Below are 72089 nucleotides of genomic sequence, written 5' to 3'. Positions count from 1 at the left end.
ACATTCTATATGGCTATCTGTCTGTACACTCCATTTACCTAGAGAATTACACTCTCTTTAGTCGTGTCTTTGTCTTCATTGACCAGGTACATTGTAGCTGATCAAAAACATATTTTCTGAAAATATCCAGACAATATCAGGGACTTTAGGAACATAGTTGATGGTTTTTGCAAAACTGATAGGATGAATAGAAGTATCAGTATGTCTTGTAGTACAAAAAGATGCTTTGCCACATATTTTCTAGGTGGTTATTTACTGACTGCTATGCTTCCCAATGGGTAATTTAAGTTATCTTGTCTTTGAACATCGCCCAAAGGAACAGGGTACCCCAACATAGCTCACCCAGTATATTGGGGATCATCTGAATTACAATGCTCAGAAATGTACGCTTCATGCCAAGTGAGTATTCAGCTCCTTGGTGTTGGTGTTTCTCCTGGTACCCTGCTCATAGCCCATCTTCTCCTTCCTCAGCAGCTCACCCACCCACGAGAATGAACTCAAAACACCTGGCCTAGGCTGTCGGCACTCAGCTCCAGTTCATGTCTCTGCCTCACCTGCACATTCATCAATATGCCCGCAACCCCACCCACACTGCTTCTAACTCTTGGCACCAAGTGTGGAGGTTGAGCCAAGATACACACTCATTAATCCCTCTCCCAGAAGTATCAGTCACTCCTTCATTCTTATTCTCCCTGTATGGTTTCCACACTTCTGATATATTGCCACCTCAAATTTTGAAAAGAAAAGAGCTTGTTTATGTACTGGTTTATGTAGATGGCTACACCTATTACACCCACTAGACAGTAGAGATTGTCATATTCATCTCTGTCCCTGGCAAACTATCTATTACACAGTCCGTAGGCATTATCTATGGAAAGAAAAAAATGAGTGGCTTGATGAATGGATAATTGGATACATAGATGGATAAGTGCTTGGAGAAAAAGAGAGAGAGGGAAGAAGAGAGAGAGGAAAGCAGAAGAAGAAAAGGAGAAGGAAGGAAGTAATGGAGGAGAAAGTGAAGGAGGGAGGGTGGAAGTAGGGACAAATACAGGAAAGAAGGGAAGGAAGAAAAAGAAAGAGAGAAAAGGGAAAAGAAATCAATGTTATTCCTCCAAGCAGTAATTATGACTCCAAAAAGCACAAAGAATTTTAAATGTGTGAAGCATCTCTTTATTTAGTCCCTAAAGCCCTGAGGAAAAATGATCTTACTTTATTAGTTGCTAAAAGCGAAGTGTTCGAAACATGTGCTTCTTGACTTGTTCTTACTAGTGCCTTCTAGATCTTCATGGCAAACATCTTCTACATATGGCTGTTGAGAACCTACAGTGCACCTACTAACGCTGAAGGAATTTTTTTTAAATTGGCTTTATTGGAATTTGAACTCAGGACTTTGTGTTTCCTAGTCAGGCACCCTACTACTTGAACCAGGGCTTCAAACCTTCATGTTATAATTATTTTTGAGATAGGGTCTCACTAATTTCCCAGGCTTTCCTGGACTATGATCTTCCCATTTATGCTTCTTGCAGCAGCTAAGAGGAAGGCACATGGCACCATGCTGAGCCTTGGTTTTGAGATGGAGCCTTCCTAATTGTTTAATCAGGCTAGCCTCAAATCACAACCCACTAAAACTTAGCCTCTGGAGTTGTTAAGATTACAGATGTGAACCACTATACATACCCAGCTAAGAAATTAATTTTTAATTGTATTTTAGTCTGTGGAAAAAAATTGAGTGCTTCATGCGATTTGAATAGGATTTTTGCTACTGCAAAATTTTATGTAATCTCAATACAGGTTGCATGTTGCTGAAGAAAATTTCACACACAAATTACAATGTGTTGAAAGGACGGAACACAAATGCGATTTTGAAAGTGCTAAAGAAAAAAGCAACATGTCTTATAAAATTTTATATGACTGACATGTTGAAAGCTCACATTTTAGATATATTGAGTTAGGTAAAACATGCTATTAACATTAATTTCACAGGCTCTGTGGCTACTGGGAAGCTTGAAATTGCATATGTGGCTCTCCTTCCATTTTTACCAGACAAGTCTGTTCTCAGTTCACCATCTTGTCTGTTCCTCTGTTGATTAGTAGGGAACAAGACCATTTTTAGCTCCTCCCATGGAAATGTTGGCTGTTTTACTGCACCAAATAAATGAAAGCTATTTCTAGGTAGTAATCGATGAATTAAAACAATTTTGAAGCAGATTTAGCTGATTAAGCATTTATTGGTTTTCAACTCACAAACAGCTTGTATAGTATGCTCTGTATTCTGGAGATGAGACTTTACAACCCTCTCTTCAGTTTTCTAGTTAATTGGGGGACATGTGAAGTCTTGATTAATGGAGGCTTTCAAAGGAAGTTGGAGGTGGGACTTCCTGAGAGTCTATGAGTAGGTAGCTGGAGGATGGGACATCCTTTCAGCTTTGTTTGGAGGGACTTCCTGTCAGCCTCATTAGGATTCTTTTCCAGACTTCAGCTATCTGTAGCATGTAAGAAAAAGCAATCCTCATTCCCAGTGCCTACTCAAGGCACCAACAACAATGGGCAGCTAGCATCTACTTTGCAGAAATCTGCTACCTTCTTTTCTTTATTTCTAGGCCTTTTAGATACTCCAAAAGTTATTTCAGAGTTATGTCAATGTTTTTTATTTTTTTTCTTTCATTTTTCAACAATGTATTTCTGTTTTGCTGATGAAAATATAAATGTTGCCCATGCACTTTGAAGCATGAAGTACACCTAAAAATAGCTTAAATGTCAGAGATAAGTCATAATAAAAACTTGAAAATAGTGAGAATAAATCTCAATGAACAGATTATCACTGACTCATGATACACAGCTAAAGTGCCTTTTAAAGGAAAATGAATAGCCCTAATTGCTTCTATTAGGATTGAAAGGTTAGAGTACTTGAGGCAGTGACCATTTGTTGCTCGTTTCAGAGCAGAGCAACACGTGGTGCTAAACCACCTGGTTGTGTGCCTTCATAAGACCTGCAAATCCTTAGCTCAGGGCTCTCCTCTTGGACTCCACTGTGTCGGAGTGTAGGACGAGGCCCGAGCTGCAGCCCATTTAAATAAAACAGCTGTAGAGTCTGACTCTCAGTGTTCTTCTTGGTGGGGGTCCTGCGACCTGGTATAACATTAATGGGGGCTCATCTGGGATCCCCCCAAAGACCTCAGAGACCTCAGACTCCAAAGGTAAAACAGTGCTGTCTTTGTTAACTTGTCTTGTCCTGTTGTTTGTCTGTTTTACTTTTGTTTTCCCTTGTGAGGTCGGCCGCTCCGATTCATAAAGGGTTGTTGAAGCGGACACGCTTGCACGACAACCCTGGAGGAACTGGGAGAAGTTCCAGATCCTCTTGTGGGGTGGGGGTAACCCTGCCGTGTGGAGCAAGGGTCCTTGGAACCCTGCCGTGTGGGACAGGGGCCCTTGGAACCTTGCCCGTGTGAATTGTGGGGTGGGGGTCGGTTTGGGGTTGGGCCGGAACTGACCAAGAGGGCCTCCTAACCGAGGCCCAACTCGCCCACTGTGGGTCTGCTCCTTCTGCTGTGGGGCATGTGGGTCCCATTACAGGAGTCAGTGGACCAGTTCGGGGGATCTCCACTTCGTAATCATAACTGTCAGGCCTGCATGTGTTTTGTTTGTACTGTTTATTGGTTTTTGGACTGTACAACTGACTGGACTGGAAACCATGGGCACCCCTAGACTTACAAAAAGAAACTAAGAAATTGTACCCCCCGGTTTTTCAGGGAGATAGCTTGGAAGAAGAAATGTTTCCTCCTCCATACTCCCCTTTCCAGGTTCCTTTTGCAGAACCTGAGAATGATCAAGAGGAGGAGGGAGCTATAGAACATTTGGCACCTGCCCTTAAAGTTTCTGAGGGGCCAGTCACTCGATGCTGTCGTGGCATCAACCCCCCTTCAGCTGTTTTTCCCTTACGCACCTAGGTCCTGTGGATGCGGATGGTCAATAGCAATTCCAATATTGGCCATTTTCTACCAGTGATCTATACAATTGGTGCACCCAAAATGCCCCCTTTGCTGAGAAACCCCAGGATTTAATTCGTTTGCTTGAAACTATTCTCTTTACCCATCAGCCCATTTGGGATGATTGTAATCAGCTTTTACAGGTCCTTTTTACCACCAAAGAGAGAGACCTTATCCAAGAGGTGTCCTGGAAACATATCCCTGGCCCCACAGGAGCGCCCATCATGGATCCTGCCCTGATTGCTGCCCATTTTCCTGAGATCTGACCAACATGGGACTACAATATGGTTGAAGGTAGGGAGCAACTCCTCGTCTACCATCAGGCTCTGTTGGCAGGTCTCAAGGTGGCAGCTCGCCGACCTACTAATATGGCCAAGGTTTATAATGTAAGACAGGGAGGAAGTGAAAGTCCGGCAGCATATCTTGAGTGGCTCATGGAAGCTTTTAGTCAATATACCCTGTATGATCTTGAAACCCAGGAGTCGGCTCAGATGATTATGTTTGCCTATATAAATCAAGCTGCATCAGACATAAAGTGAAAGTTGCAGGCTCTAGACAGATTTGGTGAAAAGTCTATTAGGGATCTAGTAGCTGTGGCAGAAAAGGTTTATAATAAGAGAGAGACAGAGGAGCAAAGACAGGAAAGGAAGGACAGAGAACGTGATATTGAGTATGAAAAGAAAGACTGGGCCAAGGAAAAGAGGCCAGACTTGTTGGACTCGCCACTATCGCATGCCAAGCATAACTGGCTCACAGATGGCAGCATTTTCATTGGAGAGGGAAAAAGGTATGCGGGCACAGCAGTCACCACGGACACTGAGATAGTGTGGGCAGACGCACTCCCCCAGGGAACGTCTGCACAAAGAGCAGAACTAGTGGCACTAACAAAAGCCCTACAAATGGGAAAAGGGAAGAGACTAAACATGTACACAGACAGTTGGTATGCTTTTGCCACTGTACATGTCCATGGAGCCATTTATCAAGAGAGGGGGCTGCTGACAGCTGAGGGAATTTTAAGCTTCATCCAGGCCATATGGGAACCAGCAAATATTGCCATTATGCACTGCCCTGGCCATCAAAAGGGAACTGATTCAATAACCAAAGGAAATAGATTGGCCAATCAGGAAGCTAAGGAAGTACCCAAAGCGGTAGTAGCCCAAAGCGGAAGTACTGACTCTAGTAGACCCAGGGCCATGAGCTTTGATCCTGAGCCTCAGTACTCCCAAGAAGACTTGGAGTGGATAAAGAAAATTCCCATGACCTATAAACCCCCGGACAGAGAAGGAAACAAAGACTGGTGGAAAACTGGTGAGGGGAAACTTATCTTGCCACAAAGATTGGGCAAGGGGATTCTTAAGAGAATCCATTAGATCTCTCATATGGGAACCTGAAGAATGCAGGACTTGCTCCGACACTCAGAAGTAAAAATTAGGCAAGCAAATCAACTCATTGAGGACATTGTTAAAAATTGTAAAGCCTATCAGCTCACCAATGCCCGCCTCTGTGGAGATAGGCCAGGTGGGTATTGGGAAGTAGACTTCACAGAAATTAAAACTGGAAAAAAAAAGAAATTAAAACTGGAAAATTTGGATATAAATATTTGCTAGTTTTCATAGACACCTTTTCAGGATGGGTTGAAGCAGTCCAGAATGGTTTTACTAGTTTACATTCCCACCAACAGTGCGGTAGTGTTCCTTTTCCTCCACATCCCTGCCAGCATTTGTGTTGTTTGAATTGTGTTGTTGGCCAATTTAACTGTGGTGAGAGACGTGTCAGAGTTGTTTTGATTTGCATTTCCTTTATAGCCAGTGCTGATGAACACCTCATATGTTTCTTTGCCATTCATATCTCTTCTGAGAAGTTTTTCCTAAGCTCCCTTGCCCATTGAATTATTGGTTTATTAGGTTAGGAGGGGTTAGTGTCTTGAGTTCCTTGTATATACTGGATATTAGGCCTTTGTGTCTTGTATATTGCTGGTAAAGATTGTTTCCCATTCTGTTGGTTGTTGTTCTAGTTTAGAAACTATGTCCTTAGCTGTGTGGAAACTTTTTATTTTGACCTTGTCCCACATGTCAAGTCTCTCTCCTATCTTTGTGACACTGGAAATCTATTCAAGAAGTTTCTACCTATACCTATAAGTTCTAATGTTTCTACTACTCTCTTTTGGAGTAGTTTCAAATGTTCAGGTCTGACATTGAGTCCTTTGATCCACTTTGAACTGATATTAGTGCATGATAACAAACAAGGATCCACTTCTAGTTTTATACATATTGGATGCCAAATTTTCCTAACACCAGTTATTGAGGAGGCTATTTTTTCTCTACTGTGTCTTTGGTTCCCTTATCAAATATCAGATAACTGTAAGTGTATGGTTTTATTCTAGGGTCTTCTAATCTATTCCATTTATCTTTGGGTCTGTTTTTGTGCCAATACCAAGCTGTTTTTGTTACTATAGGTCTGTAGTGGAGTTTGAGGTTTGGTATTGTGATATCACCCATATTGCTTTTTTTCTGCCTAGAAATTTTGTTGTTCAGGGGCTGGGAAGGTGGCTCAGTGGTAGAGCACTTGCCTCGCATGCATGAGGTCCTGGGTTCGATTCCTCAGCACCACATAAGCAAAAAGAAAAAAAAAGCTGGAAGTGGTGCTGTGGCTCAAGTGGTAGAGCGCTAGCCTTGAGCTGAAGAGCTGAGGGACAGCGCCCAGGCCCAGAGTTCGGGCCCCACGACCGGACCCAAAAAAAAGAAATTTTGTTGTTCCATATGAATTTGTGGATTGTTCTGTCTATCTCAGTAAAGAACATCATTGGGATCTTGATGGGGATTGCATTGAATTTGTATATCATTTTTGTCAGAATAACCATTTTTACAATATTGATTTTACCTATACATGAACATGAAAGGTCTTTCCATTTCTTGTGTCCTCTTTGATTTCTTTCTTCAGATTTTTTTTTTGTCAGTTGTGGGGCTCTGGGCCTGGGTTATGTTCTTGTACTCTTCAGCTCAAGGCAGACACTCTACCAGTTGAGCCACAGCACCATGTCTGGTTTTCTAGTGGTTAATTGGAGATAAGAGTCTCACAGACTTTCCTGACTGGCTGGCTTTGAATCATGATCCTCAGATCTCAGCCTCCTGAGTAGCTGGGATTACAGGTGTGAGCCACTGGAACCCGGTTTTTCAGATTTTTATAGTTTGCACTGTAAAGATCTTTTATATCTTTGCTTGGGTTAATTCCTAGGTATTTTATGTTTTTTGAAACTTACAAATAGTTTTTTCATGATTTCCCTTTCTGCTTGCATATTGTTGGCATACAGAAAGGCTACTGATTTTCATGTATTAATTTTGCATCTGCTACTTTTCCAAAGTGGCTTGGGGATGGAGTTCTTTGGGTCCTTTAAGTATGAGCTTATGTCACCTGCAAATAGTGATAGTTTAATTTATTCTTTCTCTTCATGTATCCCTTTTATGTCATTTCCTTTCCTTATTGCTCTGGCTAGGAATTCCAGAACTATTAGAAGAGAAGTGGAGAGAGTGGATATCCTTGCCTTGTTCCCACTTTTAGAGGAAATGTTTGAAGTTTTTCCCCATTCAATATGATGTTGGATGTTGGCCTGTCATATCTAGCCTTTACTTTTTTAAGGAATGTTCCATTTCTAGCTTCTCCAAAGCTTTTAATATGAATAAATGTTATATGTGGTCAAAGGCTTTTTCTGTGTCTACTGAGATAATCATGTCATTCTTGTCTTTGACTCTGTTGAAGTGGTGAATTACATTTACTGATTTGTTTATGTTAAGTCAGCCTTGTATCTGTGGGGTGAAGCCTACTTGGTCATGATGTATGATTTTTAAAATTTGTTTCTGGATTATTTTGGCTAGTATTTTTATTGAAGAACTTTGCATCTGTGATCATCAGAGAAATTGGTGTGTAGTTCTCTTTTTTTGTTGTTGAATCTTTACTTGGGTATGAGATGAATGTAACATTGGCTTTATGGAATGAGTTTTGAATTGTTTCTATTTCACAGAAAATTTTGAGGAAGATTGGTGTTAGTTTTGCTTTAAAAGTCTTATAGAATTCAGCAATGAATCCATCCAGGCCTGTGCTTTTTCTTGTTGGAAGACTTCTGATTTCTTCCTCAATCTCATTGCTTGTTATTGGCCTGTTTAACTGGTTTATAACTTCTTGGTTCAGCTTAGGCAGCTTCTATGTCTCTAGAAATTTCTTCTAGGTTTCTTTCCTTTTGAGTATAGATTTTGAAAGTAGTCCTTTATAATCATTTGGATTTCTTGGGTGTTTGTTATGTTTCCAGAGACAATTTTATTTATTAATATCTCTTGGTCTAATCTGAAGGAAATTACTGCAAAATGAATTAAGTAAGTATGAGAAATAATTTGAAATTTAGCCTAGAAACAAGGGTAATTTTACATTGGAAGAAAACTTAATATAGTTTATCCTTCTAACAGAATAAAGGACTAAAACTCTGCTTGTATAATCAATATTTAGAGAGCACTTGATGAAATTCCAAACTATTTATAATTTGCAAACTAGAAACCAAAAGTAATTCTAACTTTCAAAAACCAAGAGTATACTCACCAATAAAGAATTTGAATTCCAAAAATAGTTAAATAAAACCCAAATGACTCTTATGTCCCTATTTAACCTAGTCCCATCCATGGAGGACTTGCTAGAACAAGAAGCCAGATGGATAAATAAAAGCATAAAGATTGTAAAGGAAGGGTCCAAAATGCCATCATGAGAAGAATTAATAAGAGGTTTTCAGTAGTTTGCAGAAGATATACATCCAATTTATTCATTCAATCATGCTTCCAAAAGAAGCTGTGATCAGAAAATGTTATTTTAAAAATATATCATTTACAATAACCACAAGAATGCAAAACTTTCTGCTGTGAACTTTACTAAAATCCTGTAAAAATTTTATATAGGAACCATTGCATTCACTGTGGACTCACACACACACATTCTCTCTCTCTCTCTCTCTCTCTCTCACACACACACACACACACACACACACCATTGTTTATATTGTAATGATGCTGAGATTTTAGTGCATCCTAATTTAATCTATAAATTCAATGCTCTTAAAATCAAAATCCCAGTAGGAGTTTCAGAGTGCTGATAACTCATTCTAAACTTTATATAATAGAGTCAAGGGCCAAGAAAAACTTAACTCAATTTTGGCAATCAATTGCTGGTATGATCTTCCCAGACATGAATGATCAGGTAAAATTATGCTAATAATGAGAGATTGCTAATCAGTACAAGGAGACCAATGCAACTAGAAAATCCAGAGCCCTGCATGGAAAGTTGATTTATTACAGAGCCAATAATATGGATTAGTCAATATATTATTTTTTTAAATGCCAACTGCGATACCAGTGTTCTCACAGTGGAAATATATGCCTGCCTCACAGGAATCCCTGGTTGGCAGGTTTCTCTCCTGAAAGCTGTAATTCAGGGATCTAAAAAGGTCTGTCTATTCAGACTATTATAACAAAAATTCGAAGTAACAGCAGTTTATTTTTCACATGTCCAGGGGCTGAGGAACTCAAGATCAAAGCGATAGTAGGTGAATTGCCTGTTTCTCATGGATGTCCTGACACAACGGTTAGGACAGAAGGTTCTCCTGGCCTCTAGCACCATAAGGGGAACAGCCATTGATGAAGAGTCCACCTTCCTGTTTGTTACTCGAGGCCCTGTCTCATAGAGTTACAAAATCAGGGTCAGATTTCAATATGAATTTTGTGGCAAGAGAAAGACTATGATTCCAGTCTTTTCTCCATATGCTATCCTTGTCTATGTAATCAACTGATTCTCACCTATGGTGGAGGACGAGGGATACAACATGCAGATGGCATCCAATGGGCCTGTGTTGGGAGTCTATGCATCATGTCCACTCGCTTTCTATGGTCCAGAGTTCCACCATATGACACTGGCCCATGACAAGGATGACTGAGAGAAAAATAATACAGTTGCTTCCCAGAAAGAGCAAAAGTCAAGTGTGATGAGACTCCTATTTGTTCCTAGCATAATTAAGAAGTGACCACATGATAAATAATTCACAAGACTTAGTTTTGCTTCCAGCAAAAGAGGATTTGTCTTCTCCCTCTCATTGTTCATACAAGTGCACTCTAAGTATGTTAAATGTTTGTCAAAACAAAATCTTGAGGAAAACAATAAAGGGATAATGTCTTAAGTTCCTCAAGAGTTCTTTGCTCATTCGGGATATACAACTCTCAATTCAAAATAGAGACAGAGAAGTAAGTTTACTAAATTTACTGGTGACACCTTCAAAAGTAAATATTCAAAACAGTGAGTGTGATCAAGAAAATATCAGTGTTCAAGATATATAAAGAGTATCTGTAAAACAATAAGAAGATTATGGACAACCATAGAACTAACTATAGCAAAGGACATAATTAAGTATGAGAAATTTAGACAGAAAAAATACATAAAAAGATATATAGTCTCACTATGAATCACAGAACTGGAATATGATAAAAAAAAAGACATTAAAAACACATTGATAATCCAAAGATTTAACAAAGGTATTTGTAAATATTGTAAATGGCACAACCAGGCAGGGGATACAAATGGAAACAAATACTTTAAATATAAAATGGTGGCTAGTTGGATTTAAGGCACTCTGTTTGTGACTAAGCAATTCTGCTCTCACTACATTGCCCAGAATAAGAGAAATTAGTTACATGGGATCCAAGTTAAGAAATTTTCATTGTGACATTGTAACAACAAAAAATAGAAACAACCTAAATGGCTATCAACAGGAGAATAGAGTAGTTAAAACAAGTGAACAAGAAACAACATAAAAGTAATCTCAAAGTTGTTTGGAAACCAGGAGGGCAGTGGTAACTACTGAACGTTATACATGTACAGGTATTACTAATATTAAAATATACACATATCATATCCTGTGTGAATCATAGGATGTAAAGAACATAAAGCAAAATAGAATGTCATGATCTGTGATAATTAAGTAAAAATATATAAATTATATGGGAAGGATAAATATATTTAATACAATAATTTGTTGAGTTGCTGAAAAGAAGCAGAAAATGGTAATCAGGAAGCCTTAATTTTACCTGTAATGATGAGTTTCCTTTTGCAAAATAAAGATATGGAGGTATTACTACTAAGATTCAACAGAACACATAGATAGTTTGGGTCAGAGGTGTTTATTACATTATCTTTTTCTGTGGGCTGAAGGTAGTTGATAGTTTAAAAGGACATTCTTGGATTTAACTTCTCTCCAGGTAACTTTCCTCTCTACCCACTGAAGAATATGAAAATGCTTTTTTGTGGTTCTGACATCCACAATTTTAATTTCTGCAGTTTTTCAATGACTCAGCTCTGCCCCTGAGTTGAATGATGGCTCAGCTAAGCTGTTCAGTGATGCTTACCCATGGCCACAGACCCAGATCCTGAATCAAGAACTTCTGAAGCCAAGTTCTTCTGGGGATCAACTTTAATGAAATCCTTTATTTGATTAAAGCTGATTGCATGGATGAGTTGCTCTAAGAATATTTTGAGAACATTGATGACTGTCCATATCCACAGGTTCCATATCAGAGATGCAGCTAACCTCAAATAAAAAATATTTAGAAACAATCTATGTATGTATGTATGTATGCATGTATCTATCTATCTATCTATCTATCTATCTATCTATCTATCTATCTATCTATTGTGAATGCATACATACTGTTTCCTGTGGTAATACCCTAAGCATTGCAATGAAGCAAGTACGGATGTAGCATTTCCACTGTGTTAGGTCTTATGGACAAGCTAGTTATGAATTAAAGTTTAGAAGGGTGTAAGCAGGCTATGTGTAAACGCTGTGTCAATTGATTCAAAGGATTTGAGCATCTGAAGGATTTGCTGTCTGTGGAAAGGACCTGGGACCAACCCCTACAGATTCCAGGGGTGACTGTCTTCACACATTTGTGGCGTAACATGGGGGCTGATGGACACAGCAAACTCACCAGCCTGACACCTCACCAGGGAGGGTTGCTCAAGAACAGCTCCAAGCTTGGACTCTACTCACTTGTACTCTGCTGGTTGCTTAACAGAGGGGAGGAAAATGGAAACAATCAGCTCGACTGTGACATTTCCATACCACCTGTGCCAATGAGCTGCTTTCACAAATCATTCCTTTGGTGCCATTAGGATCCAAACCAATGAAGCCATAAAGCCAGGATGACCAAGTCAAATAAAGATAGAAAGTTACTAATTGAATCATGATGATGGTGATGATGATGATATTGATTAGTATTGTAACTATGTGACCTTGGTGCTAACAGTGTGGGTACCTGTGACCTTTAATGACTTTGAACAATGACCATCTACTCTGGTGTGCCCAAGATATTGTAGGTTCCTACTTGTTGGTCTGGGTTGCAATCATTGCTTCTTTTGCTTCTAAAGTACTTGGGTTTGGATACCTCCTTCCAGGTGTGTATGTGTGTGTGTGTGTGTGTGTGTGTGTGTGAATATATATATTTCCATATATTTCATATATATAAAAATTCAGGTGATATATATGAGTGTGTATATGTATATGTATATATATATGTGTGTGTGTATATATATATATATATATATATATATATATATAGAGAGAGAGAGAGAGAGAGAGAGAGAGAGAGAGCCTGAATATATATGGCCTTCAATGTAGTCTTCCTTTATACTATATAAACTATATCCTTGACCCAATCTTGCCACTGCTGGGACTTCTCACTGACCAGGCAAATGCTGAGACAGCACCCACCCCGATTCCTGGATATGGAGCCAATCCAGACATGTCTCCTCAGCTTTTCTGCACTGGGCTTCATTGGCAGTCCCTTAGACCAGTCTGCATTAACCAGGGCGCTGCCCTCATTTGTGACTGGTCATGTTGGGAAGTGGAAGGACACCACAGAGAAGCAGAAGAAGGAAGATGAGGAAGAACTGGATGAATCTGCTTTATTCCAGCCTCAGTCAGTACCCTAGCCTTGCACAGACTCTCTTCCAGTCTGGAAATGGGTGCAAACCACTGCACTGGCCCTAATGATTCTTCGTGATTTATTTGGTATGCACAAGGCTTTGCTGAGAACCACTGGGAGCCAGGCTTGGCCACAGCAAGACAAACCTTTGCTCAGAGTTTCTGCTCAAGACACTTTCGAAACGGATCTTGTCCTTGATTCACTCAGGCAAACAAACTCTTGACAATGAGCGGGGCACCTTTCCGGGCCTTTGTGCCACACAGCGAAGGTGCAGACCCGAACTGCCCTTGCAAACAGAGGGAACGGTTTAGGCCTCGGCTTCTGTTTAGGCACAGGTCCTGTGTTGAGACCTCCTGGTTCTGGGAGCTGCCAGGGCTGTGGTATCATGGGAGGAGGTGGACTGTCTGGGCCGCAGGGCAAAGGCAGAGGCCCAAGCACATGCTAGGAGGAGGAGCAGCGGTCTCTCTGGAGGGCCGGGAGCAGCAAACCTGGGCGTTGCCTGGCTGGATGTCTGATGGACAGTTATTGCCTACTTATGGAGCGGCGCCTCTGACTCCAGCAGAAGCGACAGATGGGTCAGAGAAGGAGACCTAAGTGGTGTTTATGGTGAAGGCAGGCAGGGAGGGCTGGCCAGCTCGGCTTGGCCTGCCTTTGATCCTTAATCCTGGCCTCAGGTGGGAGCCTCTGAACCAGACAGCACTCATCAGAGCCACAGCACCAACATAATGAGCCCAAATGGGCAGGGCAAGAAGACAACAAAGGCTCGGAGAGGAGGGGTGAAAGGAGTCTTCACCATATAGAATTACCAGCCGGGGCAGAAGGCTTCAGGCAGCCCCACCTGGAGTGGGCCCGGGACACCTTGGCCTCCTAGAAGCTGGATTAGGCGATGGCAGCCGGTGATGCCATGCAGGGCCTGGCTTCCATTCTGTAAGGAGGTCAGAGGCCCAAGCCTTTCTCAAGCAGAGAAGAATCTAGAAGGGAGTGAGGGGAGGAGGCCACTCCCCACATTTGGTCACAGAACACACTGCTCTTTATCTCCTATGACAGTAGCAACAGCAGAAATCCACACAGCCAAGCCAGCCGGCGTTGGTGTTGAAAGTTTAATGAGCACTTTAAAATATGTATCTCAGTGATACTTAAATAAATAAATGCTTTCTCGCCAAACAAAAAAGAGGAGAAAAAGTGAAAGAAGAAAGGGGAAAAAAAAACAGAGAAAGGAAGGCTGATGGCCCCAAGATTTATGCTGTCACTCATGCTTGGATGCTGATCACTTATCTGGATAATTAAGCAGTATCAGCAAGCAACCAGATCCCCGAAACCTGATATTAATCCGACCCTCTTACTAGCAACACAGAGCCAGACTTGCTAATCCCCCTTTGCCAGTGTTCCGGCACCAGCCCTCAGCCCTGCTTTCCAGAGTGGTCCAGACCTGCTATCAGCAGCTTAAGCCTCATTCCGGCTTTGAATGAAAGTATATTAGGGAAGTAAAATGAGCCAGAGGCCTCCGCTTGCTGGCCCTGGAGAGAAGGATGCGATGCATAACCGCTTTGCCAGGGGGCAGAGATGAGGGGCTGGGAAGGGTGAGGGGTGGGGTAGGGGTGAGGACTGGGCGGGGTAAGGGGCAGGCAGGGGCAAGGGTTTGGTTGGGTGAAGGCTGGGCGGGGGTGAAGGGCTGGGTTGGGGCGTAGGCTGGGCAGGGGTGAGGGCTGGGCAAGGGGTGAGGGGTAGGCAGAGGGAGGGATTGGGTAAGGATGAGGGTCTGGTGGGGGTGAGGGCCTGGGCAGGGGTGAGGGGTTGGGGTGAAGGCTGGGCCAGGGAGTAAGGGGCTGGATGTGGGGGGAGGGATTGGGTTGGGGTGAAGAGTTGGGTAGGGGTGAGGAGTTGGGCCGGGGTAAGGGCTGGGCAGGGGTCAAGGGCTTGTTGGGGTATAGGCCAGGCAGGGGTAAGGGCTGCGCAAAGGGTAAGGGGCAGGCAGGGGAGGATTGGGTAGAGGTGAGGGCCTGGGTGGGGGTGGGGGACTGGGCAGGGGTAAGGGGCTGGGTAGGGGTGAAGGCTGGGCCAGGGAGTAAGGGGCTGGGCAGGGGTGAGGGGCTGTTGTTCACATTTGGGGTTCATAGGACTAATGCCTCATTCTGTCTGAATCCAGGGCATCTGGTCTTCCCAGGCTGTGTGTGGATCAGCTCCTTTCGGACCTCTGCCAGTCTGACATGCCACCCACACCACACGGAGGAAGAATGTGTGACCTTTATGAGAGCTCACATCTGTCTGTCTGTCCCGTCCCTGGCTCCGGGCTGCATTTCTGTCACACTCCTCCCTCTCTGTGTCATACTTTTAGCTCTCTGCCGTTACCCTTTTGTTCTCCGTCCTCTTGCAGGATGGCGTGTTGGTCCTCCGGGGTCTGGAGGAGCGCAGACAGGACCAGGGTGGTTGATGGGTAAAGGTCTGTCTTCACAGTGTATGTGTTCTCCTAAAATGGGAATGTGGAAGGACTCTCACAGGCAGCTCTGCAGGCCTTGGGATGTTGGCTGCTGGCGACCTCTTTTGAGGTTCTGTGTCTTCTGGCTGACTCTACTGCATCTCCCTCCACAGACTCTCCTCGCATCAGATTCTCCTGAAGAGGGGCCCTGGTGATTCACGATTCCACCGTGATGGGGACACTCCTCCTACTAGGGTCTCGTGGGGGCCATTTCAATGATCAGCTCATAGCTGGAAGCTTACCTCTGCAGCCGATTTGTTTCCAGTGTTATTAGCTTGTCAGGAGGGACTGAAGGTACAATGGGCAGAGAGGTGTGAGAGTCCACCCCACAGAGATGCCTGGAAGAGAGCTGGACACTGTGACAGGCGAGCGCCCTGTTTCCCATGCAGTGGATTTGGATACCGCTGCCTGTTTCCTTGCCGTAAATCCCTCCAGAGGCCACAGCGCCTGCGTCTTCTTCGATGTTAGTATGGATGGCTTGCTGCCCCACATCACCTTATAGAGGTGGAAGCAATGAAGTGGGACCCTGACAATGTCCAGGAAATGGGTTTGTAAGACCCTTGTGAGACCTTGTCCATGTGGTAGGCCTTGGGGCTGAGCTGCCTCCCTCTGACTGGTCACAAGAGAAGCTGGATGGGGGAGGTCACTGGCCGTTTAAACCTGAGGAGAGATGACAAGTCACACAGCAAGCGTGTGTGATGGTGGTGGACTGAGCTCTGAGGCCAGCTTGAGCAGTGGTGGGCAGAGAGGATGGAGAGGATGGTGGAGAGGATGGTGGAGGAGGCTAACGTGTGGACTGTGAGCCCCGTGGGGTTAGTGTGGATCCCCAAGGAGCTCAGCTGGTCTAAGGACTTCACCTGGGTAGCCCAGAAAGCAGACACGGTGAGGACAGTGTATTTGGCTTTGGTCTGAATTTACGTTAGGAGGAAAGAGAAAGTGAGACTATTGTTTGAAGCCAGGGCAGGGTGGACCTTGGCTTAGATTACAGCTTTGATCTGGGGCTTTCCCCACAGGCACACTGTGACTAAGTTTTCTAAACAACAACAACAACAAAAGCACAGAGCAGGAGATTTGGAGAAAAGAAATACCGAATAAATGCAAAGCCATGCCAAGAAACATACATAAATCGGTGGAACTGACATTTGAAATGAGATCTAGTCCAAGGCACCCAGGAAAGAAGTGATGGCCAAGTGAAGCCAGAGTAGGTTTCCCGAATCATACATTTGCACATTTGGTCCTATCACCGCATGATTCCCTCCCGCCCCCAACCCCACTCCACCTTGGCATTGAGAAGCCCCCAGAGGCCTGTCAAACCAGCTGGCTTCCCTTCTCCCTCTTGTATCATAATGGTAGAGATTTCCTTTTCCATGTCTGCTGGTTCAGTTCCACCTGGGCCACCAAGGGGCATCTTAGTTCCTTCTTCATGCCTGCTGCCCCCTAAGGCTGCCTGAGATCTCATTGCATCTAGACCACAATGCACCCCTCAGCTTCCTGTCGAGAGCTTGCCCTCCCAGGACAACACCCCCCTCCCCCCACCCCTTCCTTATGCCTTTTGGTGATGTCATCTGGGAAATTCTCACTGCAGGACAGGTGTAGAAAGGCCTTCTATGCCTGGTTGCCTGGCTAGCCCTCATCAGTGCTCAGCGATGCACCTGGAGAAGTGTGTGCGTGCACAGTGGGCCGTGGTGGGCATCCCTGCCTCTGTGTGTCACATCCTTTCCAGCGTCTGAACATGGGCATCATTCATGTTTTGGAATTTTCCAGCTTTGGCAGAATTACCCACCCGCCACCACACTCTACTAATCCATGGCGTGGTGTTGGACATTACTGGACTTCTAGTAAAAAACAAAAACAAAAACACGGTTGTTTTCTTTAGGAGTGACATGGGGAGGATAAAATGGAACCCTGGATACTTTTTGGACTTGGAGGTAAAAGATGTGATAGGTTGGGGGACAATTTCAGATGTGGAAAACATCTGGGAGAGCATCCCGGATGGCCTTCAGTCTGTCCCTTGGGGAGTCCCTATAGGACCCTCACCGCACAGGTCCACATGTCTGCACATCCCTAGGAAGGACTGACAACCAATCAGAAGGCAGCTTTGGGGAACTAATTTTCTTTTATATACAGAAACCACCTGTAGGAGCATGAGCAGAAGCTGGTGTCATTTATTTGTTTATAAGATAATGAGGAGCTCAACTTTTTGGTGACAGAGAAGAGGGTGTCAGAGGGAGGGGCACACATGTATCCATAGCTAAGAACACTGCTACCTTTACCTTTCATTTCTATTTGTACAAAAATGGTAAAAATGTTTTTACAGTATGAACCAACGGGTGCTACGGAAACTGAATTAGAGCATCCTTAATTAATATGTCAGAGTACAAGAAATGATGAAAATATGTGTAATTAAATTCCCACACTAAAATAGCATTTGAAAATGCAACAAAAATAGCAGCATGGATTTTTTTTCTTCTTCTTCTCTTACTCCCCCACTTCCTTCTCTGATTCCCTTCCTCTTCTCCTCTCCTCTCCCCTCCTCTCCTCCTTCTCCTCTCTCAGAACATACTGCCTGGTTTTCACAGGAAGAGGCAGCAGGCTGTGTGCAGGGATCGGTGGACATCTGGGTCCCACACAAGTTTATGTGAAGTGAGGATGTTCTGGTCAGAACAGGTGCTTGGAGAGGCTGAAATGTCGAATAGATCCATGACGATAGTATATGGAGGGGGTGGGGCATGATTTATTTATCATGTATTTATTTAAGCTCCCACAGTGGCTGGAAAATGCCACAGAATGTGACTCTGAAGCTAGATAAAGACAGTAAGCTGGATTTAGCAAAAAAATGTCCTGGCTGGATGCATACCCCCTCCTCCTACTGAGAACATTCCTGAATCCCTCTGGGCTCAATTCCCTCAACTCTAGAAAGTTCTGGGGGGTGGGCAGAACTACTTGTTTTCCTCAGGGGGGAGGTGCAGGAGGCTTCCACAGACCAGCAAGGGACCCAGACCCCAGGGCACAGGTGTCTTTCCCTCTGGGGCAGGAGAGGAAGAAACCATCCTTTGATCCCCGGGGATAGAATGTAATGAGATGGATTTGTCTGGAAGTCTGAAGAGGGAGTTGGGTTGTTTGGAGATTTTGCTCAAGGGGTTGCTTTGAATATTTTACTATGGGGAAAGGCAACTTCCTCACCCCAGCCTCCAGGGAAGGCCCAGGAAGTGTTCCAATGGGCTATAGCTCTTCTCACACCAAGCGAGGCAGACTACCCACAAGTACATGGCAGATGATAGTAACTCCTGAAGAAGCAAGCCAAGGCCTATTCTGGAAACCTAGGACCCAGACATCTAAGGCACCTGGTCAGTTATATGTTCTGAAGATAAGATAGACCTATAGACAAACTCTGGGTTTTGCCACTTAGTGTCTAGTTGACCGTGGGCAAGCTTCTGATGAGGACTCAATTTTCTCACCTAGAAATTGGGAGCTATAAGGGCTACTTCCAAGGGTCGTGGTTGGAAATTAAGGAAAATTAATACATGGAAAGATTTGTGATAGCTATGAAGAGAAGTGGCCTAGATACATATGCCAGGAAAGACTCGGCAGAAAGCACCCAGATCCCAGTCCACATGCACACCTTTCCAAGGCCAACACTCCCTCGGTGAGCAGGTTAGGTAGAAGTACTGGATCCAGGACATCAGCCAGATGGGATATCCTTGGTGTCAGAGAAGCCAGCCTGTCCTGCAATAAGGCCAGAGCCGGGTCAGCATCACAGTCCACTTTCTCTTTCCCCTCATCTATCTCCCTCCCCTCCTCATCTTGGCTCCTAACAAGAAGCCTGCTCCAAATCTCCATCAGTGCCCGATTCCTAAGAATTCCACCATGGCAGAACTTTAGCCCTATTCTTAGCTCAGGGAGGTGATCAAAAGAAAAGTTAGTCATCGCCACCAGGGGAGCTTTCTGTGGAAAAGCAAGTGAGGCAGATTCCCCAGGGAAGCTGTGTTGGAATGGGCTGAGTGTCAGCAAACAGGATGCAGGATGAGTCAACCTATGCTGTTGCCTCTGTGCCCAAGCAGGTGTCAGGAGTAGGAGCCCTGGAGCCTATGGGGAAGTGGCAAGAAAAGGAAGGAAAATAAAAAGAGAACAACGTGAGCTAGCATTCGGGGAGCTCAGTCTTGGACTCAGAAGTGGGGATATGGTGACCCTGGAGGACAGTCATCTGTGGGGGTGAGAAGGTCACCCTCTTTCTGTCTAGTAATCTGCCTATAAGCAACACACTGAGAAGGACTCAGTTTCTGTCTGGAATTACCGAGTCCTTTGACAGAACGGTAAAAGTCACAGAGTCAAAGCAAAGCCAAAATCTCTGGGCCCTGGGGCGCATGTCAAATACAAGCTGCGGGCAGCTACTTGCTCTGCCATATGTCATTCAGTGATCTGAGCCTCATTTGGTGCTTGAGTAGACTTTGAAGTGCCCAGCACAAGTCCAGGCACCAAGAGGGAGGACAAGACAAGAGCCGTCACTGTTCTTGTTTGGGGCTGGGTTCAGGGCATTTGTTAAATCACCAAAAGGACTATCAATCATTCCACTGCTGAGCAGCTTGGCCCAACTGGTCGACCTCTGTAAACACAAGATGTCTTACCTCTAAGACTGACATTAGTTAGTGTGTGACTCAAAGGAACTTCTCTGAGTGTCTTTGCCAACTACTAGTTATTGTATACTTATCGCATGGAGCCCCCAGGTCCCTGTGTCCCTCTCATCACCACCAGACAGTATGGAATCCCAAACCAGCTGAGTGTGTTTGATACACAGCAAACCTTTGTCATGTTTCACAAATGGTGCTGAAAACTACCAGCACTTGAACTTTGTCGGATACTCTTGGGCTTGCATGGACAAATAGATGGTAACATCTGTTTCAGGGTGGGCTGAGGCAATCCAACACTTTCAATTCAGTATTCAGAGGATAAGTGTATACCACACAGGGATCCAGGAATTGTCCTAAGAGATCCTCAGGACCCTGGCCTCAGTACTTCCTGCAGAAAACCAGTGCCCCTCTACCAAAGACCTTTCTGGAGGCTGGACAGCTGACTGATGCATATGAAGCACACTCCCCCTTTTCCTTCCTTGCCCATTGTCCACCCCACCACAGTTCACCTGTTACCCACTGCCCATGTACAAAGTAAACACCACCCAACATCCTTACTCCAAAACAGTACTAATTAAAGACCAACTAATTGTGGTTAACCACACTTAAAGAAACACTGTGGATGCCCCAAGAGAACTGCATCCCATGGAAGGGCCACACAAAACTGAACCTACAGAGGGCCTTGAGCGTCCTGCAGCAGGGCTACTGCCTTGATGCACTGACTATTTCCTACTCTACCCACTCAGTGCCGGGGAAGTCTGAATCTGCTTGCACCAGGGGCTTTCTCTCACTGTCTCCTCCTTTGTGTTCCCAGGAGCCCTTGTCCCCAGGTGGTTCTATTCTCTCAGAGAAAATAAAGCAGTTTTCCCATCATACTTCTATTCTTACATGTTCTAGGAAGGAAAGGAGAAAGAAAGGAAAAATGAAGGGAAGGAAGGAAAGAAAGAAGGAAGGAAGGAGAGGGAGGAAGGGAAGAAGAAAGCAATGAAGGAAGAGAAGAAACAAGAAAGGAAAGGAGATAATGAGAAAATTTTATCTTTTTATTTTTTTTTGAATGCATTCTTTAAGATTATACTTGAATAACCAATAAACCAAGTAAAGTAAGTCCACAAACATACAAAAGAATATTTCAGGAGACCAATTCCCCCACTTTGGACCCTCCCACCCTGCACTGAGAATAGAATAATGTCTACGGACAGATCTAACCATAAGTCTATGGCCCCAACATATTGACACACGTGATACACACACACACACACACACACACACACACACACACACATCAACCTTCCAGGACTCTGTCCTTCCTACAGTCTATTCTGAGTTCTCCACACAGCCAACAATAGGTGGGGATATTTGAGGAAACCTACTGGAGAAAGCTAAGTGGTTTGCTGCAGCTGACCAGTCACTGAGCGGGAATCAGTTGGGACAGACTGGTTGTAGTTTCTACCTGACTCCTAGCCCTTTTATGCACACCCAGACACACATATGGACACATGATGACATAGGATGCTACCTGCCCAACTCCTAAGCCTCCCTGGGCCTGGACCTGAACCCGTGGAACAAATGAAATACATGAGGTAGAGCCTATGCTGCTCAGTGCTCACCAGAGAGCACATCCTCCAACTCTACGCTGTTGTTAACCTGCCCATGACTGCACTGGGACAGTTAAGGACTGGTACGTGCCATCAGATGCTTAGTACTCCTCCAGCCCACCAGGCCTGGGACTCGTGTCTCTACTCAGTGCTTCATTTTCTCTTCTCACAACTTCCCTGAGTGGCCCTGTCTCTGGGCACTGGCTGTCTTGGAGGGTGTGAAAGCCACTGGCCTAAGCCTAGTGAATACAGACAAGTACCAGAATACTCTTCCCATCTCAAGAATTCCAGTAGCCATTTCTACATCCTCTTTTGCTGAAAGAGCTGAAATTTTATTCATCTTACAGTTGCCAAGTTTTGTGTAAGCAAGCCTGTCTCCATGTTGGGAAAGCCATGCATGTCTCTGATTCTGTGAAGAGTTCCATGTGGGATTGTGGGTGTTCCCTTTAAATCCAGCTGGAGGCTATTTTGCCTACAATCTTTTCTACCTTTTGTGAATTCTTTATGTGTTTCTATTTTGTTGGGCTAAGTACATTTCTTTGAGATACAGTTATCTATACACAAACAAAGTCTATAGTGACTTTTGGAGTTTCAAAGATGAAGCCTGCTGGGTGCTGGTGGCTCATGCCTATAATGCTCGCTACTCAGGAGGGTGAGATGTGAGGATCACTGTTCAAAGCCAGCTGAGGCAAGAGGTTCTTATCTCCCATTAATCACCAGAAAACCAGAAGTGGGGCTGTGGCTCAAATGGTAGAGCGCTTGCCTTGAACAAAAAGAGCTCAGGGACAGCACCTAGGACCCGAGTTCAAACCCACAAAAAACAAGGCCTGATGTTTCAGCTGGACCAGTTGCTGCTTTCATTCTGCTTGTTCAAGGCAAAGAACTGAGTTGCTTTTGTTGTTTTATTCTGGCTGTCAGAGAGAAGAGAGGGAGGTGAACTCACACCAGGGCAAAGGCATGAACAACTAGGCTTCCATGCAAATGGCTGGACAGCTCCTCTAGTTTTCAAAGTAGCCAAGGGCTGCCCCAGCGGGCTTGTTGGTCAGAATGGTGTCAATGAACCTGTTTCCATAGCCATCTGTAGGCAGGGAAGTGGCCTGTCTAGCCCCAAAGTGGGAAACCAGGCCAGCTGCTCGTGGACAGGTGTTCATGCCTCCACCCTCACCCATGCTCCCAGGAGAGCTGCAGAGGGAAAGGGATCAGGTGTTCTCATGGGTGTTCCTGTGAAACCCAAGCCCAGGGCTGGGGAACAGGGCTCAGGCCTCATCAGCAGACCGCCTTTCCAGCTGGGGCCTGCTTAGTGCCCGATTGTTGGGTGCTGTTACAGGCAGAAGAAAACTGAAGACAACTGTAGCTTCTCTCCTGTCCCAGTTGCTTGGTGTCTGCATCTCCCATTAGGCCATATGAGAGATTTGAACCTAGAATACGACTTGGCTTGTAGTAGGTGCTCGACAAGCATTTGTAAAAGGAGAAGAGAAGAGAAGGAAAGAAAAGAAGGCAATTTTGAATTTTGGTGTGTGTTAGTCTTGGGGCTTGAACTCAGGACCTGGACATTGTCTCTGAGCTTCGTTTTTGCTCAAGACTACAACTCTATCATTGGAGCCACAGTTCCCTTTCCAGTTTTTTGGTAGTTAATTGGAGATGAGAGTATAACTTTAAACTGCCATTCTCAAATGAGTAGCTATAGATGTGAGTCACTAATACCCAGTGCAATTTTGACATTTTTAATGCATAGAAGCTCAGAACCAGCCCCCCAAGCAGATATAAGAATGTATACAAATCTCTTTGATGCATCTGAGAATATAGAATGGTCTAATATAAGTGAAAGTAGCATGCCATGGGAAAGAAGAAGGGCTCATGCAGGATTCCAAACAAATTCAAAAAGAATTTCTCTGATGAGATGACATTTTAAAAATTGCCTTTTGAAAAAGAGAAGGCAATACTTTAATCTTTTTTGCAAAGTATCTTTTTCCTTATTATCAGTGTAGTATTTTCTCATTAGAGAACAATTGGAAAATGCAATCAAGTATAAAGACAAGATTTTTATATTTTCCATGAATGATTCATATGATTAAAAATGAGTTAGCATTTTGGTGTCCATTTTATTTCACCCTGTCTCCTTGTTCTATATCCTTTCATAACTAAGATGAATATATGTATATTGTACATATTTAAATTAATACTATGAGATACAGTGTTTGACATCTAAAATTCCTGACAGGTGGTTTTTTACTAGGGTGTCTTTTCCATTACCTATGATGTATCTCATTTCTTTGTGATTTGCCATTGGTATGGGTATATTTTTCATTATTATATATACAGAGTACATTGTAGAACTACTATGCACATTTGAATTTCCTTGGATTGAGAAGTGGCAGTGGAATCAGGGAGTAAGCTGAAGATATGCTTTTAGATTTTGATACAATAGAGAGGGAGAGGGAAAGCACAAAGAATCTCATGTCCTTGGGAACTGGTATTAAACAAAACTAGAGTCACAGTTCTCTTAAAATCTAGAGTGTGGCAAACTGGGAGAATGGTAGTAGTCTGGCGGTGATGGTGAGGGTATGGGAATGATGTTGCTATGGTGATCTGTGGTGACAGAGAAACTTGGGGTTGTAGCAATGATGATGTTGGCAGGATGGTAATTGTGGCACTGGATGATGTGGTGATGGTGGTACCTGTGGTGATGGTGGAGGTCGTGGCTCTGATGGTAGTAGTGGTTGTTGTGGTATTGGGAAGGACGGTGTCCACAGGAATTGTTATGATGATGGCTGTGGAGGCGATGGTACCCAGATGTTGGTAATAGTAATGATGGTATTGATCGTGAGGGTGGGAATAATATTGGTAGATGTGGCTATGGTTTTCTTGATGGTGGAGCTGATGTTGATGGTGGCAGTGATTATGCTAGTAGTGCAGTGGTTTTCTTGACGTGAAGTGGAGGACTGTGTGGTCATAGTCATCGATGTAGTTGTGTAGTTGTGGTGAAGGTTATGGTGGTGGTGGTGGAGGTAAGGGGCTGGTGGTAGCAATAGTTGTGGCTATAACAGTGGTGACTATTGGCAGACATGGCTGTGGTGGTCACCTTGGAGCTGGTGGGGATGGAGGCGATGAATGAGGGGAGGGACAGTGAGAGGGTTGGAAAGGGAACTCCCTTTCTTTGGCTTCTCGTTAGCTTTCCAACTTCCAACCTAGGGAAATTCTATCAACAATGATGGTGTTAGCTTTCTGCCATTGTGACAAAATGCCTAGATCATCTATTTAAAGGAGGACAGGTTTATTTGGAAGCATGGTTTCAGAGCTTCCAGGCTATGGTTGCTTGGCTGGTGCTTTAGGCCTGGGGTGACACAGAAGGCTATGATAGAAGTGTGGGTTAGGAGATGTTTTTTTATCCAAAGCAAACAGAGGAAGAGGGCTAAATTTCCCAAATCCACTACGATGGAGCTGACCTAAGACCTAACACTTCCAGAGTTCCGCCATCTTCTAAAACCATCAAGCGGAAGACTCATGCACACATGGATCTTTGGGAATAGGTTGCAGATCCCAAACATGCTGATCACTGTTATCGGAATGACAGGAGCCATTCCCTGGAGATCACAATAATGACAAGGAAAACCTAGTTACTGGAGAATATTTGAGAAGGCGGCCTGTAGGCAACTTCATTCCCCTCATAGTGAGTGGGGTTGTTCTCAGCCTTGCTTGTGCTTACAAGCCTGAATATTCAGTGTGTGGGGGGTAACCAACCTTGGTGTATCTGTAATTCTGTGTATCTCATCCATTACATATAAACCATCTTCAGCACTTCCCAGAGAAGGACAGGATAGCCCTAAGAACATAGATTTCTTTTACCTCCTCCTAGGATTCTATGTAGGACTCTGTCCTAGGAACTACACTTAACCTATTGCCTATTTGTACACATGCAAGCTACAAGTGCTATTTATATTTTTAGAGAATTTATTAAAAAGAAGCTAGGTACCAGTAGCTTCATGCCTGTAATCCTAGCTACTTAGGAAGCTGAGATCTGAGGACTGTGGTTCAATGTCTGCCCAAGCAGAAACATTTGTGAGACTCTTATTCCAATTAACCACCAAAAAAAAGCTGGAAGTAGAGCTGTGGCTCAAGTGGTAATGTGCCACTCTTGAGTAACAAAGCTCAGGGACAGCACCCAGGCCCTGAGTTCAAGTACCAGGACCAGCATAAAACACACATGTGCGCATACACACACACACACACACACACACACACACACACACACACACAATGAAAAAGTCTATTAAAATAAAAAAGCGTAATAATATTTTGTGATACATGAGAATTTGATAACATTCACCATTTAGTGCCCATTTATAAGAGTTTTGTGTGGGCACTGCCCCTCTCACTCATTTCTGCCTTGTCAATGGCCATTTTTGTGCCACTGAAGTATTTGCAACAGAGACTACCTTGCCTACTGAGCCTGAACTATGACTAGTTAATCTGATTTCAATCATGGCACTAGGTGATAGAAAAAGATGAACATCCTTTTGCATGAGACCAGTAGGATGTTGCATCAGGAACTAGGACTCTGCAGTTACCTCTGAAGCCAACTGCTTACATCACTGTAGATTCTCCACTAGGGGAAATCATCTTTGCAACTTCAGTGTAAGCAGCAACACTGTAAACTAGCCATTACTAAATGGTGCCTTGAGTTCCCCAATAGTTTTGTCAAAAGGGATCAGATGCTCAGGATTCTCACTGTCCCCCAGATATAACATTGTGCAGGTAAAACAGGGCTTTGCCTACTTTCCCAATATCAAACAAATTTTGCTCACACCGGATTGTGAAGAGAGGCAAGCACAGGGTCATTAATGATACCCTGGGGGGCAGCTCAAGGTACAGGAGCACCTACGGACCAGGGATATTTGTAAAAGCAACTCTGGGAGTGGGGCAAAATAGTGCAGCCCAAGTAGCAATTCTCAACAATGCCATCTGTCAGAGGGATGAAATCGGCACTGATGTGTGCGACTTGTGAGTCTTTCAAAATTCCTTCCAAACTCTCACCTCTCTTATGTGGCTTTTGTGAAAGTGCTCCCTCTCTCTGTCTCCTCTGTCTCTGTCTCTCTCTGTCTCTCTGTCTCTGTCTCTCTCTCATCCTTTTACATCATCAGGCCCCAGAGGCCACAGCCATGAGCCAAAAGACAGAGGGGTGCCCAGCATTTCCTTCTATAAGCATTTAACCCAGCACAGAGCCTGGGCCTCACCAACGCAAATAAATCATCATGTATTTTCAATTAGTTTTGCACTCTTGCTAGCTGCTGTCCTGAATAATTAGGGAAACAATTCACATTCTGCCAGGAGCTGATCTCAAGTGTTATCTGTCCCTGGGATAATTATCTGTCTGCAGTTTAGCCTCCTCTGCTCCTCCCAGGTCAGCCCAGCCACAGGAGGACACCCAGAGAGCATTAATGAGCTCTCGTTGAAGATGTTAAAAAGCTTGTATTGATCTGTTTGTCCAAGAAGGAGATATTTAAGCCTTTCTGCTGAGGGCAGGAGAGACAGCGAACCCTATCCCAGAAGCTTCCAGCCGTTGGCCTGTGCCCCACCCGCTCTCAGCCAGTCTCCTTCCGGAGGTCAGACTTCCAAGCTGATGCACTCTCTGCCACTTACTCCATATTTATTTGAGAGAGAGAGGAAGAGACAGAGAGGCAGCAAAAAGAGAGAAGGGGGAGAGAGAGAGAGAAAGAGAGAATGAGAGACTGAGAATGTGCCTGCAAGAACACTTGAGACAGAAAAATGCAGGCAAAAGCCTATTTGCCAAAGTAGGACAGAATAAACCTGTGTTATTATGACATTGAATGAATGAGTGAATGAAGAAACAAATTATCAATGAGGTGACAGCCCTTGCTTTTACCTTAAAATTCCAGCCAGCTAAGACATGTAAACGAACGAAAGAAGGACTTAAAAAATCACCATTTGGCAACTCTCAAGAGTAAGAAGTGATCCAGGCTGGAAGCTTCAAGCATCACCACATAATAGAAAACAGGGATTTGCATGCCCTCCTCCAACTCAAAGAAAAAAGACACTTATTAATTAAAAAAGAGACAAAAGGGGGCTGGGAAGGTAGCTCAGTGGTAGAGCTAGCATGCATGAAGCCCTGGGTTTGATTTCTCAGCACCACATAAACAGTAAAAGCTGGAAGTAGCACTGTGGCTCAAGTGGTAGATTCCTAGCCTTGTGCAAAAGAAGCTCAGGGACAGTGTCCAGGCACTGAGTTCAAGGACTGGCAAAAAAAGAGAGAAGAGAGTAAATCTGCAGTAGAAACATCTGGCAGATGCTAACTTAACTGAACGATTAAAGTTGAAGCCAACAACACTGGGCTAATCACTACCAGTGCCTCCAAAACATCCAGTGTCCCACTGTATTGTACAACCTGAATCAATTTCTTGGTGTCTCCACCAAAACACACAACCTGAATTTCATCACCAGGAAATACCAGAAACTAAAAGTTAAGGACATTCTACAAAATCATGGTCCCATATTCTTTAGCAATGCCAAATTTCTGAGAGGCAAAGAAAGTCTGTGGAACAATTTCAGAGCATAGACACTGGCCAGTGAAATAAAATGTGGGGGCCCTGTTTGGCCTTGGACCAGAACAGTTTCAGGAATACTCTTAAAGCATAGTGTCAAGACAATTGACGAAACTCGAATTAGGTATGTGGATTCGATCATAGTATTATTATATTAGTGTTAATCCAATTTCAGTTATGGCACTAGGTGATAGAAGAGAAAGGTTTTAGTTTTAGGAAACACACACATTGATTTTTGAGAAAAGGAGCTCATGTCTAAGACTTACCCTCAAATGGCTCTGAAAAGTTCATCATCCTGTGGGCATATGTACACACCTATATCTATATCTAATTATTGATGCCTATCTATACTTGTCTATGCTAATCTAGCCATCCATTCATCATCCATTCCGTCATCATCCATCCATCCATTCAGAGAGGGATGGAACAAGTGGGTAAAAGTTAAAGAACACAGAAGAATTGTTTGTGTTGTTCTTGCAACTATTCTATAAACTTAATAGTTAAAAAATTTAAATGGAAGGAAGGAAGGAAGGAAGGAAGGAAGGGAGGGAAGGAGGGAGGGAGGAAGGGAGGGAGGGAGGAAGGATGGGAGGGAGGGAGGGAGGAAGGGAGAAAGGGAGAGTCCCTATTTTTCTTCCAGCAGCTTTTCATAAAAGATCCCATGTTCTGGGCCTGGTAACAACAACAATAAAAGGAGTGAGGATGACAAAGAGCCTGTGTCCTGAGACCTGCCTCCCGGGGTCTTCTGTGCAGCAGTATGCATGTGACCCAGCTCTGAGTTGGGCTTTAAAGGACTTAGAGCTTGACCTTTGCCCTGTTGTTGAGAGTGATTTCTTGACCTCATTGGGGGTCTTGATTTCCTCGATTTCCTCGCCTTGTCCACATTCCGGCTTGGACTTCACTGTTGACCTGCATGGAGTCACAGGCTTCCTTTGGATTTAGGATGACTTAAGGGTCTGAGATAGATCTTTTATGCCTCAGTTTCTCATTCCAGCTGGCCTAAGAAGAGGGTAGACGGAAGGCTTGGGACACAAAGGGAGAGGCAGGGTTTTGCACTGACTGTGCCAATTGCCAGTTGTGGGATTCTAAGAAGCCACAATCCCTCTCTGGTCCTCTCTCCTGTCCCCTGTTTGGTCCTCGGTATCTGTGTCTATGCCATGCGGGTAGGTACTGATCTTGGGTCTGCATAAAGGTATCCAGCAGTCACCCACTGAATGGCATCTGAATTGTAACACTGTGGACTGTGCAGTGGGTCCGGCTGCCCCAGTGCTCACAGTCAGAGCGGGCACTGGATACAGGCAGATGAGTGTCCATGACTCCTTAGTTTGCTGATAGCCACCACCTCCTTACTGGGCCTTGACTTCTTGACATGGAAACAGAGATGGCGGTGGCGTGGCATGTCTGTCTGGCAGTGAGGGGTTTGAAGATAGTGACGCATGCAAATGCTCTGCGAGGAGTCTGCTCCTGGCAGGGGCTGGCTTCCTTCTAGCCCGTCCCACTCCACCCTCCCACCCCTCGGTGCAAGAGGTGATTGTCGTCTCTGCACTGGCTGAGGGAGGTTGGAACAGTTCCATCTTTGTCCCGTGGCCTTACCTAACCATCGGATCAGATTCTATTGATGTGCCAACCCGCCCTCTCCCATCTGCCAGCCGAGAATATTTCCTGCTAAACTGCTGATTTCACTCTCAGAAGAAAAGGGGGGGGTTGGGGAGAGGGGGTGCCTCCCAAAGGCTGCATGCTTGCTCCGGGTGGGAGCTGCCAGGCTTCCAGCTAGCTAATGGGTGAAGGGTGTTGGAGCAGGTGAGCTCTGGGATCTGAACACACACCTTTTGTCTCTTGAGGGGCCAAGCAGCGGGGCGGCCCTAATTAAGAGCTTATATCACAGATCCATCTGCCCAACTTCTCCAGGGCTCTTCCCCAGAAAATATATTCCTTTGTCCACCCGGCTGCCCCCACAGGCCCCCTGCTTGAGCACGCAGCCCTGTCAAAAGGCCACTGTTCTAAAGTGGGGGGCCAAGGGACCTCTAGAGGGCTTGGTGGGGAGGATCGTGACCAGCCTTGACGGACGCGGACAGCAGGGATTCAAAAACTAGCAAGAATTGGAATGGAACAATACTAGCTTGCACCAGCAACCTGCACATTTGGGCCAGACAATTGCTTAGAACCTTCTTCCCTTCTCTTTTTGAGCAGGACAGTTCCTATCAATTAATGATTTGTGATTGATATGGTAATTTTTATATGAACTAACGAATGCTACCAATGCTATGATTTATTTGTTTCCCCCACCCACCCCTCAGAGGAGGAAAAAAATAACAGTAGCCTACAAGTGCCATCAATAATGATATGCTAACGACTTGCTTCCCAAATTAGACGGAAAACATTTAATTGGCACATCTCAGCACGGAGAAGACGGCGTTCCTGATTGTGGCCTGGTTTTAAGGTCTAAATGTTGAGATTTTGGTTAAAGTTAACATCTCAGGCCCCAGCAGAGAATGTCTGTCACTCCCTGTCCTGCCTAGGATTTAGATCATCTAGTTGTGACAGAATGAAAACTCAGCACACAGTGCCTGGATGCTCCTCCCACTTCTGCACACATGTGTGCATACGTGACACATGCATGTTACACATGTGACATGCTTACAATCATCAAATGTGCATACGGTGAAAATGTTCTTCAAATGAAAGGGTGGCTTCCCTGATGGAGTCAGCAGCCTGGTTTTGTTAGCATCATGAAAACAAACTCTGAACCTTATCAGGAATAAAATGTATTTTTCTCATGGGATGATGAATGTTAGTCGTCCATTCAATACCCAGAGAGGCAGAGATGACCCCACTGAAACTTAAAGGAAAAACGAGTTATCAGGGTGCTGGGGTGGGAGGGTGAGGGAAGGAATGTTGCAGGATTCAAAGTTGCAAATACTCAGGGTGAACACTGAGGAATCTAACAAACAACATTAGAAAAAGGTACATCAGGGCCAAAACCATAGATGACAGGTGTGCACTTGCCTTGGGAAGAGCAGCAGGTGACTATGGGATGTAATTAACGAATCCTGTATATGTTTATTTGTTCAACTCAGGAAGTCATTTTAATAACATATATACATATATCATAAGATCCTACTCATACCTTGTGTACACACCAAAATTTACTTTTTTAATGGTGGAAAGGAAAAATTCTGGGTAATAATAATCCCAGATTAATCATTTTATGCATTCTTTTGTGTTTCTTTAAAAATATCTCTCTGCTCTGTTGTCTGCTCTGTCTTCTTTCTCTATATGTTGTTTTGGATTTCTATTACATTGCTCTCATCTCTCATTCTCTTAAAATTCTCCCTATCTCTGTCATGCCCCTCCTCCTTTCCTTCTTTCTTTCTTTTCTTCTCTCCCTCCTTTCTCTCCTCTTTTCTTCCCTTCTTCCTTTCTTTCTTCTCTCCTACTTCCATTCCACTTCCTCTCTCTTTCTTCTCTTTCCTTCCTTCCTTTTTTCTCCCTCTCTCCTTCCCTCACCCTATTCTCCTTCCCTTGTTTTCCTCCTTTCTTTCTTCCGTTGTTTCTTCTTCTCCCCATCTTTCCTTCATTCCTTTCTCCCTCCCATTTCTCTTCCCTCCTTTCTTCCCCTTCTTTCTCTTTTTTGAATGAATGAACAGCTAAATGAACAAACAAACAATTATTTGAACAAAGCAATTTGCTTTGATAATGCAATATTGCCTTCTTCTTGCCTATAAACAGCAGGTGGACCCTCAGCAGAGGGGCTTGTGTGGGGCCGGTCAGATCATCCTCGGAAGGATCAGGTGAAAGGGAAATGGGCCAGGCCATGGGCTCCTCTGTGGCCAACCCCTCACTTTCCCCCAACCTCTCTAGTCTGGCTCTGGGAGCTCTGCCAGTGACAAAGGGGTCTTCTTATTTACACACAGCCTGCCTCCCCGCTAAGTGCTTTCTGGTTATTTACTGGATGGCTGATGAGGCTAACAAGGAAAATGACAGGGTACTTTTTCGTAATTCATTTTAATGTCTGCGTCTTAGTTGTCTGGTGGCAGCTCCAAGGATCCATTTGTCTGCCGTGTGCAGTAAATATTGCAGGAGTGCTGCACCCTCCATCCAGACACCAATGGGTAGAGGAGATCGAGTTGTGCTAATAGTTCCTGGAGCCCAGGAACCAAGGAAAGGATGGTGGGAGGAGGCCAAGGCACATGTGGTTTTTTTTTGCTTAATGGCAACGAAAAACAGAGAGCAACTGCCCTGCCACCAGGCCAGCCAGGAAATCTTCACAGAAGGAAACACGTTGGGCTGGTAATAGGTGTATATTCTGTTCTGACAGGCAGCAGTACACATAAAAGACTGGGCTCTCACACGCCAGGGTGTGGTCTACATGTGCTCCTGATGAAGAGCAGGTCCTGAATCTGTCTTGCGTAGGACTGCCCATGCTCACAAATGAGACGTCTCCAAAAGACACTTGCTGTACAAGCTCACCATGTTATTAAGGGGTTAGCTCCATGTGAAGGACCAGTGGGTCGTAGTCCTGATGGAGGAGAATGTGTGGGCCTCACCTGTACTGCTTGCATTTGGTTCCCATGAGCCATGGTTTTCCTGATGCACTGATGTCAGCTATGTCCAGCTCAGTGGCCACTCGTGGCTTGTGTCCCACGCACCCTCAACAGTCGCTACTCCAAGCTGAGAGGTGCAGAACATGTGAGATGCCCATAGGAGTTTGAAGACTTCATACAAAAGAAAAAGACATTAATTATTTCATCCATAGTATTTTATATTGATTACAATGTCTCCCTGATAAAATACGGTGACTCTATTAGGTTAAATAAAAATATCCTCCCCTAGGGCCTGACTCCTGTCCCCAAAGGCTGCCAGTTAACTTCCCATCCATTTCCTCCCACGCCGAGTACCCACTTCACATAGATGTTCTTCTTGCTTTGGGATTTTCCCATGACAATTTAATTTTCTGTTTTTAGTAGATCATTCTTGCTCTATGTTTGGAAGTCAACTGGGCAAAATTCACCCTCCCTTTCTGGCCCTGAGTTCACCCATGTCCTTTTTACTGTTGCCCCAAAGCTCTTGAACCCAGAGAATGATCTATGGAGACAATCTGGATGAATATTAACTGTGAAAGGTGTTCATTATTCATTCCTGGTTCAAGGTGACAGGGTAAGCTTGATAGCACCCTTTTAGTAGGATGAGGTTGTGATAAAACCCTGGCACTCTTTGCTCTTATCTGATGTCCCTGGAGCTCTGTGTAAGCTCTCTGGGGTCAACAGGAGGCTCTACCAGGAACATGAGCACTTGTGCAGAACGTATTTGAGATTTTACATTTGGTGACAGGCTGGAAATTTCCCCTCTGACCACCTCGTGCATACTTCCACTGTTTTCCTTACAGCTGGAGGATAATGAAGAAGTGTAGTGAATATCTGTTATATGAATGGATATTTGAACAAGTAAATGAACAAATAAAGTGGATAGATAAGTAAATGAATTGATGTGGAAATGAGTGTGTGAGTAAATGAGCCAATAGATTTCTGGATAAATGGATGAGCAGACAGAAAGATCAATGGTGGGGTGAATAAAATATTAAACACATACATTTCTGTATAATTGGATAGGCAATTGGAAGTCTAGCTGGTTGGTTGGATGAAAGAGCCACTGATGAAGGAATCTGTAAATGAATAAATAAATGAATCGATGGATGTAAGGGCAACAGATGAAGAAATGCATGAATGAGTAAATGGACAGATGGATGGATGAGTGGATGGAATGGTGGCTGGATGGAGTGTTGACTTCAGGTAGTCTATTAAGTTGGGCTTTCTCTAGACTCTGGAATCACCATGTCTGTGTCTCCACATACTCTGCTTTCTTTTCTCTAAGTACTGTCTAACATGCTAGACATTCTTTGCTTTGCTAATTGTGTTATTGAAGGACACAATATCTTTTACTAGGGATGTGAGCACTATTGAATCTGATCTCAAGGATGTTGAGAGTTCTCTGTTTACATTACTATATGCCAAGAACCTTCAATTATATGAGTGCAAGGCTAGAACTTGATAAATATATGGAGATGTTATGGCTATATTCATGGGGAGACAGAGGAAAGACACGTGAAACATACATGGAAGAAGCAGTGAAATATACACACATATTTATGAAGAAGACTGGACTGGAGATCTGCATCCACAGAACATTCTTCCCCCATGGCTGCTATTTGTGTGTTTGGGGTGTGGCATGAGATGGGAGTGGAGCCTCTCACTGTCTGATAATTTGGGAATGGTACAGTGTGAACTAGCTTTGAGTCTATTGTGACAATTCAGTAACAGGGAGTGTGTGAACATGCTTGCTGTGGTTTAATGTCCATCCCAAACCTGCCTGCTCATGGGCCCCTGTGGAGGCTGTGCTGTATTCTGGGGTCCTGTGGCACAAAAGCCTTTGGACCTGAGAACCTCCTTGGGAGGAGATGATGCCATCAAGGCAATCCTGAAATGCTGACAAGGTCTGAGAACTGGATTAAAGTCAAGATCAGTGAACTATGACCCAGATCTGACCACGACCTGAGTAAATCTCATATTCTTGACCGGGTTCCAATATCTTAGAAATTCATTTTGAAACACAGTCATAGCAAACAATGTAAAAGTTATAACTGAGCAACCAAAGTTCTACTATCTGTTATACTCAAAAATGATTGGCCAGGTCTGAGAGCATTGCTGGCTCACATCTGTAATCCTGGCTACTCAGAATGCCGAGACCTGAGGATCATGATTTTTCTAAAAAAATTTTTTTTGGGGGGTCCAGTCATGGGGCCTGAACTCTGGTCCTGGGCACTGTCCCTCAGCTCTTCAGCTCAAGGCTAGTGCTCTACCACTTGAGCCACAGCGCCACTTCCAGCTTTTTCTTTTTGCTTATGTGGTGCTGAGGAATCAAACCCAGGGCCTCAGGCATGCAAGGCAAGTACTCTACCACTGAGCCACTTTCCCAGCCCCTTTTCTAAAATTTTATTTCATTGTAAAGTTGCTATACAGAGAGGTTACAGTTACATGAGTAAGGCACTGAGTACGTTTCTTGTTGAGCATTGTTATCCCCTCCCTTATTGTTCTCCCACTATCCCTTCCCTCCCCTACCTCCCTCTCTCCTTGCTCCCCCACAACCAAGTTGTAAAGTTGAATTCCAATATACTGTCCTGTGGGTATCCTTGTTGCAATGGGTCATTCTGTGTTCTTGTTTCAGAGTTTTGTTATTCCCCTTCCCCTCACCCAAATTAGACAAATGTATATACAAGATGCAGGGTACCAAAATCAAGTACAGTGACAACAAGGGATATATCATAGGGGGAAGAACATGCAAAGGAAACAAAAAGTCACATAGTACATTTTAAAACAGCAATAACAAAGAAAGATATGGACACAAGAGATCTTTCTTTGTATATACATTAGCTGGATGGACTGAACATTCACTCAGACCATCTAGTGCAGGTGGTGAATTTGTGGTCACCTTGATGATGCAGATACACAGTACAATGTTGCTAGGTACATAGTTCATTGTTCCCAAGGTCATTTCTTCTCCTTTGTTTTCTTTTCTCATTTCTCCCTTTCCTTGTCCTTCCCTTCCCTTCTTCTGCCCTCTCCTTCCCTCTTCTCTCCTCTCTCTTCCTTCTTCTCTTTTCTCTCTTTTTCCTTCCCTTCCAATCCTCTCTTTTCTATTTTCTTCCCTTCTTTCCCTTTTTCTTCCCTTTCTTTCCCTTCCTCTTCTTTTTCTCTTGTCTTTTATTCCATTCCCTCTCCTACATTCTTCTCTTTTTCCCATATGTTCATCAAGGATCCACCCCATTTTCATTTAAGAAAATCTGCTTGAAAGTTTTAAAGGAATGGATTTCTAATGGTAAATTTCTTTCTATGTAAGAAACTCAGTGAAGTAATAGTGAGGCAGGTATTACTTGTACAAAGACATGAAACTTTCAATGTTTTAAATTTCTCTTGTGTGGATAAATGAGCCATATCATTTTAGCATCCATCATCTATACATTAAACCTGAATTCCCTTTGAATTGACCTTAACATTTTCTGAAAATGAATCACTTCTTAATTGTATCTGTTTTCTTAAGGTGAAAAAATAGTTAGAGCTAAGGCTGAAATAACCACACAGTATATGCTGATGACATCATAGGTGTGTAGGGAATAATATAACCACAGTCACCTAAAAGTGTCCAAGTGCATGTTGATTTGGATGCTGTTGGAAGTAATTTTGTAATAAGGACACACAGTCACCTGCTACCTGCCATGCTTCTCTTGTGAATCTGAAAGAATAATAACAAATGCTGTTTGTTGGCAGAAAAAAATGCTGGAGTCCTAACTCCTAGTACCCTGGGGTGTGACCTTATTTTAAAATGAAGTTACTGAAGGATATAGTAAGTAGAGGTAAGGTCATACTGAAGTAGAATAAATCACCAATCAAAATTTCCTGGGTTATTTGTAGAAGAAAAGGTAGTGGCTCATTCCTATAATCATAGGTACTTGAGAGGCTGAGATCTGGAGAATCGTGGTTTAAAGTCAAATTGGGAATAAAATCCCAGGAGATTTCCTCTCCAAAGTAAACACCAAAAAGCAGGGCTGAAGTATTACTCAGCTGGTAGAGTGTCAGCTAAGAAAGTGAGATAATGAAACTCCAGTTACATCTAAAGAAGAAGGAAGAAGAAGAGGAAGGAAGGAGAAAGAGGAGAAGGAGGAGGAGGTGAAAGAGGGAAGAAGGAAGAAGAGTAGGAAGAGGAGGAGGGGGGAGGAGGACATTACAGAAAAGATGAAGACCAGGGGTAAGAATCTTGACATTAATATGCATTGTGTTCATAAACTGCTTTGTTGAATGGCAACGTCTTTGTACAACTACTTAAAGATAATTTTAAAAAGAAAAGATGAAGACCACAGAGCAGAAAGGTGATGTGAAGCTCTTGGCTGATGATGTTTTGAGCCACCATTTTGTGGATCTTTGCTAGGGGATACAAGGGAGACCAGTACAGATAGTCACACCAATAGTGAACTCTAGGGACTTCTGAGAAACTTGGGATTTTGATATAAGGGATAGAAGTGATTGCTTCCAATAATTTCCCATTCATTCCAATTTTAATGCAGATGAAATGGCTGCTTAAGAGAAAGAGAGAAAGAAAGAGAGAGAATCTCAACCAGGCAGAAATAGCCAATATGCTAGAAATGGACTAACCAAAAGATGCCAAGTGTTTGGGGTTCAGATGGCTTTGGTGAGTTCCTGTTCCTGCCCAAGCACTTACCACATCTAATGAGAAAGCTATCATTTCCTAATTGTTCATGTAGTTGCTTCTTTAGTATCCTGTTAAGATGTCTCAAGAAACACCATTTGGTAGAGAAGAATCTAGCTTGTTATCTACTCTTTATATATACCAGAAGAATAGTGGTACCCTTCACTACTTAGCTAGTCTCAAATTGCTTAATTGGAAAACATGACCATTTACATATACAATGATATAGGTCTTGAATATTTATTTACATGTGTCAGGCAGTATACTAAGGAAATAAACCTGACCACAGCCCCTGTCCCTGAAGAGCATGCATGTTGCCCACACCTTTCCCTATGTGGATTTCACTGGAGCTTCTGATGTGCTGTGTTCCTCTTGGAAGCATTCTTTCAGACATCTGAAGAAGGAGAGCTGTGGACAGCTGTGCCTGTTTTTCTTCTCACAGTGCCTTTACCCAAATCAGCATCCATTTCCTCCAGCAGAGCTCATGCTGGGGACCACCACCAATTCCTTCCTCAACTGCAATCGAAAAATCGTACAAGTAGAAAATGCAGAGTTTCCTTAGCAGTCAGTCACTGGATGAGTTGTTCTGTAACAGTTGGAGAAAAGGTGTAGAGTCACATGACCAGATTTCCCAGGACCATGTGCTAGGCTTGCCACTACTGAGAAAGGCTGGCTGGTCTTCAAAGTTCATCTTCCCGGCCCAGCACTGCAACAGATGATCTCAGGAACCTTTGCTTTTTCTGCCTTCCATGGGTAGCCAGGTCTCCACATCCTACTTTTTGCTTCCTTCTCCTCCTCCTCCTTCTCCTCCTTCTGTTCCTCTTCCTCTTTCTTGTTCTTCTTTTGACAGCCTGCTGTGAACCGTAAAATAGTTTTAGGATCATTAGGAGGTGTTCAGAGGATAGATGCATGTTAGACAGACATTTATTGTGTCTTTTCTTACTTGAAAAATAGTCTCAATCTCAATTTATTGGGGGTAAATATCCTAACCTGGACCTTATCCTGCAGGAAAGGAGAAAAGAAGAAATATTTTTTTAAGTATTGTAACTATGCCTTCATATAATTTTAAAAGAAATAAAATTCAACTTGCAGTAGAAGAGAAACTTAAAAAAAAAGAAAAGAATCTGTAAATGGTTTCATTCAAAGGGTTGTTTTTAATGTTGCTGTGGTGACAGATTAAGAAGGAGAAACTTGAACCAGATCTTTGACCTGCCATGGGGTCAGAGGTGGCCTCTGTCTGTGTTCGGGCTCCTTTGACAACTTCCTGTATAATTTGACTATTATTTGCGTGTCTGGGCACTGTCTGACCTCAGAGTCTGGAAAAATGAGAAAGGCAGCCTGCATTTCTATGCCATATGGCTATAGCAAGGGGACCCACGCTTAATCAAATTTGGGTGGGAAACACTGTCTGATCCCAGGTTGGGCAGGAAGCTCAAATGGGACCCCTAGCAGACTGGCAGAGGAAGGGTCAGATGACAGCATGGCCATGATTTGGGGCACATGTCCCCCCACCAGAAGCCAGTATGCCTGCAGTATGATTTTTGAATTTGGAAGCAAACCAGTTAGGAAAGAAAGAAAGTGATGCTGGTGACATTTCAAATCACTAGTGGACTTTTGCCATGACAGTCCAGAAAGACTGTATTTAAAAAATCCAAACAAATGCATTGCTAATGCAAACTCAAGTCACAGGCTAGCAAGTGCTTTGGGTAGAGACTGGTAGAAGACTCTGTAATAACAACAATAGCAATAATGATGATGATGATTATGATGATGATGATGATACATCAATTTCAAATTTTCCACAGCAGTCTTTATGGAGTATTTTATTTTGTGTTATATGAAAAAAACTTTACTTACTGAAAATAATAAGTTTATTATCAGTTTGGGGAAGTTACTAAAAAATAAATAGAACAGCTAAACAGCTTCTGAACTGCATAAAATAATTTGAGTGGTTACACCATGTAGTTACACCACCAACAAACCTTGGTGTTTAGTTGGGGAAAGGGTCTTATCATAATAAGTGGACATATTCACAGACTGAAGGAGTCTCAGGTTTTAGTTATCAAATGCCTAGGATCACTGAGCTTGGTCTTCTCCACAACACACTGGGAAAGACAGTCATGGTGGAAGATAATAGAGAACTTTGTCTGAGACTCCACGGTGTTCTGGAAGCATCCTGAATATTGCTGTCAGCCCCAGCCAGAAGCTGGGGCCAGAAACACATAGAAGAGTTCAGCAAAAAATATTGCAGGCCAAGATGAATGCAATCCATCCCTAAGAGTAGATTGCTCCATCAGGGTAATTTCAAGTATAGCTGAGAAGCCAGGTCTTCTTGGAGACAGGATTGTAAAGCCTTTTGCAAAACTTGGAAAGATGGGTAGACTTAGAAGAAATAAAAAGAGAGAAGGGAAGGGACAGGAGTCACAGAATGCACGTGGGGGAATAGGTGGGGGGGGTGTCTTTCAGCAGGAGCTAGGCATGAGCAGGCGTTCAGAGCTAGAAAAGAACCTCGAGATAAGATTGTGCTCAACTTTTGTCATTGTATAGACAAGTTGGCAGAGAAAGTGAAGTTCACTTATTCTGACTTAAATTACCTGGTTATGAAAAGGCAGATCTAAATTCAGTCCCAAATGACGTGACACTTCAGTGTCAGACTCTAGGCTCCTCTTTGTTCCTGAGACCTTATGGTACCAATTCAAAGACATTTATTGCCACTTCTAGAACATTTTAAGATTGTGATATCTTAGATAAGTAGGCTCATTGGATTTTAGTCAGTACACAGAACAATATGGCACATCAAATCAAAAGTGGTAACCTGGACATATTTCTGACAAAGAATGTTGGGGAAGTATAATTTATTTTTCTTTTATAGTCATGGCGTTGAGAAGTACCTGTTAGTTCATTTGGAGGTATTTCATGTAAAATGCATTCTCTGGCTACTGAACATGTTTCCTTCCAACAGAGGAAACTTTTATGAAAAATCTAATCTTATACAAACAGACATCACTTGTTGAGGATTTGCTACGTATTAAATGATATTCAGTTGTTCATAAATGCATTTCATCTCTCAACTGAAGTTGAAGGTTCATATTTAATTTAGGTAAGAGGAAACTGAGGCCTCGAGGTTTTAAATGGAGATCAGGCCAGGTAGCCTGACCTTCACATGGCTTCACCCAGAACTGCACGGCACCAACACCTAGAACACTATTGGGAAATATATGGTCATATCCCCTGCAAGCCTATTGTCTGTGCTTTACATTTCTTGTTTTACTGGATGCTATTTTTTCTTTTTTTGAAATTTAGTATTGGTTCTTGAATAGGAAATGAAAGGGAGGACCACAATAAGAGTTAACAACTTTTCAGATCTGGGCTTGAAGTGTATGTGAGGCCCTGCCTGGACCACATCAATTCTTCCTTCCAGATCTCAGTTTCTTTATCTCATCCTAACAGTGCCTTGAAGTGTGCTTACAACTTGCTTATCTGTAAAGATTCTTCCATTGAGGAGGATCTTGTTACCCCCTTTTGGGGGGGAGGGTGCTGGCGTTTCTAAAAATATTCAGTCATTTGGGATTGGGCGTTACTGTATCATTTCCTTTGCAAATGCCCACAAGCCGCTTTCCTATCTTATAATGCTGAGGGCTTGAACCAGGCCATAGTGGTAAGGTCCGGCAGTGCAGGGCCTGAGTTGTTTTGTTGACAGAGGTGGTACTACTACTTGCTGAGAGCTAAGAATCACCTTGTTCCTCAGGCCCTGTTATCCCATTCCCAAAGCAAGCAAAGGGTTATGTCAGGCCCTTATTAAATATCAAGAGCCCTCCATCTGCCTCTGTCTCTCCTCTGAGACGACCGCCAGACAGCCAAGGTCATGTCCACATATGCCCTGCTGTTCCCAGAGCTGTGCAGGAAGGGGGAGGGAATGTAGAGAGTTGACTGTCTACACTAAGCCAGACATAAAAGAGCTGTTATTCAGGTTTCTCTGCACACGGCCTGTCTCAGGCTGGAAGACCCACCACGTGCATTCTCAAAGCTTCGCTTGTACACTATATTTTCATCTGGGCAATTTATCATGCCGTCACAGAGTCAATTCAGACATGAGGGCTCACACTGGGCTCAGGATGGCTAGTAAACTTGATCAACTGATCCCACGGACCCAGACATCAAGTCAGGGAGTTCAGGTACCATTAGGTCTGTGCTACTCTGCCCTGGAAAAGGAGATTCAGTGTTTGAATTATTGAAACCAAAGGTTGATTGATCAGAGAGAGTGAGAGGTGTGTCTCTGGAGTATGGGAACGAAAGCACCAGGGCCCATGGCAAAGTCTCCCACACACGGCTTTCCTCCTCCTCCTCCTCCTCCTAACTTGTGATCTTAGATGAATCACGGTGCTCTTCTCTGCCTCCATGAGCAATATTTGAACTTGCTGCTTTGGGTTTAGAGGAGGGCTTAGTGGCTGTGTTGGAGGAGGATGAAATTAATGAAGACATTGAAACAGCACTGGTGATAAAAGTCCAAATCCTCAAACGCTCCATCAGCTGCCACATGCTCCGGTGGCCATGTTGTTACTTTAAGCCTTGCTGTTCCCAGTTACAAAGCCAAGGCAGAAAGCAGTCTTCATTTGCTGTGCAGCACAGGACAGGATCCAAAGGATAAAGTGGGCCAGTTGCTGGTGGCCCACATCTCTAATCCTAGCTATTCAGGTGGCTGAGGCCTGAGGAACACAGTTCAAAGCCAGCCAGGCCAGAAAAGTCCATGAATCACACAGTTCAAAGCCAGCCAGGGTAAAAATCCATGAAACTCTTATCTCCAGCTAACCAGCAAACATCCCAAAGTGTAGCAGGTGGTCAAGTAGTAGAGCATCAGCCATGAGCTGAAGAGCAAGGGACAACCCTCAGGCCCTGCGTTCAAGTCTCAGTACTGGCACAACAAACAAAAATCTATAAAATAGGCTCCCTAACTTTGGGTCACAGAGAGGTTTTGTACCACTCCAGGGCTTGTTGAGGAGAGAAACTGGAGCAAACTAGCCTCATCTTGAGGTACCATGAGCTAACCGTCGGCATGGCCAGGAGAATACATTGCATATCTCATGTCCCATTTCTCCTGAGTACCCTTGGGCCTTGTGGAGCCAGTCAAACCTAGTTTCTCTCTTCTTTTCCAAATAACACAATGTATCCCCATTCACACTGGGTGAATCCAACCCTCACCATGTTCCCTATGTCCACAGTGGAGCCCACAGCCCTACTTCTCAACCAGGCTCAGCCCCTAGAAGCCATTTCACAATCAGGAAAAAAAAGAAACAAAGGAGGAGGAAATGAGAAGATGATGGGTAAGCAAGGCACTACTTGCTTTTTGTCACTTGATAGTCTTCATTTCAAGACGGTTCTCTTGGCTCTGGGAGTTCTCTTGTCATTATCTTCTGTTAAAAGGATTCAAATGACATTATTTGCATGGAAACCTGCATACCAATGATGTGGGCTACGCCACAAAGTCACATTACAATGAAGAGGATGATGGCTGTGTCACATGGGCCTGACACTTTTCTTGCCATTAAATTGAAACTCGATGCTGGAGGGTTTTAACTGCTCATGCTCAAGTCCCCTAAAAATACATCACTTCTGATATGAAATGAACATTTTAAGGTGTCAGCTCTGGGCCAGCAGAGTCTCTTAAACCCGGGTGGACACAAGGAGCTCTCTTTGAGTCAACAAGACAAGATACAGTAATGAACTAATCTTCCCCAACAGATACGAGGAGGATTTGATGACAGCTTCTTCAGTGGTGTCTTTTAAAAAGCAGTGTCACTGGGAAATGGCTGTAGAAAAGTCGAAGGATAGCTCCCTGTTGACTATAAAACTTAGGAGTGGTATGTTTTTGACTACAGAGATGAGAGGGGTAATAGATCCAAGATGATCTCTGTGTGGAAGTGCCTGGCTCTCTTGTTTGGCAGAGAGTGTCTGGCTCTTCCAGCAGGTTCTGTGTATCTCTAGTGATGAATATCTGCTGGTCTTTCCACAATGCCTAGCATGGGCATTGACACGGTCCTCTGGGAGAATAGGCAGCACTGAGATGGGTCTATCTTCGCTCCCATTTTAGGGATAGAATGAGACATCAGAATGGACCATGGGCAGTGCCCCAGCTCACAAGGGAGGGCTGGAGGAAATCTGCCCCGAGTCTTTCCCTAACCACAAATCACTGCCTCTCTTAATAGGCAATGACTAAAGGGTGTTTTAATTTCATGAAATGTGTGGGACCCTATTTTCTTTTTAGAAACTCACTTAAGAAGCTAGAAAGGGCCATTGTCCCAGGGGGAGGACATATTTACCTGGTTTCAAATGAATTTAAGAGTGCTCATTCTCTTGCAGACGAACTCCCTAACCTTTCGCAAACAACCCATGCAGTGACACAATGTCATACAGAGGTGCAGGAATCGAATATTATAATTAAAATTTTCTCTGGAGGGGGGACTTTCTGGCAAGTATAAGTCCCCATGGTGATCAAGGGACAAAACATAAAAGTGGGGGGTCGGTGAGAGTTCCCAAGGCTCTTTTTTTCTCCCCATTGATACTACTGAAATATAATTGAAACATCCTTCAAAGAAAGCCATGCCAGCCACCCCTTCAGCTTTGATAGGGCTTTTTAATCAGGAGACATTGTTGCTTCACAATGAATGCAGATAGCATTTAAAATATTTTGTAGCTGGAGTGCATTGCTTCTGACCCCAGTTGAAAGATCATATTAAAAAGCACAAAAAGAATTCACTTTGAGTCCTCTGGGCTCCAAGTGCAGAGGACATGTGAAACAGGCTAAAGGTTGGATGTAACTGGAGGAAAGAATTAAGTACCAGCAAGTTGGGGAACGCAAGCCAGTGGCTCTGCTCTCTGGGGAAGAGCGCCGCTGACTCCCTGGGACATCAAGAGATGCTAAAAAGGCACTGGAGGTCACCTGTGTGGAGTGACATGATTGATTTCTTTTGGGTTTCTTATCTTAGCTCGCTGCTTCTCCGGATGCTTCCCGTGGGCTGCTGGTCTGCAGGTGCTTCCCTTGAGCAAACGCTCCTCTGTCACCCACGTTTGGACACATTGCCATACTGCACCTTCCTTTTAGAGAATCTTCGTGCTTCGGGGATATCAAGGGCCGTCAGGAGTCACTTAGAAAAATAACATCTGTGAGATTTTAATTATTTTGATTTCTGTGGTGTCTATTGTATCCTTCTGGTAGGAAAAGAGATGAGATGTCTGACTCAAGGGAAATCGTACCAGCGGTTGGGGTAGGTGTGGTGTGGGCCTCCAGGGCTGCCTTCAGGCCCGTCTCTCCAGTGAGGACCATTTTCTCCACATCTTTCTTCCTCTTTTTGAAATAAGGATAGTGGAGCTAACTAACGCCATCTTGGCATTGTGATAGAAGTTAATAGAAGATGGGGTCTTCCTGAGAACTCTGGAGCAGACAGAGGACATTCTTTGGATTACAACTATGTTGTGAGTTGTTGAGCTCCAGGAAAGCCATGCTGCCTCTAGATGATTGAAGCTCTGATTGTCCCTGCTTGTTCCTCTGGATAGTCAGCTCTGCCTGTGCACAGCACTTTGATTTGAAAGAAGCATCCTCATCTAGCTTGTTTTGTTTCATGCATAATGCCTTTGTTAAGGCTGTTCAAGGCTTGGTTTCCACCCCAAGCACGTGGTTTTTGTCATTAGAAGCCCTATGCTAGCTAGCTCTGTTCTGGGTTGCAGAGCTCCAACACAGAGTCCCTCTGCAGACCTCCGGTGCTCCGATAAAGACTACAGATCCAACATCTCAAAATAAGGCTTCTCTGGTTTCTGGTCATATAACACTTCCAGCCCATCCCGTAAGACAACGGACCAGAAGTGAATCATAGGTCATTACTTAGGATTTCTTTTTTTTTAATGAAGGAGATGTAAATAATTTAAAATAACAAGACATGGATGATCTAAGCTTATTAAAATGAGAATTAAGAAGGGTTGAGACACAGAAATAAATAACTAAAATACAAAAGTGGGTAGAGGAAATACTGGGGGCATCTGTCCTGGCTCCCGGATCTGTCCTGGATCAAAGGAAAGGCCCCTCCAGAGTGAGTGATATCTGGAGATCACCAGGGAGTGTTTGGGAAAGGGACAAGGACACCAAGAACACCTTAGCACAGAGAGAACCATTGTGTGCTTCTTGTTGAAAATAACACATAATTAGCAATGTTCTTCTCTAATAAAAAATGAATTAAAAATGTAAAGTAGAAGGAAGAAAAATATCCATCAATCTGGCACAGAAAGAAAATTGTGATAGCCATTCTTTATATAAAGCACAACTTTTTGTAATACTGCTGGTATATTTTGTCTACAATACAGTGGCATAATTTATTCTTCTCTTCTGGTCTGTTTTGTTTTGTTTGGGGATTTAGCACAGAAAAGGAACCATGGATTCTTTACAAACTATTGTCTATGATCATTTTCTAGTGTTTTTCATTTTGATGATTTAAATAGCTAATATTCTCTTACTGAATAATTATTTCTCCTGATATTGTATGTATTTCTAATATAATTGTTTTTGTACATGAAGAGCATCTTGGTGTGCAAAGCTTTTCCATGTAACATATTTGAGGGGCAGCCAGAGCATCTTCCAAGCTCCTTGAAGCATAGAGGTGCACACTGAACATGGGGCTGATGGGGCGTGTTGTGTCCTCTCCCACCATGGCTAAAATCACTGGATTTCAGTCTTTATGCCATAAAGTCCCTCATACAACCCCAGACTCATACATAACCAGTCAGGCTGGACCCCAGAATCACAGCTACTCATCTTCAACCTCTCAGGTGAAAGTTGTACTTTGGATGCAGGTGGCACTCCTCTTTCCCATGCCCAAGATCAAAAGCTCATCGAACTGGAGTGGTAGAGGAGAGTGGAAGGAGCAGGGTGGAGAGAGAGAGAGAGAGACAGAGACAGAGAGAGACAGAGACAGAGAGAGACAGAGAGAGAGACAGAGACAGAGACAGAGAGACACAGAGAGAGAGAATAAAAAGAGAAGAAAGAGAGAGAAAGAAAGAAAGGAAGGAAGGAAGGAAGGAAGGAAGAAAGAGGGAGAAAGAAGATAGAAGAAAGGAAGAAAGGAGAGAGAGAAAAGGAAGAAAGAAGAAAAAAGGAAGGAAAGAAAAAGAGAGAGAGGGAGAGCTAGGAGGACCTGTTGGAGGATGCAGTTCTGTACCTACTTCTGGCTCTACTTGGAGTCTGGGGGGGGGTCCAAGTCCTAAGAAGTCTTAGCATTTATTCCATCTTTAATTCTTATGAGACAGGTTCTTGTCTCATTGGCACCCTGCCCTCAGAGAGTATGAGCTGCAGGGATGAGATGAAAGAGTAGGTGTAGTTGGAGGACATCCTCTTCCCTGACCCTTTGGGGAGTCTGGGGAAACCACTGGAGAACAGGGGAATCCTCAGGGCCTGGGACCTTGGCCCATAGGTTAAGGAGTGGCTGATGACCTGTTGATCAAACAACTGAATATGAACAGTGCCCAGGGAGACAAGTAGGGCAAGAGGCCAGAGACTGGGGGGTCTTTCTGTGCAATCGTGGGGGGAAACACATGCATCAGGAGATGAGACTTAAGAGCCATGGAGAACGTTTAGATCTGAACAAGACCAGAATGTAGGTTACCCTGTCCATAACACAAACGCCTGAGGGGTACAAACCTGCACCAAGGGGTGTTTCCAGACCTCCAAGGACACCAAGTGCTCCCAGACAATGACATCTACAGAGTCCACTCCCATAGGAGCCGCGAGTCGGTAAATGAGGAGCGGGAGACTCAATAACTTGTCAACATCCACATGTCAGCTAAGTGGACAGGCTGGAGTTCAGGTCATTCATTTCCCTGAAGATCTCGATCTACATGGTGAAAACAATCCACAGCAAGTTCAGAGGTCTTGTCAGGCTAGGGAGGAGGACCCTGCACAGGTGGAGTGGCCTGGTGCGTTCCAAGAGGGAGCAGCCAGAGTGGACTAGCGCTGAGGCCCTGGCAGTGGCACAGCAGTAGAGACAGTGCCTCCTACCTCCTTGGACTTGTTTACCATGCAAAGGGAGACATGATTGCCTTTGCTCAAGGTTGTTCATCATCCAGTTTCCGGGTAGTGTGGAAGGCAAGGAAGACCCAGGCTTTGCTTCTGTTCTCTGTACTCCCTATTCATGTGAGTCGTGGAAAGGAAACAAGTCATTTTCACTTCAGCCCAGTTCCTCATCTGTAGAAGAGTGGATGCCCGTGCTCAACTTCAGGTGGTGTATCTGTGTGAAAAAGCGACCGAGACCAGTGCATTCCATGGCTAACACTTTCTATAGATGACATCTCATTGACAACCCCAGGACCAATGTCTGCTGCCACACACACACGCACACACACACACACACACACACACACACGTATGCATGCATGCACACACAGAAGCTGTTGCGATAAATCCCTACACACACACACACACACACACACATGCATGCATGCACACACACAAGCTGTTGCGATAAATCCCTACACACACACACACACACACACACACACACACACACAGTTTTCACCCCTCTGTTCTGGGGTTGGAAATATGACTGAGATCCAAGAACAAATTTCATCATCCACAGGTCACAGTGATTGGCTCAAAGTGTGACCAAAGCCCATTCTGGGTTCTTTATTTGTGGATAGAAAGCCCCACATTGTCTGCAGCTGGATGGTACATTACACAGGGACGTACCTGGAGATTTGAAGGTGATGTCTCCCCACAGGAGATGACAAACAAAAAGAAGTTCCCCAGCTCAGGCATGTATTTACTAAGCCAAAGCCACCCTATCTCTTCTGAAGTGTGGTTAGGACTCTGTAACACTTCCTAATTTTGACTAATTCCAGTTGGGTGTCTGTCACCTGCAGCTAAGATTATCCCAATGAGTCCTGGATTTGGACCTAGGTCTGTGTAAACTCGGCTCGTGTGCATGTTTCTTCTACTCTGTAAACAGAAGGAAGGAAGGATGGAGATACCCATCCATTAATGCACACCATCTTGGGGCTTCCTTTGGAGATAGCCTAGGTGAGCCTGGAATGCAGGCTCACATTTTCTAAAGTTTGCCCTTTCTAAATCACCTTATTTTGATGTAACTGCAAAAGGCAGTCCTATTTTGAGTTCTTGCTAGGATGAAACTAAAGCTGTAAGCTAGGGACTTTCATGAGAGATTGCACCGAAATGTCAACAGATGGCTTGCTAATCATGTTAAAAAAATACTCATTTCTTTTCAAAAATGGCATTTCTCTCCCCCCTCCCATAAGTAGATCAGAAAGCAATGTTTATGATATAAAACATATTAGTTACAATGCTGTTTAATTATCCTACTTAATCATCAAGGTCATAATGATAATTGTTTCTAAAAATTAACACCTCCTTCCTCAGCAAGGGAGCTTACCCCCAATGCATGGTCAGAAACACAGGACTGTAGCACCATAGAACCCTTTTGGGGGTGGGGGAAGGGGCGGTTCACAAAGGGTTTTGCAAAAATATCATGAGATTGGCCCAAATACTTACTGGTCCACTTTTCCCAAACCAGAGAACTTGTTTTGGTCCATCCAAGAGAGGAGGGGAAAGGGTCTGAAGAGCAGGTGGTCTGGATTATCTACTGGATTCTCCATATTTTCTAGTGAAAACGGTTGTCTTGTGGGTCATTGGGCCCACCTGAGCAGCGAGGTCTGCCCTGCAGATGTCCGCAGCCCCGTCCTTGATTCTGAGTTGTCCCACCCCATTTCTACCTGATGTTGGACGTTCCTCTCTGGTTCCATGGCTGCTCCTTTTCCGGCTCATGTTATAGGTCCTTCTTCAACCCAACTCTATCTTTAAACTTCACACTCTGGGCTGTCTCACTGCCTCTCTCCAACAGTGAATTTCTCTTCCCTGTGCCAGCCTCTGGGAATCAGATCTGAGCAGCAGCCTTCTCTGCCAGCATCCTTTCTCACCCCCAGCCCCCTTTCAAAGGACGCTGAGGGGAACTGTCACATCCCAGTCACTTGGAATGTTGTCAGAGGAGCTAGTTCATGCACCATGTGATGGAAGCCTATCTGTCGCGGCATCCCAGATGACTTTTCCCTCTCCAGCCATGAAGTCCTCCTAGTATGTGCCATGCAGACAGGATGCAAAGCATGCTGGATGCTAATTTTTTAAATTAAGTTTTATTGTGAAAATACTGTATTACAGTAATGAGTACATTTCTTATCCAGCATTGTTGCCTCCTCCTTTGTTTTTCTCCTACCATCCCTTCCCTCCCACCTCCTCAGCTACATTCCCCACTCCCACCCCTTAACCCTCCCCACCGCCTAAAGTGTAAAATTTGTTTTTCAACATAGCCTCTTGCACATCTCATTGTTGCAATGGGTCCACCTGTATCCCTAAACAATTTGTTTTTTCCCTTCCTCTCCCAAATTATACCAACATCAAATACAGTGAAAACAGGGGTTATACTGCGGGGGAGGGACATACAAAGCAACAAAAAAAATCACACGGCACCTTATAAATACATTAGAAACAATAGCAAGGAAGAAAAAAACACTTGTGTTCCTATCTTGAGGTTCATTTCACTTAACATAATTAATGGTGAAAAACTAAAGCCATTTACTCTAAACTCAGGAATGAGACAAGGATGTCCACTCTCTCCACTTCTCTTCAATTTAGAATGCCTAGCTATAGCAATAAAACAAGATGCAAACATAAAGGGGATCCAAATAGGGAAAAATGAAGTAAAACTCTCCCTTTTTGCAGATGACATGATCGTGTATTTAAAGAATCCCATGGAATCCACTCCCAAATTGCTCAAGCTAATTCAAAACTTTGGCAAAGTAGCAGGGTATAAAATTAACCCTCAAAAAGCAGTGGCTTTTCTGTATGCCAACAATGAGAAGAGTGCGGCTGAAATCAGGAAAGTAACTCCATTCGTAATAACCCCACAAAAATAAAATACCTAGGAATTAACTTAACCAAAGAACTGATGGAACTCTATGATGAAAACTTTAAAAACCTGAAAAAGAAAATCAAAACAAAACTTAGAAAGTGGAAAAACCTTCCATGCTTCTGGATTGGAGGGATCAACATTGTGAAAATGGCAATACTTCCCAAGGCTATCTACAAATTCAGTGCGATACCTATCAATATTCCAACTTCATTCTTCAAGAAGAGGCAATCCAAAAATTAATATGGAGCAATGGAATTGAAAACCGAGAAATGAACCCACAGACATATAGCCATCTAATCTTTGATAAGGGAGCTAAAAAATAGGATGGAAGAAAGACTGCCTCTTCAGTAAATGGTGTTGGCAAAATTGGTTAATCACCTGTAGAAAACTAAGGCTAGATCCATGTATATCACCCTGCACCAGAATGGGCTCCAAATGGATCAAAGACCTTGGAGTCAAAGCAGACATCCTGAAAACATTACAGGACGGAATAGGAGAAACCCTAGGCCAAAATTTTCTTAATAGAGACACAGAAACAAAAAATCAAAGAAAGGTTGGACAAATGGAATTGCATGGAGTTGCAGAGCTTCTTCATGGCAAAGGACATAGCTAGCAAGATCAATAGAAAGCCCACAGATTGGGAGAAGATCTTCACTAGCCATACAATGGACAAGGGTCTCATATCTAAAATATCAAGGTCAGAAAAGTTGATGTTAGGTGAAATGAACCCCAAGATAAGTATTCAAATGTTTTTTTCCTTTCTTTCGATTGTTTCTAACAGATTTATAAGATGATTTCTTTGTTGCTTTGTATGTCCCTCCTCCACAGTATGACCCCTGTTTTCACTGTATTTGATGTTGGTATAATTTGTGGAGGGGAAGGGAAAAAACAAGTTATTGAAATAGGGATACAGGTGGACCCATTGCAACAATGAGATGTACAAGTCATTATGTCGAAAAACAAGTTTACAACTTTGGCGTTGGGAGGGCTGGGAGGCACGGGAAATGGGGAGTGATGAGAAGGGATGGGAAGGAGAAACAAAGGAGGAGGCAACAATGCTTGAAATGTACTCATTACCTTGCTCATGAAATTGTAACCCCTCTGTATGGTATTTTCACAATAAAATTTTTAATTCCCTCCAAAAGAATAAATAAAATATACTTGGAACTCAAAAAATTAAATCCCCCAACAACAAATCCTCAAAGAAACAACTACCCAATAAATAAGTGGGCTAAAGACTTAAAGAGAAACTTCTCTGAAGAGGAAAGAAGAATGGCCAATAGACACATGAAGAAATGCTCAACCTCTCTAGCCATAAAAGAAATGCAAATCAAAACAACATTGAGATTCCACCTCAACTCAGTTAGAATGGCTATAATAAAAAAACTCCAATAACAACAGATGCTGGAGGGGATGTAGCCAGAAGAGAACCTTACTACATTGTTGGTGGGAGTGTAAACTTGTTCAACCACTTTGGAAAGCAGTATGGAGGTTCCTCAAAAGAGTCCACATAGAGCTCCCCTATGACCCAGCAATCCCACTTTTGGGCATTTACCCAAATGTTTACAAACAAGACCATAGTAAGGTTCCCGGCTGACTATGTTTATTGCAGCATTATTTACTATAGCTAAGATATGGAACCAACCCAGATGCCCCTCAGTAGATGAATGGATCAAGAAAATGTGGCATATATACACAATGGAATTTTATGCCTCCATCAGAAAGAATGACATTGCCCCATTTGTTAGGAAATGGAAAGAATTGGAAAAAATTATATTAAGTGAAGTAAGCCAGACCCAAAGAAACATAGGTTCCATGGTTTTTTCTTATTTGCAACAACTAGTATATGTCTGGATGCTAATTCTTATTCATGACTCTGGACCACAATTTAGAGCTCGGGTGATGGTACTATCAGATTCTGACAGAGCCACAGAGAGGTTTTGGACCACTGCACACCCTAGAAAGGGATGTCTGATTTCCTGTGCCTTTCAGTTCTTGTGTCCTGCTATTAAATGCATTGTTGAGCCACTGAATACCTTGCTCTTAGACTGCTATCTGTCCCTTCTGACTTCAACCACTTCTTTCTGTTTTTAATTATATTATCTAGGTGATATACAGAGGGGTTACAGTTGCATACGTAAGGTAGTGAGTACATTTCTTATTAAATTTATTGCCTGCTTCCTCATTTTTCTCCCACTTTCCATCCCCCTGCAACCCTCCCAAGTTGCACAGATCATTTCCAATATATTGTCTTGTAAGTATCACTGTCATATTTGTTCACCCTTTGTACTTTGTCTCACCATTTTGTTGTTCCCCTTCCCTTTCCTACCCTAATTCAGGTAGACATATATGTAATACCCAGGGCATCAAAATTGAATACCATGACAATAGGAGAGAAATCAGGGAAAGAAAAACACAAAAGAACAAGGAAACCACATAGTACATTGTAAACAACAACAACAAAGAAAAAAACTCTTGTTTATGTATCTTGGAGTTCATTTCACTTAACATCATCTTATACGGTCATATGTACATGGCTATTGAGCTATTCTGCTCCTCTGCTGGGACTACCCTAGAATAAAATCTCTCCATTCCAACCACTTCCTTGCAACATCTTATATACCCACATTGGACTCCTGTAAGAGGCAGGTGCTCTGTGGAGGGAGGTGTGATGGGAACATTTGGCTGTGGAGCTCCAGCCTTCCTCTGCTGGGGGTAATGACATGTGTCTGGCATTGCCTTGTCACCCACCTCAGTTTCTTCTTCTGAAGAGCAGGAGTGATGACAATACTTCATACATGGGGGGGGGGTGTTTGGAGAGTTAAAAAGTCAATACTTGGGAAGCAGTCAAGAGAGTTAGAGAGACTATCGCAGTTATTCCATAACCAGGGTTGCTTACTCCCTCTTTTAGTACCCCCCTTCCACCAGGCACAGATACTGAAACAGCAGCAACTCCCGTTGACTTGCTGTCGGATGGTGAGATGCTCAAGGAAAAGGCACTGGGTATCGTTTGCCTCTCTGAAAGCATGTGTTGTTGCGTGCACACGTTCTTCATGCCCCTTCTCAGAATTTGTGACCGTTCTCATAGGTCAGATGGGTCCGGTGCCTCTTCATCTCTCCTCTGTCACCTCTGCCACAGAGGGTGAAGCCAGCGGTGACTGCTGAGTCAGGTAGGCCCTGCTTTACTCTCCAAATGGAGGTAGAGTTGGCCTCTGTGGGAACTGAGGCAGGGCACTTTGAAGATTCCTTTTATGAAAACCAATATGGAGTTCTATATGACATCAAGCACGTAAGGCAACATGCACCAACAAATGGTAAAGTTGTCAAATACACAAAAAATTAAAAAAAAAACATAAAATCCCTCCCACATTCTTCATTCCCACATTTGGTTTGCATGAAGATCTAACTAAAATTCTGAAATACATCCTCTCGGTAGAATCCAATTCATTGATTAATTCTGCTATTTTATTAGCATACCTTAATAGTGTAAGGGGATTTTATTGTGATAATTCCACCGATGTGTATGGTATAATTCACCCTTTGGTTTTCAAATCGGTTCTGATGAATTTCATTATGCCGTCTTCATACACACATGCCACACATGTATGTAACGGACACACGGCATACATGTATGCAACATCCTTTGATTCTCCTCACCCTCAGTACCTCTCCTTCTTCTGGTCCCCCCTCCCTCATCACCATCATAACTATATCACCCTCACTGTAGGCTCAGATTCCATGCATCTATGAATGCATGCGGTAGCTGACTTTTTGAGCTGAGCCTGTCTCGTTGGATGTAATTTCCAGTTCTACCCATTTTCCTACCAGTGACATAATTTCTGTTTTTATAGCTGCGCCATACTCCATGGGATATACGTACCACCTTTTCTTGATCTATTCAGTGGTTGTCGGGTACACAGGCTGAGTTCCCAACTTGGCCTATGTGAATGGAGCGGCAATCCATGTAGGTATGGCTATTTTCTCATATATGGATTTGAACCTCTTCGGGTAATGCCCAGGAATAGTATGGTACAGAGTCATCAGGTAGGATCAAGTGTTTGGAATAATCTTCATAGGGATTTCCATTTATATCACAATAGTTTACATTCCTGCCAACAACGTACCAGGTCCTTTTCCTCCCGCATCCTCACCTGCATTTGTTGTTGTTGGTCATGTTTTCAGAGACAGGGACGTTTGATTTTTGGTGTTTTCTATATAGCTAAGGATGTGGAATGTTTCTCAGCCATTTGTACTTCTGAGAAGTATCTTTTCAATTTCTTTAGACATTAAATTAGACTATTTGTTCTTTAACTTGTTGAGCTCTTTGTATATTCTAAATAATTATCTGTTGAATCATTGATAAAGATTCAGAAGTAGGTTCTGGAAATTGTTTATTTTGCTGTACATAAACTATTACATTTGAGGTAGTTTCGTTTGTCAGTTTTCGGCAATTGGGAGTTCTAATCAGAAAATGATGGTCTATGCCTTTAACTTCCAGTGTTTTCTCTATGTCTTTGTAAAGTCCTTTCGAAGTTTCCTTCTGCCGATAGATCCATTTTGAAATATTGGCAAAAGCCACTAGCATAGAAGAACAAGCAACATTTGACCATGCCTGGAAGTAATTGTGAACACAAAAACCCCAGCTCAATTTATCTCCAACTCAGCTCTTTTTGGGAGTATATTCATGTGTCCTGCACACTTTCCTATCACCTGGGACAGGGGCCAGGATGGAAGAAGAGAACAGCAGGAAAAGACAGCTTTCCAACTGCCAATGTGAATAGACTGCCATCTTAGGGCCGAGGTAACCACAGCCCTGAGAACCTTCCTGGGGCCTGAAGTCTCAGGACTGGCTGACTTGCCTTTGCCAGGGATTTGCACTTGGTGCAGACTGGCCAGGACATACAGCCTGACACAAGCAGCACTCAGGCCTAGGGTTACAGTCCTTGAACTCTGAGTCTGCCCAGCTGCCAAGAAGACCGGCATAGAAGTCACATTTGCTCAGCACCAGGAATTGTCAATTCATGTGTTCGATATGAAAACAAAAAGCCATCCATCAAGAAGAAAAGGAGAATTAAGGAAGAAGGTATGCCTCAAAGATAGAGACTTAGGTCTTCTTGAATAAAAGGCACCAGCTGAGATATGAGGATTGTGGTTCAAAGCCAGCCCAGACAGGAAAGTCCAATTTGTGAGACTGTCCATCAATCACAGGAGAAGCCAGAAGTGGCACTGTGGCTCAAGTGGTAGGGTGCTAGCGTTGAGCAAAAGGAGCTCACGGGCAGTGCCTAGGCCTAGAGTTCAAGGCTCAGGACTGGCAGAAAAAACAAAACAACAACAACAAAGAGGCTCCAGCACCAGCAACAGATAGACTTTCCCAGAACTGATTTGATTGCAGCCTTCTCTGAGACATGCTTTGGGAGCTTTTATTCCCCTCCCCTCCTTTTCCCCTTGAATCCTGAGGGGATCATCCTGTATTCTCACAATACAGGATTCTCAGTAAGCTCTTCCCTTCTTCATCTGAGAAGTGCACTAGGATCTTTTTCTGTCTCCAACCTTCATGTGCTTTCTGCTACCTCCATTGGCTTGTGTGGATCAAAAAGAAAGAAAGAAAAGTAAGCTATCAAAAAGGCCCAAGGCCACTTCTGGGATTGGACCTTGGAGTTAAGTACCAGGCTTTGGATCTCTTTCAGCTCTTCTTCCCCAGTGCTTGTGTTTCTTTGTTCTTACTTTAGTTCTGGTAGTTGAGGAGTATGTGGGAACGAAGAGCTGGTCTTTTGCATAAGCCAGTGCTTACTGTGAAGATCTGATTGTGGGAAATGGGGAAGCTAATGCATGGGCCCTGGAGAGCTAGGACAGTTCCCAATGAAACTTCTCCTTGAAATCCGAGAACACATATCTCTAGAAAGAAGGGAAACCTTTTTCCTCTCTAATGTTTTCTTTCTGGTAAGGAGCCTTTCGTGTCTACCTCTGGTGTGTCAGGGATGGTTCTACTCACTCCCAAAGAGAAGAGAGCACGGAGGCTTTCTTCAGTTGGTTGATAAGAGTTACCTTCTATCCTTTCAAAATCATCACAGTGAAGGCATCATCATGATCTCCACCAAGAGAAACTGACCCCATCCCATGTGACCACAGAGGCTGCTTTCTGTTGAGATGCCCCATCCCGTCTTACTGTTTTGTCCTTTCCTTCTTCAGTTTGAGAAGTAGAATTATTTTGACATTCCCGTATAAACTTTCTCATGAATGCATGGCTGATTCAAAAATATGCATCCCTACAGTAGGTATGGCAGTACACGCCTGTAGTCCCGGCACCCAGGAGGCTGAGAATGGAGGATATTGAGTTAAAAGCCTGCTGGGGCTGGACTAAATTATTCTTCATTGGATCACTCACACCAATTTGAGTTGAGAAAAATGATTATTTATTTAAAAATTAACAAGGATTTCACTAGGAGTTCTACTTATCACCATTGCATCTATGTCCCCTCCATCAGCGGAACCACCATCTCTAAGAGCAAGCATGATGCCCACAGTACGTGGGTGTTTCACTCTTGTTTTCTCTCCATCACCAGCTATGCTTAGATTCCCCCCTTCCGTCATGAGAACGACAGTTTGGGGCTGATTTATATGGTATTTTTTGCTTTTCCAACCCAATTTGCAACCAATGTGTGATTATCCACAAAGCTCCCTAGAGAAAGGATGAAAGCCCTATTGTTGTTATTGTAACAGATGAGGAAACAGAGACAGAATCAGCAGAGCCTGCTGGACACGGGCAGATTTGCTAACAGGGAACTGACTGCCATGAGCTCCTCTCCTGTCTGTTGTTAGCGGGATCATACTAGATACTTGCTTCTCTCATAGCTAGTGGTCAACAGGATGCTGCAGAGTACACGGATAACAGAAGAAGGCAGAGACAGTCACAAGAACCACTGCTGGCCTTCTGCTCCAGGGATTAGCAAGTACATCCAATAGGAGCATCATGTGGCCTGTCCCCAGAAAACCACCTCTACCTCTATCTTTTTGTTCGATGTGTAAAGATTGCACAGTTAATTTCCCGATGTTTAGATAGAACGATGAAAATAGTTAATTCTATAAATACAAAATCCAATCACAATGGAGATTCAATTAAATTTTTTATTAACAAACTCGTGTGCACGATTATTTGGGTTGGAAGAACAATTTCTTTTTTCTTTCTTTCTTTGTTTTTGTTTGCTTGTTGGTTTTGGTGGCACTCAGGTTTGAACTCAGGGTTGGTGCTCACTGGGCAGACACTTTTCTGCCTGAGGAAGGCCTGTCTTTTTACTCACATGGCCTGAGCTCTGCACCTCCTGTTTGCACACTCTCCTTTGTAGCTTTGTTGACAGGTGTGCCACTGTGCTCACTTCCCATCTGTTGCAACCTTTTCCCTCAGCTGGCTTAGAACTGTGATCCTCTTGATTTCAGCCTCCTGAGCTAGGATGACAAGCATGAGCCACCAGTCCCTGGCTCACTAGTCTACAGAAAAGGGAAAAAAACTGTTTGGAGCTCCTCTAAAAAGTGACCACAAGTTGAAACAATGGTCACGGTTGACTTTTCTTGTTAGTGTTCTAGTAACAGGTAGGTGTATCTACAAGACCTTCTGTCATGTTGCTTTTTTTCTGGAGTGTTCTGGCAATTACTAGAATCCCCAAGCCTACAAACTACTATACTAGGATGCCTGAACAGTTTGTTGTCCGTTTGTGACCATCACGACACCAAGCTATCCTGGACCTGGGAGGGCTGTAGGTGGGCTTTGGAGTTCTCTCCAGGCCTCAAGATATTTAACAGCCAAGTCATGATGGAGACAATTCTTTTTCCAAAAAGAAAAAAAAATTGTTGGCTTTGGGGTTGATATTGCTTTGGTTTTAATTTAATAGAATGAATGTACTTTTACAAAATAAAGCTTTAGACTAAGCATTGCATCCAAGAGCCCCACAGGCCGACTGTCAGCTTAAACCAATCTGAAAGCCATGCCTGCCTCGCAACACAGACGTTGGACATGAAAAGGACCTTGTGGGTCTTAAGCCCCCCACCCCCAGTATCAGAGGGGCGCTGGGCTGCAGTGGGGGGCCTGATTGTCTCAAATTCCCTTCCATCCAAATCAAGGGAGGGGTGGGCAGAGTCTGCCTCCCGTTAGTCACGCCCTGTGGGGTGAGACAGCCCTTGCTCTGTCTGCAGCCACCCGCTCTGCCGCGGCCCCCCGTTCACAGGCCTCTCTGATCAAAAGGAAATAAAACCCTTACCCTTATTCTTACCTGACTCTGGCCTCTGGCCAAAACCTTGAGCACAAAGTCTGAGTGGTAAGGATGTGCGAAGGGATGCTTGAATGTCTCCGAGAGATCCCACGCCAGGTCTCCCACATCGCTCTGGGGTAGAGGGCAACTCTTCTCCCCCTCCACACCCCCCCGCCCAGCCTCCATCTCTGTTGTAAAACACCTTTAACCCCACGATGGCCGGTCTTGTGGAGGAACCATCTTCTCCATATCTGTTTCAGCTCCAGTTACCTCCTCATCTAGGGACCATGAGGCTCCAGGGTCTTGTGCCTGAGTGCATGCTGGTGTTCACCCTTTGCGCTAGTTTAGGTTGTCCATGGGGCCATGGATGAAGAATTCCATCTTGATTTTCAGGCCGCTCTTTTCCCTGGAAGACACAGCTTGCCTCCTTTGTCCACGGAGTTGCTGAGTTTAACACCCTTTGAGGAATATTTTTGTCATACCCTACTGCTTGCTGCTCTGTTGATCCAATTATTTTTGAACAAGCAATCTGTTGTTCTATTGTTCCCTTCCAATTGTCTGACTTTGGTGGTAATCATAGAAAAGAACCTACTTCCAGTTTAGAAAGAGGGTGAGGGGGTATCCCTGAAGGACACCCGGGAGGTATGTGTCTTAGGCTGCTAAGGAAGGGTCTTCTATTCATCCTGTTCACTTATAAGGGTAGAGAGTGCCAATCCAGCTCACAAATGCTCTGCAGCCCCTGAATGCAGCCATGTGTTTTGACCACTTTAGAAATCACACTTTTTCCTCTTAAATTCTTTGCCAATGCACATATCCTGCTACCAAAATCCAGAAGCTTCCTGGGGCTGTTTGTGGGGGATGAACTGGTGAGTTCGATTAATTAAAAATGGTTTGCGCTTACTCTGGCCTTATTTGCTGTCAGCTGTTTTGTCAGCCTGCACACATTGTAAATCCTGAAATTCATCATGGGTAGACGCACACATCCCACCAGAGCCACAAAGCACGTTCCTCACCCAGGAAGAGGTCTTTTCCTTCTCATTTGTGAAGTAACTTACTTAAAAAAACCAAAACAAATGTATAAGAATCCAATATAATCCAGTGACAACAAGATCCTTTTAATAATACAGGAGAGCCCAAATGCAGAGCAAAAAAAACCCACCCCACAGTAGGTATGAAATAAGACATTATTAAAAATTAAGTCTGTGAAAATTCAGCTTATGACCTTGGGAAGGTTTGTATTTTTCCATAAAGGTGAGTCACAGGAGTGATTTCCCATGCATCACATGGCAATCACAGCGTAGTAGAGGTCAGGTGGCTTTAGCAGCAGAAATGCACTTGCTCACAATTGTGAAGCCTCGAAGTTCAGGGCCAAGGCATTGGCAGAGCTGTCTGTCTTTGGCTGGCAGGTGCCTGCTGGGAACCTCTGCATGGTCCTCTTCTCTGCGTCTCTGATATCTTTGCAAGTGTCTGTGCTTCTTCTTCTTACTAGGATGTTTGCTATCTGGGATTACAGCCTCCCGTTCGATCTCATTTTCTTTTATTGTCCTATCATAAAGCCTTTAGCTAGGTGCCAGTGGCTGATGCCTATAGACCTAGCTACTCAGGAGGCTAAGATCAATAGACTGTGGTTCAGAACCAGCCCCAGCCAAAAAAAGAAATCGATGAGATGTTTATCTCTTGTTAGCCACCAAAACGCTGGAAATGGAAGTGTGGCTCAAATGGTAGAGTGTCTGTCTCCAGCAAGAGAAGCCAAGCAAGAACTTGAGTTCAAGGCTTAGTACCTGCACAAAAGAGGAATAAAATAAAATAGAAAATGGAATGAAATAAAATGTGAAATAACTGTTCTGCTTTCCATCAGACACTTTCTGCTGTCCTAGGGTGGTGGTGGCGGCGGTGAGTTGATTTCCTGATTTCCAGTTAGGAAACTCAACAAATGAGTTCTGGAAGCCGTGGTGAGGCTGGGAGAGGTCCTGTAAGCGACTGACCACCACCTCTGCCTCCTGCGTTGTTCTGTGGCTGGTTCTTGGGCTCCCCTTTGGTGCTCGCCACCTTCTCTGAAGCATGGGGACATTCTGGCCATTGTGCTCACAGATTTCCATTTGGTGTCCTTGCTTTTCCTGCTAGTGGTCTGGAGACTGGTGTCCACTACACATCTCACCTGTTATTCCTGGGTCCAGGACACACAGACATTGACCTTCTGGTTCACCGGGTCTAAGGCATCAAAGCTTATGATACGGAGAATCAAATGCCATTAAGTTATCCCTCACAATTAGACGGTTGGTAAATTTGTTTTCATTTCAAGTATCTTAAGTGTTAACGCTTATGCCAACCTGGTCGATATAATTTCTAGTGTGATACATATGGGTACCTACAGGAAGCTATCAACAGTAAAATAATTACTTAAGTGCAAAACTAAGCTTTGAGTGATTTTCATGAGGAAGCCCAATAATCTTCCCAGAGAAATCAAGAAATACCCAAGGTCAGCTCATGTTCTCTGGCTCCAACACCTTCGACTGCTCTTGGACATATACCTGGATGAAGATTGTCACAGGGACTCCATTAATTGAAGACAATGGACTAAATCTTGTGGCAATGGAATCCAACCCAAGAGCGAGATCAGCAGGGGAGAGAAAGAGGAAGATGGAGAAAGAGAGAAATCAGGGTTTCAACTCAGGGTCTCAAGCTTAGTAGGCAAGCACTGTGCCACTGGCATGCTCCTCCACTCCTGTTGGATTTCAACTTGTTTCTCGGGGAGGGTCCTGCTCTCACATGTGAGGACGGTTGTAGAACTCAGCCCTCCGTCTGTGCCTACCAAGTAGCTGGCATGGGCCATGCGAGAGTGGTCCTTATACATGCATATAACACACTTGGATCATATCCTCCCCCTTCTATGACTCTTTCTTATCCTCCTCCCCTGGCATCCTTTTTAAAATATTGTCCATTTGCAAAGCCTAGGTTTCACTGTGGCCTTTTCATACTTACCTCCAACATTATCTCAGTTGTCATGGGGAAGTACCAGCCGCCTTATGAGGCACAGTATGATGTAGAGCAAATGCTTGCAACAACCCTGCCTGTGCAGGTTGGGACACACAGAGGCCACTTGCAAAGGCTCTGCATCTCATGGAAATTGGACAGAATGCAAAGGAGGAGTTCAACGCCGCAAGTCTATGAAAATGTAGAGACAAACCTGCACAAGCCCGAGATCTCCTAGGAACTGGCAATTATCTAGAACTCAGAGCATAAATCATATCTGAAACGTATGTCTGATGAGCATGACACAGTTCCATGGCAGAATTCCAGGATTCTGCAGCCAAGGCAAGGCAGGAATATGCATTGTAGAGTCACTGGAGTCCTTGAAAATACCAGAGGGGATTTCCCTGTTCCACTTAATCTGAGCCTTAACTTCCTTGTGAGGTAGGGCGTACGACCTGTCTCACTGTTGAAAAATACCACAGCACAGGGAGAGGGGTAGACACCTTCAAGAGCGTTCCCTGGAAGTGGCCTTAACAAAGTTTGAGCATAATCCAGGGACTCTTAGATCAGAAAGCTTGGAGGCAGGAATTCAGACTGCAGCAGATGTACTCTATATTTAAAGCTGTGACTATGAAATGCTGTCAAAGGCAGTACAGAACGATGGTGGCCACTTAAGGGACCTGAATCATGACAGGAAAATCCCCAGTAGAGAACAGCACTGGGGCTGGATGCTGGTGGCTCACATCTGTAATGCTAGCTACTCAGGAGGCTGAGATCTGAGTATCACAGTTCAAAGCCAACCCGGGCAGGAAAGTCCGTGAGACTCTTCTTTCCAATAAACCACCAGAAAACTGGAAGTGGCGCTGTAGCTCAAGTGGTAGAACACTTGCCTTGAGCTGAAGAGTTGAGGGACAGCACCCAGGCCCAGAGTTCAAGCCACATGATGGACAAGAGAGAGAGAGAGAGAGAGAGAGAGAGAGAGAGAACAGTACTGGGTGCTGCCCAAGACGAGATGAGGAAGATGACAGGGTCTCTGAGCAAAGAGGGCAATGCATGCATTCCCAGCACAGAATGGAGACTCACCTTCCATGCATGGTGAGATTTACTCTCCCCTTAGACTATTATTTTTTGTAGTTTGCTCATATAGACTGCTCTAATTAACCTGGGACCTGGTGTGCTCCACTGTGTGGATTTATGTCCTTCCAGCCACGCCTTCCTCTTGCTGTTACAAATCTTAAACTAGGCATTCCTGATCATTTTTACTAATGAGGTGAGAAGAGGTGTTGGGAAGATTCCCCAATATTTCACCTGCGAGTGTGCACCACGTAGCATGGATCACGTATCTGAGAGCGGCTGCAGAAACATGCATCAGCGGTGATGTCAGATCCATCATATGTTTGTGTAAGAGCAAAAGCGCCCAAGGACGCAACATTCCCATCATCTAGAATACATGCGTGTACACGATTTCTTCAGGTTCTCTAAGGATGCCAGCTTTCAGAAACAGCAGGGCAGAAGAGACACTTGTCTTGAGGAACAGAGTTTAAGATAGCACTCACAGATACCATCCCTAAACATGTATGACCTTGAAATTAAGGGCTTCCTTAAGTATTACACCCCAGCTGCTGGCTCTCCTCACCCCAAATTCTGGCAAGCCCCAGCAGCTGGCGTGTTCTATTTAAGATCTTTTCCTTGCATAAGACACAAGCACAGGAACAGGAACGTTTAGACCCAACTCTACTTCGTTGGTTGGATTTGGGCCAGGACCCGGTAGCCCATGGTGCATCAGCCTGGTGAGACATCCCATACGGAACGGGCTCTGAATGAGAGATCTGTTTCCGATCACGTGGCTACCCATGGCACGGAGTCCAAGCGGAGCTGTCGCAGAGCTCCACACAAGCTTGGATGCTATGGAAGGAAGCGGGTGGGTTGCTCCAGGCTGCCGGGAAACACAGCCAAATGGAAGGAGGTGATGGGTCCCATGTGACTGACTTGCCTCGAGCAGGAATGCAGAGGGGAAACCGAGAAAGAGGTCCTCACCGATCCTCATGGTGGAATCCAGGGAGGCCGGGAAGCAAGAATGGACACGCAGGGCAGGATGACAGGGGATGGCCGAGGGTGGAGCCGTATGTGGAATAACTCTCCACCTGTAATTACTCACTGGCGTGTGTGGCGCACGGTGTTCGGTCAGGTCGGATGGCTGCCCAGCCTGTTCAGAACGCGAGCCCGTCAACCTGCACTCCAGAGCAGAGCATGTGCTGTGATTTGCTGTTCGGGAGGGACATCTGCGCTCCCCGTGCTCCAGGCGCTGGCTCTGGCAGGACATTGCAACCACCCAGATATCCGGCTTGTCTCTCCGTCTGCTTCGAGTACCCTGCAGCTCACGGGTCTGGTCGGAGCCACCTGGGAGGCCACCTGGGAGGGTACATGAGAATATTCCCCAAGAAGACATTATTTGCCTATTTAGTTTGTGGCCAAATGACAGAAGGTAGGGTGGACATGGTAAAAGCTAGCAGTGTTTGTAGCTGTGTGTCTCTTCTCTGTGTGTGAACCCCTTCATTGTGAACAAGAAGTGAGCGGAAGCCTGGCTGATTTACGTGACTTCCACAGGTCTTCAAACAAGAGCTCGGTCTTCCTTGTCAGTTTCCTGCAGTTCTATCCAACTTGGGAGAATGCATTCTTTCTGAAGGCGGCTCACAGGCCAGCAGGCCCACCCTTTGTACTTACACAGAATTCCAAAGCACACATCCTTTTGTGTCTTGGGTTTAAATAGGATACGATTCTCATCTGTTCTGCGAGCTTGGAGTAAGAGGTGGATGTATATGGAAAACCCAAAGAGTGACATCTTGCTAAGGTGAATGTGTTTTCATTGGTTGGTTTCTTTGTTTATCCTGACTTCACTTGGACTCTGTATGCTGAAGACCTAGCAGTCATCGGATGCCTTCCTGGAGCAGGTGTGTCCCCACCGCCCAGGGATCCCTCCACAAAATGATCCGTTCAGAATAACGTGACGCGTTCGCCATCATGAAAACAATGCTCCTCTGTTTTGGATTTAACTTATACATAACCAGATGTGGAGCCTTGGCCAATGAACCTCGTACCCTTTGACAAAATAGCATCAAAACAAGTCACTAAATCTTGGGCAAATCTAGATTGTTTTCCTGTGATTCACACATTCATTTCTCAGCTCAATAACATTTTTCTGGCTCCTCCTATGTATTAGAGGAACCCCAAGTCCCTTTCATTGGCTGCACCCTGCTTTTCTTTTGTCTATAAGGAGACTTTTGAAGCTCTACAGAAGCCAAGCAACATCTCTCACTTATGTCTCTTAGGGTATGTGGCCAGGAATCCTGTATTAATTGAATGCTACAATTACCACTATAGCTACAATCACAGCTATCATGCAAACCATCCCCCAAATGGAGAAGACAAGGTGGCTTGCATTTAGAAGCATTCTTTTGAGTTCTTTGCGATTTCCCCTGCTGAAAAAGAAGAGGTGGGAGCCAGTGTAAACGGCGTTAACAAGATCTAGTGGGGACAGGTCATTTTCCATGCCAAGTTTGTCCTGAAGTGAAGATTTCCAAGTGATCCATGGCTTATGTGAGCCTTGTTGATTCCTAATTAAAAACACTCCTTTCCCTAGCTGGTAGGAGGAGTGGCCATTGCTATTAAGGAATAATGTCTTCTCTCTTGTGCAGAATGTGCAAGTTTATACAGAGTTCAATACTCTCATGGAGGTCTTCCATGATCTCATCAATGGTCATCTTAGAAGGAAACTTACGCACATATGTTGGAGACAAATGAAAAGGAGAATCAACTATTTCCTAGCTATCATTGTTGATAAGGAAATAGATTCTGAGGATGAACTAACTTCCCAACAAACATGCTCAAAATGTCTTTAAGTAAGTAATGTAACACACTAGATGCCTAATGGATCTGGGTTACTTAGTGTGAAGAAAAACACCCTTCAATTTTTACTTCTTCAGTAAACAAGGTTAAAAATGCCTATACTTTTATCATATATTCAAAAATAGCTTATCTGTCAGTCTGACTACTCTATTGGTTAGACTTAGTGGGAAGGGCATTCTCACAGGTGATAAAGACCAGAGCCATGCCCCTTCCCTGTGTCCACAGCCCAGCCATTGAATGGGAGATGAAAGACAACAATATCTAATGAAATGCAGACATAAATGCAATAACCACTAGGCAAAGAATGTCGACAGAGAGTGAATAGGAAATAGCTTCCGTTTGTCTCTTCGTGAAGACTTGAGGAGGTGACATTTGGGCTAAATCTACATGACAAGAGGTGACACCTATGATGAGATTGGCAGGAATGCTTTAGGCTAAGAAAACAGCAAATCCTGAAGGCCCACCACATGAACGAGAGGAGTGATGGGTGTGGATTTGTGGCAGCAGAGTGGACAGATGGACAGGGGTTGTAGCTGGTATACCAGACTGAAGACAGGAGGAGCGAGGCATGGATCATCTAGGGGCAGGAGTGTGGATTTTCTTTGTATGTTAGAAGCTCATTGGGATACTTTGAGTGAGACCTTACTGTAGTGTTACTTGCATCTCAATAAAATCACTGTGTGTCCATCGTGCAGGGCAAGTCAGATGACATGGAGTGTGGGTAGCAGACAGCTCAGCATTTGCTGAGGGACTGAGTTCCTGGTGCATGGGTAGACAGTCGAAGTGGTGAGTACATGTTTTCCAATGACAAGGTAGGCCTCAGGTAAAGTGACTGATAGGGCAGCAAAGCTCCTGGCTTCTGCTTGGGCTCACCCTGCTGGTGCTTTGGTGGCTTCTGTCTGGATCTAAGGCCCTGTATTAAAGCTATGCTTCACTTTCCACACCCACATCTTTGGACTGAGGTGAACCTCCTGGAGAGCCAATTAAAAAGTCTTACATGCAGCTTCCATTTGGCAGTTCTCTTCTAAGCTAGGCCCTGGGCTGGACCTGGGATTACAACAGTCCTATCAGATCAAAAACAAACAAACAAGAAAAATGACTGCATCCTACAGTCAGGCTAGGGCCCCCACTCGGCAGTGTCTCTGTGCAGGGGCCCAGGAGGATGGGGGCATGGGAAGACTTGTTTCTGAGCTCTCAAAATGACCTCATTTCTAAGGCGTCAAGGGAAAGGATAAATTGGTTTTACTTCTGAGGCAGGTCTCACTATGTAGCTAAGTTTGACCTTGAAATGCCAATTCTCCTTCAGCCTTCCACCTATCTACTAGGATTACAGGTAGGTGCCTAACTAAATGTAGTCTGGATCTTCCTTCCTTCCTTCCTTCCTTCCTTCCTTCCTTCCTTCCTTCTTTCCTTCCTTCCTTTTTTCCTTCCTTCCCTCTCTCCTTCCTTCCCTCCCTCCCTCCCTACCTCCCCTCCCTCCCTTCTTCCTTCCCTCCCTCCCTCCCCTCCCTCCCTTCTTCCTTCCTTCCTTCCTTCTCCCCTCCTTCTCTCTCTCCCTTTTCCCCAATGTCTCCCCACCTTTTACTTCCTTCTCCTCCTTCCCTTTCTTCCTTTCTTCTTTCCTTCTCCTTCTGTCCTTCCTTCCTTCTCCTTCCTTCCTTCCTTCCTTCCTTCCTTCCTTCCTTCCTTCCTTCCTCCCTCCTTCCTTCCCTCCCTCCTTGCCTGGCTGCCTGGGAATGGAGTCTACAGCCTTTTGCATGCTAGACAAAAGCTCTACCACTGAACGATACTCTCCAACTGAGAAAGGGCATTTCTATCAGAAGGATGGCAGAGAGGTAGGAGGAAACTCAGGGCCCTTTGAGTGAGTCACTTGCAAAGGGAGGACTGGCAACCTGAGAAGAGTTTGTAAATTCTTAAGCAGAGGAGTGGTGTAATCAGGCTTGGGCTGTAGGAGTCCTGTGGTTGGGGTGTAAAGGGAGTACATGGCTGGGGTTATTATGTTAATCCCAGGGTGAGAGAAAAAGACTTTGACTACTTTAGGGGGCATATCATTAAAAAGATGTATATTCTAGCTTGGGTGGAATTTCTGAATTCATGTATCTAAAACAATGTTTAGAAACATTAGATAGAGACACAGTTGTGAACTACATATAATTTTAAATGTTCTAGCACCCACATTAAAAATGAAAGCAGAAGCGACTAATTAATTTTAGTAAATGCATTTCACTGGTATATGCTTTAATACAACAGTGAAATGCATTTAGTAAAATTAATGCTGATAACTTAGCTGGCAGATACACCAAGTATTGAATAACCATAGATACAGTGGCTACCAGAAAGGACAACTTGATCTAGAATGTTCTATGATTCCCATTTGAACACTGAGATGATGGCTTCCTAGACAAATTCATCACTGGTACCTTGTAGCTATGCTAGACCTAGAGCCAGGAGATTCTAGCCATAGTCTCAGCCCTTCTCCAAACCAGCTGTGCGAAACACAGAGATCACAGTGAGCAGGGTCCTGGACATCTAGTGTCCTTTCTTTATTTACCCAGAGGGACTGGATGCTTTGATATCTTTTGGCTCTGTCTCAGTGATTGATGGGTTGATTGATTTTTCTCTCTGTGGTAGTGGGGGAAATTCTAGAACCTTTCTCCAGAAGGCCTGTAGGAGCTTGTCAGTTTCTTCTGCATATATAGCCATTCTGCCCCAAGCATCCTTCGATCTGATACAGGAAGCCTGGGTGGCTTAGTCAGTTGTTGGATAGAAAACCTTCCAGTGAGTCCCAGGTCCGTGGGAAGTGGGCAGGTTGGCTTCTCGGTGGGGCCCGTCCCATGAGTCAGTCTTCTGGGGAGTGATGCCAGAGGCCCTATCTGAGATAAGAGGTGGCCTGGACCAAATCACAGGGCTCATCTTTCCTTGTCCAAGTTGCTTCTTGCAAAAGGCCAGGTGTTAACCTGTCTGGCCTGGCTGCGTTTCAGCATGGGGAATTAGCCTTCTCATCTGAATTCCCTCAAAGCTTTAGCTGGCCGGAACTTTCCTTCCCTCTCACGCATCCTCTTTGTGTGGACTCCACAGAGAAAGGCCAACCTCCAGAAGAAGCTGTGGGGCGAGTGGTGTAGAAAACCTTTTACAGGCAACAGAATAAGAGCTCTTGGTGGCTCCTAGCATCCTGTGTTGAGGAAAGAGGTGGGATACTCACATAGAAAAGAAAATTGAGGAAAGGGGTGGCAAGTTTGACAAGAAATGTACTCACTACCTTGCTTATGTAACTGAAATCAGCACCTTGTACAGAACCTTGACAGTAAAAAAAGAGAAAAGCTTGTCAGGTAGAATGATGATACAGAGAGTTAGAAATGGTCAGTATAGATACACCTGACATCCTGGCTTCAGGAAACTGCTCAGAAATCTCCAATCTTTAGGACACTGCACAGACCAAAATAGTGAGAGAATACTTGGAGAAAACCCAATGAAGATTGTCCTTCTTTCTCATTGGAAAAAACAAACAAACAAGGGTGTTGAATGCCCCATTCCGGGATCTTCTAGCTGGTCTAATTAGCAGAAGATTGTGATATGAGGAGAAGATTGTGATATGTCATATGTGATATGATATGTGATATTGGAAATAGGTTTCCTTACTCTCTGCTGAATCTGGGAAGTGCTTCACAATTAACTCTGTCAAAAGGCTTTGCCCAAGTTACCATGACGTCTGAAGGCCTCTTCTGGCCACTTACACGAAGGCCCTCTATTGCAGCTTGAAACAAAGCTTTCCCCTCATCCCTGACGCTAGAAACATTCCTACCAGCACTCCACTATTGCTTTATTTTTGTATTATTCATCTTTCCAACATAAAGCTATCATGGCAAGGCTATCTATAAAGACAGGTGACATCTTTATCAGGGTTGTTTAGCATACTAGTTGTTAAGGATATTTCTGGGTTCTGCTTCCAGGACATCTGAATGAAAATTAGCTCTTGTAATAACTATGCAGGTATTTTTAAATGTTTGTTTGTTACCAAAAATGTCCTAGAATGTTGTTTTGCTGTTGATGTTCTGTGTGACGCAGTGGACTTATCACAGATTTAAAAAACAAACACCCCCCCCCCCCGCTGTGTTCCACTCTCAGAAAGTGATGTGGTATGGGCACCAGGATTTTAAGACTTGGGATGATTTGAATGTATGGCCAATCATTGTTTCATTGTAAGTCTCATTCTTTGTACTGATGATTTTTTTTCAAATTCCTCCCTGTCTCTCTCCTCTCTCTCCTCTCTTTTTCTCTCTCTCTCTTTGTGTGTGTCACACACACACACACACACACACACACACACACACACACACACCACCTGTATTTGTGTAGCTCTTGCCGTATCTTCACTCTCCTCAATTGATGGCCTCAGGCAAAAATCTTGAATGTCAGTCACACACCCCAAGGTTTCACACCTTGAAGTTGAAACTTCATATAATGAAGCAGTCAGGAGAAATTTTTTTTTTATTATTTGCATTAACCAGGTGATTTACTTTGCTGCAGCCTTTGCTCATTAGCAAAAATCCGACACACAATTCTCAATGCAGAGTCACAAATATCCCAATGCATCCTTATCTGCCTTTCTTAAGGCCCACCCATGGCCGGGTCCAGCCTACCCATGCCCCTCTTCCTCGCTGAATATATCCCAACAGTTATTTATATGATTATCATTTTGAACATCTTATTCCAGTCCTTGGCGCCATGGGAACAACATGATCTGGACCTTGGAATGGAGGTAGATGGCGTCTTTCAGTAGTTGCTTCGTGTTTATAGCTGAGAAATAAGATGCAGGTGTTTTTTCTCCCTCCTCTTAGTAACTATCTTCTCCATTGACAATCTAATTTATTTTCAGCTACTCAGTTGGAGGCTGAGTTTCCTCCGGGGTTAGGAAATGAGCATTGGGGTAGTCAAGGCCAAGTGGAGGGTAGAGCTCTAGAACAGCACAGGAGCAAGGCTGCTTCATATTCAGACCCTGAGCCCAGGACTCTGGGCTCCTGGTAGCTGCTTGGGGTGTGTCAGACTCAAAGCACAGCACCCCCTCTTTTCTCAGGCTCCATCCTTACTCCATACCCTCCCACCACCCACATTTGCATGATGGGTGTAAATTTCCTCGGCCATTTTGCCAGGAATCTACATTTAGATAGAATATTTTATCAAGTCAAAACCCTGACATTTTTATGTGCCTTTTTTCTCTCCTCCTTCTTGGGTAGGTAAAGAGTGACTTTGTCGAATCCTTGATAAGAAAGTTCATAGCACAAATCCTCATCTCCTATAAAGTTTGAATTTATATTACCTTTATTTTTTACAACACCTCCCCTCAAAACTAGGTGGAAGAGACTTGAGATGGGAGAATTGGAGAGGAGGGACAACCCTTGTCCCTCCTGAGTTCAGACAAGGCAGCATACCTCTTCCTTCGGTTGCACGGGAAATGTAGGATTGCAAGGCTGGATGACCTAGGCCTTTATTTTTCACCAGGTCCTTTCTTCCTTCGGGTGTATGGCCATTCTTCTTCACTAATTAAACCATGAATCCTCTCATTTGTTCAAACATGAAGGTGTAGTTTACAACTTGAACCTCAAGTCATATGGAAGTATGATTCCAGATTCAGTGAACTGATGAAATGTTTAAGGTTTAACTTGAAATATTTATTTGCAAAAAAAGTAAAACTAAGGTCTTAGATTAACGAACCTTCATCTATGGAACACACACATGCACATACACAGTCATAATAACTACACAAGATTCAGACATAGCTGCTGCAATGAATTGATTCTTTCATTTTATGCTTGCCCTCAATGCTTTCTATTTGATCAAGGTTAAGCCTTTCAACAATGTTTCTCCCCACGGTGCCCCTGCATCCTCTTTCAGCACCTGAGAGCCGCACTAGCTAGATCTCATGTGGAAATAGGCAGGCCACCTCCAAAGAGCCCCTGTGAACAGCCCTCCTGATGTGGCCATCTTACCTCCACCTTTCTCTATTGACTAAGGTTGGCACGGGGACAGAGGCTATGTATGGCAGACAACCTTCAAGATGATGACAGAAAGCTGTCCAGCACTCTTTCATAGCGGCCTGGCTATTTCTTTTGAAGGGAAACTAGTTTCTATGTCGTGATGGAGAAATAGATCCAATAAAATTAGGAGATGCACAGTTACGTCTGAACTCTAGATAAACGATGACTTCCCCTCTCCAAGCATAAGAACTCCCAGGCAGAGGCTGGAACATAGAAAAGAACGAACGCATCTAAGGAGCAGCCAATGGGCACCTGCTCGCTAGGTGAGTGGGTCGCTTGGGAAACGCTGCTAAGACAGGCTAAGCCACAAGTGACTGGTCACATGACTCCCAAATTCCTGACTCTCAGACACATGGGGACTTGTTACTGTTACTTTCATTAAAAATTGGGATTGTGGCTTTGGACTCATTCAATAACCAATGGAGAAAATTTGAGTTGTGAGGGTTGGCACAGTGTTGTGTG

Source organism: Dipodomys ordii, unplaced genomic scaffold (genome assembly GCF_000151885.1).
Source record: "Dipodomys ordii isolate 6190 unplaced genomic scaffold, Dord_2.0 Scaffold2, whole genome shotgun sequence".
Classification (NCBI taxonomy): Eukaryota; Metazoa; Chordata; class Mammalia; order Rodentia; family Heteromyidae; genus Dipodomys; species Dipodomys ordii.
This window is presented reverse-complemented; position numbering follows the sequence as displayed.